The following is a 72089-nucleotide window of genomic DNA, read 5'->3' as shown; positions in this document are numbered from 1 at the left end:
TTTTCCTCTCAAATTGCAGGGTAAATTCTATCATATTATGGTCACTTCCTCCTAAAGGTTCCTTCACCTTAAGCTCCCTTATCAAATCTGCCTCATTACACATCACTAAATCTAGAATTGTCTGTTCCCTAGTGGGCTCCACCACAAGCTGCTCCAAAAAGCCATCTCGTAGACATTCCACAAATTCCTTTTCTTGGGATCCACTACCAACCTGATTTTCCCAGTCTCCCTGCATATTGAAACCCCCATGATCACTGTAACCTTGCCTTTCTTACACCCTTTTCTATCTCCTGGTGTGTCTTGTGCCCCACATCCTGACTACTGTTCGGAGGCCTGTACATAACTCCCATTATGTTTTTTTTACCTTTGCGGTTCCTCAACTCTACCCACACAGATTTTACACCTTCCAAAACCACAACCACTACCATCTAGAAGGACAAGGGCAGCAGATAGATGGGAACACCACAATCTGGAAGTTCCCATCCAAGTCACTCACCATCTTGACTTGAAAATATTTCACCGTTCCTTCACTGTATTGGGTCAAAATCCTTGAACTCCCTTCCTAACAGCACTGTGGGTGTACCTACACTATATGGACTGCAGCAGTTCAAGAAGGCAGCTCACCATCACCTTCTCAAGGACAACTAGGGATGGGAAATAAATGCTGGCCCACGCAGTGAAGCCCACATCCTGTGAAAAAAATGTTTTAAAAGAAAGATATGTTGTATGCAGGGATCATGTGGTATATGGCTGTATGTTGAAAGGTGGTGTGGAAATGGGAGGTTAGCTGAAGGATGACTAGGGATGACTGTGTTGACATAAGAAATGGGAGAAGTGAGGAAGGGCCTCCTTAAATATCCATAGAACCATTGGTGGCAATGAGGCAACGAGAACAAGTTAAATAGCGCCATGAGTGAATCGGGCTATGAGGGCAGAAACCCCATTAGCAATGTACACCTTTTGAAAGGGAAAATAACATGATGCTCCCTTTAAAAGTAACCGAGAGATTCCCTTAAAACAAACTGCAAATAATTACAAAAAGCATACTGAGTTTTTAAAAATCTTCCTTCTGATCTTCCCTGTTTAACCTCCTCTTGCACTCAACAAACTCAGTTGTAAAGTCTTTTAACATTTGATGGCATATTACATTTTGAATCTTCTAAAGCACAAGATTCAGTCACCCTGATACGCTCTTAGCAACAAGCAACACTGTCACTCCACAGGCTTTACTAATGTAAGAAATGCCAGAAGCTTTGATTGGCAAAATTTAATTTTGAGTGAAGGTGATTCAATAAGCTTAAGCCAATCTTATGTGTTTTCATTAAAATATGGCACAAAATGATATTCCTGTGGTAGTGACTGGTATTGATCTGGCTGATATTGTGATATCACAGTTAGTGCACATGGACCAAAGAGAATTGTGATCATGTGGATAAAAGGGAACATTGCATTTTAGTTTGAAACTCAATGTACCAATTCTCTAAAGTCGCTGATGGGATAATGGAACAGGGGGGAGTGCAGTAATCCTTATTTACCAGTGACAACGTGGTTAACCGGTACTGACAGCTTCTGAAGTGTATGAAATTGTCGTAACCTGGCTCTGGGCCATTTGCCAAGACTTCACCAGAGAACAGTGTGGCTGGGAAAATTCAAAATACTTAAATAGCATCTGGTAAATATAATGGCTGCCTTAATGATTTTAGCTTCATTTTCACAAACAACTTCTGACGCTTTTAGACATATAATATCTAACTGACGGTGGTTCCTGTCCAAACTGATCCTTCATATTTGCCTGTGAATCTTTAAATAGCATCAACAACTCTCATTTATATCAGGCTTTAATGTAATAAAGCTTCCCAAGGCACTCTGCAGGAGCATTATGAGACAAAACTTGACACCAAGCCACATATTAGGACAGATGACCAATAGCTTGGTCGAAGATGCAAGTTTTATGGAGAGTTTTAAAGGTGGAGAGGTGGAAAGTCGGAGGGGTTTAGGGAGGGAATTCTCTCCATAAACAGCTAATGGTTTAATTAAAAAGAAACTGGCAATAAAACATTAGAACATTGTAAAGGTTATTCGGAAAAAGTGGACTGAGAGTTTGTAGAATGATACCTTTGTGAAAACCAATAGTTAAAACATTAGCACTGAAGTGAAGTGGCTTCAACAGCAATGCTAAAGCAACAGTATATGTCCTGGAATAAAAACAGAAAATGCTGGAAATATTCTGGCAGCATTTGTGGACAGAGAATGTTTCAAGTCAATGGCCCCTCATTAGAATTATATATTTCCTGGCTTGGGTCCTGACCTGATTCTAGTGAGGGCGGGCTGGTGGAAGAAGGTTGGGGAAGGCATTCATGACTCTTTGGTGGAACACACAAGGCATGGGGCATCTGATTCAATTCTGACTCCTGCACATCCCCAATTTTCATTGCTTGTCCATTTGTGGCTGTGCCTTCTGCTGCCTAGGTTCTAAGCTCTGGATTTCTCTCCCCAAACTTATCTACATCACTTCCTGTCCATCCTCCTTTAAGTTACTCATTAAAGCCTAATTATTTACTCAAGCTTTTGGCCACTTGCCCTAATATCACCTTGTGTAGGATGGCGTTGAATTTTGTTTGACAATCACGCTGGTGACATTTTATGGCATTAAAGGTGCTATATAAATGTAGGTCGTTGTTGTTTAGAGCTCTAAGCCCCTGGCTGCAAAGCTCTCTTTTGGTCAGCTGAGTTTCAATCAGAGCTCGGCAATATAAAGAAAGTACTGCCTGGCTACAGCCTATACTGTAGCTTCTTCCACAGGCTGGCATCTGTAACATAAGCATGAGGTACAATATTTTTTAGAGAGATCTTTTAACCTCTGACGCTGGCCGAATTATTTCCTTCCTGCTTCAAAAATCTAAAAGATTCTGTGCTGGTTAGCATTCAACCTTTGGAAAATTGCCTTTCGCTGGGGCTGATTCTCAAAGCTTTATGGTCATAGAATAAAATGAATGGTTTTAGAATATCAAGCTATTAACTTCATGGATCAGATTTTTATATTTACAACAGCAACTTGTATTTATATAGCATCTTAACTGGGGTAAAACATCCAAAGTCGCTTCACAAGAGCATGATTAAATAATACCAGCAGTGCTGGGATGAGACCCTTAAGCGGGCATTGATCACCCAGTTAAGGGCCTCAGTTGGGAGTGGGGCATGAAGGTTATGCAGAGGTCTTTCCACTACGTACTTAATTGGCTAGGAGTGGGGAAGATAGTGGTGTCTCCACCCGCTATCCTCCCCGCTGGTTAAATAACCCCTGCCCTCACCACCAAATCTGAGACATAGGCCAGGGTTTTCTGACCCAGTCACGGGCGGGACCCACCATGGGCGAGGCGGCGCCCCATGCAGAAGCCCATTGACTTGCGGCGGGACCGGAAGGTCGCTGCAGTGGGCGGGTGTGGAAAATCCCGCCCATAATCTGGGGCATATAATCCAAAATGACTTTACAGTGTAGCACTGAGATGTTCAGCGAGACATGAAGCCGAGGTCCCATCTGCCAGCCGTTCAAATGAACACAAAAGATACCACGGCACTATTCAAAAGGGCAAGGAGTTCTCCCTGATGGCCTGGCCAACATTTCTTTCTGAACCAGCGCTGCCCAAGGGAAAAGAAGAAATGAACTGACTGTTCATCTTGTAGCTGGTTATGAGGCAATTTCTTAAGTGGAATGGCTGCCAGGTCTACCTAAATAATGGCCACTATATTCCAAAAAGTAATTCATTTTGCGAACTGCTTCAAGACATTTTAACAACATGATAAAATGCTATAAAAATGAAAGTGCTTTGCCTTCATAATCATTCGCACACATGCAGAGAGTTTTCACTGGAGGCAAGGCAGCACGGAAGCCAAATATTTCATTAAGGCAAAATGGAACAAGACAGTCCATTGAATATTTTTCTGTTGATTGCAGATCGCTGAACACTGAAAAGGCACATTGTGAGATCTACAAAATAACCAAAATAAAAAAGCACAGATTCTAATCTTCCCTAAAAGATGTCATTCAAACATAGTTTGTCTTTGAAGGTAATAGTTTGATATTTCGGATGAGGATGATAATTGGGAAGTCATTTTTTTTTATTTGTCACTAGTTAGGCCAGCATTGGGTCATCCCCAATTGCCCTTGTTCAGAGGGCATTGCTCTGGGTCTGGAGTCACATGTAGGCCAGACTAGGTGAAGGACATTAGTGAACCAGATGGGGTTTTTAACAACTGTCAGCAATGATTTCATGGTCATCATCAGACTTTTGATTCCAGGTTTTGATAAAAAAACTCAAATTTCACCATCTGCTTTGGTGGGATTTGAACTGAGGTCCCCAGAGTATTACCCTGGGTCTCTGGAGTATTCATCCAGTGATAATACCACTATGCTACCACCTCCCCTCAAATAGATGGCCCACTGTGGTATGTTATTCCTGCTCCAGTAATGGGGAGATATTTTTATTCCCGCACATATATTTTATTCATAAAATCTGTAAAAGTACATTCAAAAACATTTCAAATTGGACATTTCAGAAAGTGCAACAAAATTCAACATTTATCCACAGATAATGCTGCACTCAAAGTTGCCTCAATACAATGGCAATACATGTGATATTTACTTTGTACATTCAATGTCAAGCATACAGCCTGAGGGGTTCTATGTAGTTACCACTCCCTTGGTGTCTATGGCAGACAGGTCTTAGACTGTGGCCTTTCCCCATTGTGCTTTTGCAGCGGCTGCCCCAAGCTTTAGTGAGTCCCTCATAGCCCTAGACCTTGGACCTTGCCAGTCTGCAACACTCGGTCGTGGACAATGCTTGCACTGGAAGACCAACAAGTTTCAGGCAGACCAAACTGTGTTTTTCAATGAGCTGATGATCCTCCAGCTGCAGTTGATGTTTGTCTTGGTGTGTGCCCTGGGAACAGCCCATAGATCACAGAGCCCCTGCGCCACGAAGCTGCTGGGGATGAACCTCAACAAAAACCACTGCACCTCTTTCCAGACCTACTTTGAAAAGGCATATTCCAGAAAGAAATGTGCAACGGTCTTTTCCCTATCTTAGCTGCTTCAAGGGTAGCGTGAGTGGAGGTTTTCATCCTACTGCCCAAGTAGAAATCAAGCAGGTCAGCCATTAATATTCCCCAGGTGACCCACCTACCAATATCCAATCAAGCAGCAAAGGCACCCGACTGACGCTGGTGAGGTCTTTCTTTAAATATTCAGATCAGGTAGGAATTGCCAGTCCAACAGCCCGTCTCAATTTCAGGCTTCTCATTGTTATGCAAACAAAGGAACATACAAACAAGGAGCAGGAATAGGCCATTTGGCCTCTGGAGCCTGCTCCACCTTTTAATAAGATCATGGCTGATCAGATAGTAACCTCAAACCTGTACCCCAGCTACCCTGTTACCCTTTCACCCCCTTGCTTACCAAGAATCTATCCCCCCCCCTCCTTAAAAATTTTCAAAGACTCTGCTTCCACCGCTTTTTCCGGAAGAGAGTTCCAAAGACTCACATTCCTCTGAGAGAAAAAATTTCACCTCATCTCTGTTTTAAACGGGCAGCATTTTATTTTTAAACAGTTACCCCTCGTTCTAGATTCACCCACAGGAGGAAACATCCTCTCCACATCCATCCTGTGAAGACCCCTAAGGGGCCAGGATTTTCCGTGCCCGCCGAAGTTGGGCGTGTTCGGTGGCGGAAGCGGACAATATGGCGCAGTCGGTTTCACAATGGAGTGAAACCAGAGTTTGCGATCGTTCGCTCAGCCTGCCAATGACAGGCTGCGTTTCCCGCCATCGGACTTTAGGACCTCATTATAATACATCAGCATATCATTATGAGGCCAGCCCGCTGGAGTCATTCTTACCTCCCCTCATCCTCGCCTGGACCGTCCACCCGTGTCGGCAGGAAACATGCTGACATGTTTCACAACAGCACATCAGCAATGTGCACCTGGCAGGCTGGACTTCACTCAGGACTTCAAGGTTTGTTTGCCTACCTGCTTGGGTCAGCACTCGCAGTCAAAAGTGCCAGGCTTCACAGGCAGCACCACATCGCTGTTAGGGGGGGCACACGGGCAGGTCTCTACCTATCAGAACAGCCATATATGTGTGGTTTTTCAATGGTTACAGGGCAAGGTCTTGCTTGGAGAAGGGGATGAAGTGGTGAGAGGTGTACTGGGGAAGGAGGATATCCCAGGGTTTGTGTGGGGGGGTGGGGGGGGGAGTGGAGGGTGGGGGGGGCGCGCATGTTGATCTGTGCAAATGGTGAGGGCTGAGGGACATGTGAGGGTATGAGTGTGAGAACAGGGGGTGGTGATGCCCCTTGATCTGGCAGTGAGTGAGATTCCAGTGAATGTGTGATGGGCTTGAGTGTGTGAGTTTAGAGTGATGAGATGGTTGCCATACCCTGGCTGCATGGATGAGATAATTAATCCTCTATCTGCATTGCATGGCCAACCTCTTCTGTGCAGTATTGGCACTGATCACCACTGCCATAGCCTACCAAGCTGGAGTGGTAATGTAGCTGTCTCTCCTGTGGCCAGAGCAGGGGTAGAGGACATCACAGCGGAGCCTCCACGGCATCCAAAAGGTGCTCGAGGGCTGCAGTCTTCTTGCCTTTCAGGGCCATGTCTTCTTTGCTGCAGCCCTGGGCTAGAAGCATTGAATGAGGCTGTACTTTAAAGGTGGTGGCTGGCATGATGAAGCGGTGAGGTGATGGTGAGGTGGGTGAATGAGAGCCCACCTGTCATGGAAACAGTGTGTTTCCCTGGAGTGCATATGTAATGCGGCGGGTTTGGGATGATAAAACATCATTTTACCTGTCCACTCCCACACTTAGTGCAAATCTGGGATGATTCCGGCCAGAATCTTATATATTTCAATCAAGCTGCCTCTTATGCTTCTAAACTCCAGTGGATACAAGCCTAGCCTGTCCAACATTTCCTCATAAGACAACCTGCTCATTCCAGGTATTAGCCTGGTAAACGTACTTTGAACTGCTTCCACCTGTTTACATCCACTCTTAAATAAGGTGACCAATACTGTACACAGCACTCCAGTTGTGGTTAACCTCCCTACTTTTATATTCAATCTCCCCTGCAATAAATAAGAACAGTCTATTAGTTTTCCTAATTACTTGCTGCAGCTGCATACCAGCCTTTTGTGGTTCATGCACTAGGACACCCAGATCCTTCTGCATCTCAGAGCTCTGCAGTCTCTCACCATTTAGATAATATGCTTCTCTTTTATTCTTCCCTGAGCGGAAGTCCTGAACCCTGGCACCAGGCAACACAACCATCTGGTCTCACGCTCTTTGCTGTAGAGAATGATACCAACCTCTCCAACTACACTGTCCCCGACTACCACTACATTCCTTGCTACTCCCCTCGCTTGAATGGCTTCCTGCACCACGGTGTATCCAGTTAGCTCATCCACCCCGCAGCCCCCACTCTCATCCAAACAAGCTGAAAAAACCTCAAACCTGTTGGACAATTGCAAAAGCCAAGGCTCCTGCACTCCTGCCCTCTGGGTCCCCTTACCTGCCTCACTTCCAGTCACACTATCCTGGCCCTGACCACTGACCAAATCAGGAGACTCCATCCTAAGGGGTGTGACAGCCTCCTAGAATAAAGTGTCCAGGTAACTTTCCTCCTCCTTGATGTGCTGCAGTGTCTGCAGCTCAGCCTCCAGCTCAATAACTCTGAGCCAAAGTTTCTGCAGCAGCAAACAATTACTGCAGATGTGTTTGCCCTGGATCACACTGGTATCCAGGAGCTCCCACATCCTGTAATTGCACCACATCAGCTGCCCTGCCATCTCCAATATGTGTTAATTAATTTATAATTAATAATACCTACACCTCCCAATAGGTTTTGGCACTCTCAGTAAACTTTACAATATTGAGAAAACTTACAGTTTCTGATCATACCAGTTACTGGTTTACCTACACCTTCTGCTGCACCAAAGTGGAAATCAAATACTGGAGACTCAAAAAGAGTAGAAGAGAAAAGCACCTCCTCCCCGCCTATCAGCTCCTCCCCACTCAGCTCACTTTACTTCTTGCAGTAAACCTTACCTAAAGCACCTCTTTCCCCCTATGCACCAAATTCCTACTTTGAACCAAATTTCCAATTATATTCACTTGGTCTCTATCTCACTCAGGCAAAGTCTCCCTCGCTGACCGTGCACCCTTACTGACCATCTATAGCTCCACCCTTCCTCATCACTTCCTGAGATCTCCCAGCCCTACTGACCTCCGAGAGCTCTGTCTGCCTCAAATTCTTGTCCTCTTGTGCATCCCTCATTTTCGTTGGTCGACCATTGGCAGCTGTGCCTTCAGCTGCCTGGGCCCTAAGTTCCGGAAATCCCTCCATAAATCTCTCTAACTCCCCACTATTCTCTTTCCTACTTTAAGATGCTCCCTAAAAACCACCTCTTTGACCAAGTTTTTGCTCACCTGTCCTGATATCTCCTTGTGTATAGTTTATGTCAAATTCTGTTTGAGAGCACTCCTGTAAAATGTCTATTTTACAGGCTCGATCCAAATGGGAGTTTTTGATGTTTATAAGGAGACATATATATGCCATCAATAAATTCATGGTGCTGTAGCTGAGAAAACTGAGTGCTGTATGATCCCGTGCCCTTGCTCTGCCAGTCCAGAATACCAAGGGGGTCAACTTTGGGGTTTCCTGGTGAGTGCATCCTTGCACTCTCTGTCAAGATGTCAGTTTGGTGAATTTCTTCATTGATTTTCTTGTTCCCAATCATATTCAAAGAGTCAGTTCAGTCCTGAAAGAAAAATCCTAAAAGAAAGGGAAATTCAGTTTGAATTTCCCCGAGACAGTGCCGATTAATTAAGCTCCCGCAGTGGAACTTGAAAACAAATAGTCACAGTGTGTGATTTAAAATTCATTTACAAAGCAAAAGCTTGCTTCCTGGAGTTTGAATCTTAATCTTCCACCCAAGTAGCTTGGTAAATGTAATCTGCTGTTAGCACATAACTATTTCATTATAATTACTTACGTGCTTGCTCATCTTTTGTAAAACATAGCCACTGGACATTTTAAAGTTAAAATGAAGACTGGTGAAATATTTTTTTCAATTTCTCAGACCAGAGTAAAATATTATGGAAGCCTAAGATAAACGTCCTTTAAAGCAGCCATCAGAAGAGTAATCTCTTCATCATCCTGAACACAACAGTCTAAAATGGAATGCTTAGTGTTCGGCATTGATGGGCGGCTGTTTTAGATTGGCATGAGGGTGCAACCGGTGGGCCCAGGAGCGGCTGGGGGACAGACGGCTGCCTGCAATGGGCCCCCGACTGTGATTGCGCGCTGGCTGGCCGCTAATTGGCCAGCCAGCGCGAAGTGTCTGCTGAAATGCTCAGGGAGGAGGGCGGGCGTTGACGTAAGTGCGGGCGCGGGCGAGCACTAAATGAAAGCTCCCTGAAGGCAGAGAGCTGCCTCAAGGAGCTGAAGACTTTAAAACCAATAAAATAAAGTTTTTATAATCCGGAAAAAAAAATCCATGCGTCGCAGTCAGTCACCTAAAATTATACATGATGGAAATTCTGTCCGAACATTTTTATTTTTCAAAATTTAATAACGGAAACCTCATCCCCCCCGTGGATGAGATTTCATGAACTACGCAAACTCCACCTGGCTGATTTCCCCACTGCCCACTGTAAGGTTGTGTGGACCACGAAAAATCGGAGACAATTACAAATTTAATTGCACTAATTGGCCTCTTAATTGTCAGCGGGCGTGCGTCCGACTTTCACGCGTGCCCATGGACCAAAATATCGTGCGAACACTGGGTGACATCAGGACGCTCGCCCGACGTCATCCCACGCAATTACGCGTCTGATCGGGTCAGGCGCGTGCTCACATACCGACCTAAATATTCTGCCCAAAATGTCCAGCTTTTCAGGTCTGGCTAAGTTGGTTGTACTCTTCAGCTCTAAGTTAGAAGGTTCTAGCTTCAAATCGACTCCAGGACTTGAATGCAAAAACCATGGCTCGCCCTCCAATGCATTATAGAGGGTCTTTCGTATGAGACGCCTTGTCTGCCATCTCAGGTGGACATAAATGAGCCCACAGCACTCTTTCCAGGAAGATCATGGGAGGTGTCCTGGCCAATATCTTCCCCCAAACACACCACAAAAACAGATTATATGGGCATTGTCATATTTCTGTTTATGGGAGCTTGCTGTGTGAAAACCAGCTGCTGTGTTTCCTACATGTGAACAGTGACTACACTTCAAAAGTACTTCATTGGATGTAAAGTGCTTTGAGATTCCTGTTGGTAGTGAAATGCAAGTCTTTCTTTTTGGGAAAACAATTTCAATATTAAGACAATTGTGTTACCTCGTCAGCTTTCAGTTCAGATATCTTTATCATTTCAAAGTGCTGGAGAACATCTGATGATTTTGTTAACATGGATGCATATATTTGATCTTTTTCAATAGAATACTAAATCTAATTACAGACTAAAGTATTTCCAGCACACAAACAGGCCATTTGGCCCAATAGATCCATGAAAGCATGTTAACTTTCAATAATGTTGCAGCACAGTATAGAAGGTGGCTAGAGGAAGATTTTTTTTTCCCATTGCCAGGGGAGAGACCAGGCAACCCCTCCAAGTTCTTTGGTGGGGTCGGGAGAGTTAGGAGACCTTAAATATGCTCCCAAATTGCAAAAGGCTTGGTACTTGTTGTCCCTCTCCGCAATCATACCGAATTGTGGCAGTGTTAGTGGCTGAGACCACAGAGAGGTAGATCCCGACTCTTACACATGACTAAAGGTAATGACTTTGGCCTTCCCAATATTTAGCTGCAGGAAATTTCTCATGTTCCAGTACTGCATGTCGGACAAGTCGTGTGCCATTTCGGAGACTAGGGAGGGGTCGAGAGAACTGAATGTTGTCAGTGTACATATGGATCCTGATGTTGTGTACGTACGTACAAATACTTTGTTTCTGTCTCCCTGAACTTACAAGATGGCTCCTCCAATACTTCAGTATGTTTACTTAGCCGAGAGTCAAACAATGTACAGAAAATGCAAGAGTCAGGTTTGTTCTCTGATGTGCGATCAGTTAGATGGTCTCAACTATGACAAAGTTAGGGTATTCCGATTGGACTTAGCATCTCTAGCTATCAAGGAGACGATCAGATGGGGTTTCTGATGTGAGATCAGTAACCCTTATCTTCAGGAAAGGCTCAGCTGGATCCTTCCCCTGTGATAGGACAGATTGCTAACATCCAATGTCATGGATATCATGGAAATGACTGCTTGGCCAAAGGCCAATGTGATCAACGTCCATAAAACCATATTCCAATAAATGTTCAGAGAAGTGGCAAAGGCCGGGAATAGTCACAGGAAAATAGTGAGAGAAAAACAAAGAAACAAGGAAACTGTAAATCCCAGCTAACCCAACTGAAGGCGTGACAGACTGCCACACTGTGTGTTGGTGGTGGAGGGAATGAATGTTTGTGGATGGGGTGCCAATCAAGCGGGTTGCTTTGTCCTTAATGGTGTCGAGCTTCTTGAGTGTTGCAGGAGCTGCACTCATCCAGGCAAGTGGCGAGTATTCCGTGGAGAGTATTTCACCACACTCCTGACTTGTGCCTTGTCGATGGCGGACAGGCTTTGGGGAGTCAGGAGATGAGTTACTCACCGCAAGATTCCGAGCCTCTGACCTGCTCTTGTAGCCATAGTATTTATATGGCTAGTCCAGTTCGGTTTCCGGTCAATAGTAAGCCCCCAGGATGCTCATATGGGGGATTCAGCGATAGTAATGCCTTTGAATGTCAAGAGGCGATGGTTAGATTCTCTCTTGTTGGAGATGGTCATTGCCTGACACTTCTGTGATGTGAATGTTAATTTCCAATTGTCAGCCCAATCCTGGATATTGTCCAGGTCTTGCTGCATTTGTACTTGGACTGCTTCCGTATCTGTCAAGCTGTGAATGGCACTGATTATTGTGTAATCTTCAGCAAAAATCCCCAATTCTGACATTAAGATGGAAGGAAGGTCATTGATGAAGCAGCTGAAGATGGTTGGGCCTCGGACACTCCTGTGGTGATGTCCTGGATCTGAGATGATTGACCTCCAACAGACACAACCATTTTCTTTTATGCTAGGTATTACTCCAACCAGCGGAAATTTTTCCCCCTGATTCCCATCGACTCCAGTTTTGCTAGTTTTGCCACACTCGGCCAAATGCTGCCTTGATGCCAAGGACAGTCACTCTCACCTCACCGCTGGAGTTCAGCTCTTTTGTCCATGTCTAAACCAAGGCTGTAATGAGGTTAGGAGCTGAGTGGCGTAACCCAAACTGAGCGTCAGTGAACAGGTTATTGCTAAGCAAGTGCCAGTTGATAACACTGTTGATGACCCCCCTTCCATCACTTTACTGATGATCAAGAGTAGACTGATGGGGTGATAATTGGCTGGGTTGGACTTGTCCTGCTTTTCATATACAGGACAAACCTGGGCAATTTTCCACATTGCTAGTAGATGCCAGTGGACTGGAACAGCTTGGCTAGGGGCGTGGCAAGATCTGGAGCACAAGTCTTCAGTACTATTGCTGGAATTTTGTCAGGGCCCGTAGCCTTTGCAGTATCCAGTGCCTTCAGCCATTTCTTGATATCATGTACAGTGAATCAAATTGGCTGAAGACTGACATCTGTGATGTTGGGGAACTCTGGTGGAGGCCGAGATGGATCATCCACTCAGAACATCTGGCTGAAGATTGTTGCAAATGCTTCAGTCTTATCCTTTGCAGTGATGACACGAAGATTGGCCGAGTGGTTAACAGTGAGGTTGAGTGCTACAGGAAGATATAGACGGGATGGTCAAATGGGCAGATAAGTGGCAGATGAAATTTAACCCTGAAAAGCGTGAGGTGATACACTTTGGAAGGAATAATTTGACAAGGAAGTATTCAATGAACGGCATGACACTAGGAAGTTCGAGGAGCAAAGGGACATTTTCATGTGTGTCCATAGATCTCTGAAGGCGGAGGGGCATGTTAGTGGGGTGGTGAAAAAGGCATATGGGATACTTGCCTTTATCAATCGAGGCATAGGTTACAAAAGTAGGGAGGTCATGTTGGAGTTGTATCGAACCTTGGTGAGGCCACAGCTGGAGTACTGTGTGCAGTTCTGGTTGCCATATTATAGGAAAGATGTGATTGTACTGGAGGGGGTGTAGAGAAGATTAACCAGGATGTTGCCTGGCATGAAGCAGTTAAGTTATGAAGAGAGGTTGGATAGACTTGGGTTGTTTTTGTTGGAGCAGAGAAGACTGAGGGGTGACCTGATCGAGGTGTGCAAGATTATGAGGGGCATGGACATGGTGGATAGGGAGCAGCTGTTCCCCTTAGGGAAACAAAGCAGCAAGTTAGTGTGTGGGGGGGGGTGGATTCAACTTCATGGAAAATTATGAAAAAACTGAAAAGAAAGGAGAGCCCAGGAGAGGCTATTAAAGTCTCCAGAACACAAAATAGGACAGAGTGTTTGGAAAGGGCTAGGAATCTAACTTCAAGCACATCAGATAAAGGGACGAGAATGAGAAAGGGGATGGGAAATACAGGACTGAAGGTGTTGTATCTGAATGCACGCAGTATACGAAATAAGGTAAATGAGCTTGTGGCGCAGATTGAAATTGGCAGGTATGATGTGGTGGGCATCACGGAGACATGGCTGCAAGGGGATCAGGACTGGGAGCTAAATATCCAAGGATATACATCCTATCGGAAAGATAGGGAGGTTGGCAGAGGGGATGGCGTTGCTTTGTTAGTAAGAAATGAAATTAAATCAATAGCCAGAAATGACATTGGGTCAAATCAAAGAAGCCTTGGTGAATTCCTGCAGTGCATCTTGTAGATGGTACACACTGCTGCTACTGTGCATTGGTGGTGGAGAGAGTGAATATGGTGTGGATATGGTGCCAATCAAGCGGGCTCCTTTGTCCTGGATGGCGTCAAGCTTCTTGAGTGTTGTGGAAGCTGCACTCATCTAGGTAAGTGGGGAGTGTTCCAACACACTCCTGGCTTGTGCCTTGTAGATGTTGGACAGACTTTGGGGAGTCAGGAGGTGCGTTACTCATCACACGCTTCCTAGCCTCTCGCCTGCTCTTGTAGCTACAGTGTTTATATAGCTAGTCCAGTTCAGTTTCTGGTCAATGGTAACCCTCAGGATGTTGATAGTGGGGGATTCAGTGATGGTAATGCCATTGAACATCAAGGGATGATGGTTGGATTTTCTCTTGTTGGAGATGTCATTGCCTCTCACTTGTGAATGTTACTTGCCACTTGTCAGCCCAAGCCTGGATATTGTCCAGGTCTTGCTGCATTTGGACATTGACTGCTTCAGTATCTGAGGAGTTGCGAATGGTGCTGAACATCGTGCAATCATCAACGAACATCCCCACTTCTGACCTTATGATGGAAGGAAGGTCATTGATGAAGCAGCTGAAGATGGTTGGGCAGAGGACACTACCCTGAGGAATTCCTGTGGTGATGTCCTGGAGCTGAGATGACTGACCTCCAACAACCACAACCATCTTCCTTAGTGCTAGGTATGACTCCAATCAGTGGAGAGTTTTGCCCCTGATTCCCATTGACTCTAGTTTTGCTAGGGCTCTTTGATGCCACATTCTGTCAAATGCTGCCTTAATGTCAAGGGCAGTCACCTCACCTCTGGAGTTCAGCTCTTTTGTCCATATTTGAAACAAGGCTGTAATGAGGTCAAGAGCTGAGTGCCCCTGGCGGAACTCAAACTGGGAGACATTGAGCAGGTTATTGCTAAGCAAGTGCCGCTTGATAGCACTGTTGATGACCCCTTCCATTACTTTACTGATGATGGAGAGTAGACTGATGGGACAGTGATTGGCGTGGTTGGATTTGTCCTGCTTTCTGTGTACAGGCCATCCCTTTGCTCCCTCCTCTGTTTTCTGAATGATTTGTTGTCTCCATGGTACCCTAGTGCACCTCCACTCGTTCTTTACAATCCTTTGCACCTACTCATTCAACCACTGCAGTTATGCATTTCTCACGGTGCAGCCTTTATCAAATGCAGATTGCTTTCTTCAGAACCTCTTGATTTGACCCAAAGAGTGACCTTGACCTCCATGTGGTCACCTCCACAGCCTGTTTCCTTCTCAGTCTTGCCTTTCCATCTTTGATCCTACACTATTCCAACAAAGTTTACTGCAAATATTCAGAATAGTGCCTTAGCCCTCTCCTGTGCTCTCTGTAGTGCCCAGACTGACATTTAACTTCTCCCATTGACACTCCAGTGTATCCCTCTCCGTTCTAGACCTGACTACTCAAATCTTGCCTTTTGACTGCTTTCCCGCATCTTGACTGAAGCGTCTTTATCAACGAACTTTCACCTCTTTCAGGATTTTCAAATAAACTGGATTCGAAATTGGCTGTGTGGGAGAAGACAGAGAGTGGTAGTGGATGATTGCTTCTCAGACTGGAGGTCTGTGACTAGTGGTGTGCCTCAGGAATCTGTGCTGGGACCATTGTTGTTTGTTGTCTATATCAATGGTTTGGATGATAATGTGGTGAATTGGATCAGCAAGTTTGCTGATGACACTAAGATTGGAGGCATTGTGGACAGCAAGGAAGGCTTTCAAAACTTGCAGAGAGATCTGGACCAACTGGAAAAATGGGCCAGAAAATGGCAGATGGAATTTAATGCGGAAAAGTGTGAGGTGTTACATTTTGGAAGGTCAAACCAAGGTAGGACATACACAGTAAATGGTAGGGCACTGAGGAGTGCGGAGGAACAAAGGGATCTGGGAGTTCAGATACATAATTCCCTGAAAGTGGCGTCACAGGTAGACAAGGTTGGAAAGAAAGCTTTTGGCATACTGGCCTTCATAAATCAAAGTATTGAGTATAGGAGTTGGGATATTATGGTGAGGTTGTATAAGACATTGGTGAGGCCAACTTTGGAGTATTGTGTGCAGTTCTGGTCCCCTAACTACAGGAAGGATATCAGTAAGATTGAGAGAGTGCAGAGAAGATTTACTAGGATGCTGCCGGGTCTTAAGGAGTTGAGTTACAGGGAAAGGTTAAACAGGTTAGGACTTTATTCCTTGGAGAATAGAAGAATGAGGGGAGATATGATAGAAGTTTACAAAATTATGAGGGGTATAGACAGAGTAAATGCGAGTAGATTCTTTCCACTTAGATTAGGAGAAATAAACATGAGAGGACATGGCTTTAGGGTGAAAGGGGAAAGGTTTAGGAGGAACATTAGGGGGAAATTCTTCACTCAGAGAGTGGTGAGAGTGTGGAACGAGCTACCATCTGACGTGGTAAATGCGGGCTCACTTAAATTTTAAGAATAAATTGGATAGATACATGGATGGGAGAGGTCTGGAGGGTTATGGACTAGGTGCAGGTCAATGGGACTAGCGGAATAATATTTTGGCATAGACTAGAAGGGCTGAATGGCCTGTTTTCTGTGCTGTAGTGTTCTATGGTTCTATGATTCTACCTGCTAATAGACAGTTAAGTCCCTATCCCCCACCTTGTAACAGCAGGCAGCACATTTATATCTCGATCTTCTGTTCTGTTCTCCCTCATTGTTTTAGTAAATCCCCTGAAATGATGGGATGTTCGTTCAAGACCCCAGCTGTCTGTTCAAGTGGATATGAAAGATCCCAGTACATTATTTCAGGAAGATCAGGGGATCCTCCTCGTGTCATTTTGTATTCAGAGATATCCTTAAAAAGCTTCTCCAACTCCAACTCTAACAGCCATTGCACAAGCTACCAACCTACTCCAAAAGTTTGGCACTGTTCTGGAACTAGGGAAAGCTCCTGCCATCCGATCTTGCTCTATGCTACTGGAACTTGCACTCACGTTCCTTACTTATCCTTAAATTATCTAATTCAAATAGTCTGTCTACTTGCATTTCAGTCAGTCCCTGCACCAGTTTAAGTATTCAATTAGTTAACACCAAAGTTTAAGCTTTTCTAGAGTAAAGAGATTTTACATGATAGTTAAGTGCTTGTTAACTAAATAGTAATCTAATGACATTCTTCTGAACTTTTTCTAGAGCTTCAAGGTGTCCCACCACAAATTGTGCACAGTTTTCTAGATGCGGCCTAGCCAAGATCTTGCACAGGGAGACTGATAATATTACTTTCTATTGTATTATTTCGCGAAAATGAGTGGCAGGACAGATGTTTGGACAGCATATAAAGAATGGCAGAGGATGGCTAACAAGTTAATCAGGAGAAAGAAATTAGTGTATGAGAGGAAGCTAACTAGAAATGTAAAAACAGATAGCAAAGGTTTCTGCAGGTACTTAAAAAGGAAAAGTAAGTAAAGTGAGTGTTGGTCCTCTAGAGAGTGACAGTGGAGAGTTAATAGTAGATAATAAGGAAATAACAGAAGAAGTGAAGAAATATTTTGCTTCTGTGTTCACTATAGAGGATACAAAAAACATTCCAGTAATAGCTGCAAATCAGGAGGTGAACGGGAGAAAGAAACTTGGTGAAACTGGAATTACTAGGGAAATGGTACTGAGCAAATTGATGGAGCTGCGGGTTGACAAGTCTCCGAGTCCCGATGGGCTACATCCTAGGGTCTTAAAAGAGGTGGCTGATGAGGTAGTCAATGCGCTGGTGTTAATTTTCCAAAATTCACTAGATTCTGGTAAGGTTTCACCACATTGGAAAGTAGCAAATAAAACCCTTCTATACAAGAAGGGAGAGAGGTAGAAAACAGGAAACTATAGGCCAGTTAGCTTGGTGTTTATTGAGGGGAAGCTATTAGAATCAATCATATGGAGGTTATAGCTGGGCACTTAGAAGCGCTCAAAACAATCAGGAAAAGTCAGCATGGTTTTGTGAAAGGAAAATCACGTTTAACTAATTTTTTGGAGTTTTTTGAAGGAGTAACATGTGCGGTGGATAAAGGGGAGCCTTTAGGCGTACTGTACTTGGATTTCCAGAAGGCGGTTAATAAGGTGCCACAGTAAAGATTATTATGGAAAATAAAAGTGCATAGTGTAGAGGGTATCTTATTAGCATGGATAGAAGATTGGCTGGCTGGCAGAAAGCAGAGGGTACGCATAAATGGGTATTTTTCAGATTGGCAGGATGTGACGAGTGGAGTCCCACAGGGGTCTGTACTGGGGCCTCAACTTTTTACACTTTACATCAATGACTTAGATGTGGGGAATGAAGACAGTAGCTAAATTTGCAAAAGACACAAAGATAGGAAGGAAAGTATGTTGTGAAGAGGACATGAGGAGGTTGCAGATGGATATAGATAGGTTGAGAAAGATCTGGCAAACGGAGTTTAATGTGTGAAAATATGCAATTGTTCACTTTGGCAGGAAGAACAAAAAATCAGAGTATTACTCAAATGGAGGATGGCTGCATAATTCTGAGGTGCAGAGGAATCTAGGTGTTCTAGTACATAAGTCACAAAAAACTAGTATGCAGGCACAGCAAGTAATTAAGAAGGCTAATGGAATGCTATCCTTTATTATAAGAAGGATTGCACATAAAAGTTAGGATGTCATGCTTCAGTTATACAGGGCATTGGTGAGACTGCACCTCAAACACTGTGTGCAGTTTTGGTCCCCTTATTTGAGGAAGGATGTAAATGCATTGGGGGCAATTCAAAGAAGGTTTAATAGATTGATACCTGGAATGAGTGGGTCGTCTTATGAGGAAAGGTTGGACAGACTGAGCTTGTTTCCGCTGGAGTTTAGAAGAGGGAGGGGTGATTTAATGGAAGTATTCAAGATCCTGAACGGTATTGACAAGGTGGACATCGAAAGGATGTTTCCTTTTGTGGGTGAGTCCAGAACTAGGGGTCACAGTTTTAAAATTAGGGGTCACTTTTTTAGGACAGAGATGAGGAGAATTTTTTTTCTCAGAGGGTTGTGCGACTTTGGAACTCTCTGCCTCAGCAGGCGGTGGAGGCGGGGTCATTGAATATTTTTAAGGCAGATCTAGATAGATTCTTGTTAGGCAAGGGAATCAAAGGTTATCGGGGTTAGATGGGAATGTGGAGATCAAAACACAAGAAGATCAGCCATGATCATATTGAATGGCAGAGCAGGCTTGAGGCCTACTCCTGTTCCTGTTTCTTAAGATCTAAAAAAAGGAGGGAGGAATTAGGGTACAAGAGAAAGCCAGCTTGAAACATAAAAACAGATATTAAGTGTTTCTACAAGCCTTTAAAAAGAATAAGGGCAAGTAAAGTGAACATTGGTCCTCTACAAAGTGAATCTGGGGAATTAATAATGGAAAATAAAGAATTGGCAGTTGAATTGAAATGATATTTTGCATCTGTCTTTACTGTAGAGGATACAAATAATATCCCAGAAATAAGAGTGCATCAAGAGGTGACAGGGAGGGAGGAACTTAAAACAATCTCAATCACCAGGGAAAGAGTACTGAGAAACTTCTTAGAACTAAAAACTGACAATTCCCTGGTCCTAGTTGACTTCATCCTAGGACCTTAAAAGAAGTACCTGTTGAGATAGTAGATGCATTGGTTTTAATTTTTCAAAATTCCCTAGATTCTGGAAAGGTCCCATAAGATTGGAAAATAGCAAATGTGATTATTCTATTGGTTACGAAATGCAAACACTTACCTTGAATTAAAGTCGGAGGCTGGGAAGTCCAGTTCACAGTGGGCCTCGAGCCTTTTGCTCATGTGCCGGCCGGGAAATGGTCGCACATGCGCAGTTCATGTCTTTTTATGTTCTTTAGGCTGGGAACTGACTGCATTTGTACAGTTAATGCTTTTTTTTTCCATTCTTCTGGCCAGGAACCAGCTGTGCGTGCCTGTGTAGAAGAAAAGAAGTGAAACTGCAGGTCAGGTAACCTGAACCAGAGTGCCATTGCAGAGATAGTGTCCCAAGGAGCAGAATGTGGGGAGGGGTATAGGGAGGGGTCCCAGAAGAATGTCCCAGGCAGGGACAAAGGCAGGGGTCAGAAAGAGGTCCCAGAAGTCAAGTTAAAAGAAAGGAGCAGAGCAATAGGCTCTGGATTAAAGAGAGATCTGAGGGGCAGATTTTAAGTGAAGCAACCTTAAGAGAAGCCCTGAAGTTCCAAGGAGGCAGCCGAAGGTTGGTGACCCCTTACTGTGTGCCTTTTGGAGCAGTGGTGTGCTGCTTGGCATGACCGAGGATCTGAAATTCTGTTCGGAAGGTGAAGCTTGAGTGTACTTGGAGATCCAGAGGCAAGGAATCTCGGAAGGCGAGATTGAAACCCTGAGAGGTGGGCATTGTTGCAGCCGTCCGAGTGGGAGCAACATTTGGAGAGAATTCCAAGGTTAGATCTTCAAACGTGGAGATTGGAAACCTCCATGAGAAAAATACATTTTCCCTGAGACTGGTTCATTCGCAATGTGACAAATGTCTGGGTGGGTTGTTGAGAAATCTATGGAATCTGCTTTGGCCACATCTGTCACTGATTTTGGAGTATGGTGTGTCTGACCACAGTTCACCTGTTATTTCATATATATCTCATACTTACTCTAAATTTTAGAGAATAAGATAGTTATTGTAAATTGTTTATCTGTCCTAATTTATATGTGTCTGTAAGCATAATGCTGGGGTTAAAGAATAGTGTGAGTTTGAATCATTTTCTTATGTTTGCATTGAGATCTTTCCAACCTTTTTGCCTGGTGTAATATAGTTCCTTTTTTTTTTGGTTAATAAATATTTTATTCATTGTGTTAAAAGATCATCAGCAGACTCCTGGGAATTTGTTCAGTAACTTTCCTCCACGGTTTCTAACAAAAAAAACAAAATTAGGATTTGTCAAGCCAGGTTTCTCTCTGGGGTCTCACTTGTCCAGTGTTAACATCAGCTGGGATTGTAACATATTCAATATAGGAGGGAGATAGAAAGCAGGAATCTAAAGGCAGTTATCTTAATATCTGTCACAGGAAAAATGCTGGAATCTATTATTAAGGAGGTTATAGTAGTGTACTTAGAAAATCTCAATGCAATTAGGCAGAGTCAACAAGGTTTTGCAAAAGGAAAATTGTGTTTGACTAATTTTTTACAGTTCTTTGAGTAAGTAACAAGCAATGTGGATAACGGAGAACCCGTGGATGTGCTGTACTTAGATTTCCAGAAGGCATTTGATAAGGTGCCACATCAAAGGTTACTACACAAAATAAGAGCTCATGGTGTAGAGGGGTAACATATTAGCATTGGTAGAGGATTGGTTAGCTAATAGAAAGCAGAGGGTAGGCGTAAATGAGTAATTTTCAGGTTGGCAAGATGTAATGAGTGGAAAGCCATAGGGATCAGTGCTGGGGCCTCAGCTATTTACAATCTATATTAATGGCTTGGATGAAGGGACCAAATGCATGGTAACTAAATTTGTTGATAACACAAAGATAGGTAGGAAATTAAGTTGTGAAGAGGACATAAGGAATCTGCAATGGCATATAGATAGGTTAATGAGCGGGCAAAGATTTAAGACCATAAGACATAGGAGCAGAAATTAGGCTATTCGGCCCATCGAGTCTGCTCCACCATTCAATCATGGCTGATAAGTTTCTCAACCTCATTCTCCCGCCTTCTCCCCGTAACCTTTGATCCCCTTACCAATCAAGAACCTATCTATCTCGGTCTTAAATACACTCAATGACCTGGCCTCCACAGCCTTCTGTGGCAATGAATTCCATAGATTCACCACTCTCATCTGTGTTCTAAAAGGTCTTCCCTTTACTCTGAGGTTGTGCCCTCGGGTCCTAGTCCTTCCTACTAATGGAAACATCTTCCCCACGTCCACTCTATCCAGGCCTTTCAGTATTCTGTAAGTTTCAATCAGATCCCCCCTCATCCTTCTAAACTCCATCGAGTATAGACCCAGAGTCCTCAAATGTTCCTCATATGTTAAGCCTTTCATTCCTGGGATCGTTCTCGTGAACCTCCTCTGGACCCTCTCCAGGACCAGCACAACCTTCCTGAGATACGGGGCCCAAAATTGCTCACAATGTTCTAAGTGTGGTCTGACCAGAGCCTTATAAAGCCTCAGCAGCACATCCCTGCTTTTATATTCTAGTCCTCTCGAAATAAGTGCCAACATTGCATTTGCCTTCCTAACTACCGACTCAACCTGCAAGTTAACCTTAAGAGAATCCTGGACCAGGACTCCCAAGTCCCTTTGCACTCCAGATTTCTGAATTCTCTCCCCATTTAGAAAATAGTTTATGCCTCTATTCTTCCTACCAAAGTGCATGACCTCACACTTCCCCACGTTGTATTCTATCTGCCACTTCTTTGCCCATTCTCCTAACCTGTCCAAATCCTTCTGCAGCCTCCCCGCCTCCTCAATACTACCTGTACCTCCACGTATCTTTGTATCATCTGCAAACTTAGCCAGGATGCCCACAGTTCCTTCATCTAGATCATTAATGTATAAAATGAAAAGTTGTGGTCCCAACACTGATCCCTGCGGAACTCCACTAGTCACCGGCTGCCATCCTGAGAAGGACCCCCTTATCCCCACTCTCTGCCTCCTTCCAGACAGCCAATCTTCTATCCATGCTAGTACCTTGCCTCTAACACCATGGGCTCTTATCTTACTCAGCAGCCCCCTGTGCGGCACCTTGTCAAAGGCCTTCTGGAAGTCCAAGTAGATAACATCCATTGGCTCTCCTTTGTTTAACCTACTCGTTACTTCCTCAAAGACTTCTAACACATTTGTTAAGCATGACCTCCCCTTGGTGAAACCATGCTGACTTTGCCCTATTTTATCATGCACTTCCAAGTATTCTGAAATCTCATCCTTAATAATGGGCTCTAAAATCTTACCAACGACCGAGATCAGGCTAATCGGCCTGTAATTTCCTGTCTTTTGCCTCACTCCCTTCTTAGACAGGGGGGTTACATTAGTGATTTTCCAGTCCTCTGGGACCCTACCTGACTCCAGTGATTCCTGAGAGATCACCACTAACGCCTCCACTATCTCTTCAGCTATCTCCTTCAGAACTCTGGGGTGTAATCCATCTGGCCCAGGTGATTTATCCACCTTCAGACCTTTCAGTTTTCCAAGCACCTTCTCCTTGGTAATGGCCACCATACTCACCTCTGCCCCCCGATTCTCTTGAACTTTGGGGATGTTACTCGTGTCTTCCACCGTGAAGACTGACGCAAAGTACCTATTCAGTTCCTCCGCCATTTCTTTGTTCCCCACTACTACTTCTCCAGTGTCATTTTCCAGCGGCCCAATGTCCACTTTTGCCTCTCTCTTACCCTTTATATATCCAAAAAAAACTCTTGCAATCTTCTTTTGTATTACTGGCTAGTTTACCCTCATATTTAATCTTCTCCATCCTTATTTCTTTTTTAGTTGTCCTCTGTTGGTCTTTGTAGGCTTCCCAATCCGCTGGCTTCCCACTGCTCTTTGCCGCATTGTATGCTTTCTCTTTAGCTTTTATGCTGTCCCTGACTTCCCTTGTCAGCCATGGTTGCCTTGTCCTCCCTTTAGTATGCTTCTTCTTCCTAAGGATGAATTTTTACTGTGTCTCCCAAATTACTCCCAGAAACTCCTGCCATTGCTGTTCCACTGTCTTTCCTGCTAGGCTCATCTGCCAGTCAATTCTGGCCAGCTCCTCCCTCATGCCTCTGTAGTTGCCTTTATTCCTCTGTAATACCGTTACATCTGATTCCAGCTTTTTCCTCTCAAATTGCAGGGTAAATTCTATCATATTATGGTCACTTCCTCCTAAGGGTTCCTTCACCTTCAGCTCCCTTATCAAATCTGCCTCATTAGACATCACTAAATCTAGAATTGCCTGTTCCCTAGTGGGCTCCACCACAAGCTGCTCCAAAAAGCCATCTCGTAGACATTCCACAAATTTCTTTTCTTGGGATCCACTGCTAACCTGATTTTCCCAGTCTACCTGCATATTGAAATCCCCATGATCACTGTAACCTTGCCTTTCTTACACGCCTTTTCTATCTCCTGGTGTATCTTGTGCCCCACATCCTGACTACTGTCCGGAGGCCTGTATATAACTCCCATTATGGTTTTTTTACCTTTGCGGTTCCTCAACTCTACCCACACAGATTCTACATCATCTGACCCTACGTCATTTCTTGCTATTGATGTAATTTCATTTCTTACTAACAAAGCAACCGCACCCCCTCTGCCAACCTTTCTATCTCTTCGATAGGATGTATATCCTTGGATATTTATCTCCCAGTCCTGATCCCCTTGCAGCCATGTCTCTGTGATGGCCACCACATCATACCTGCCAGTTTCAATCTGTGCCACAAGTTCAGATGGAGTATAATGTGGGCAAATGTGAACTTGGCTGGCAGAATAGAAAAACACCATATTATTTAAATAGACAGAGATTGCAAAACTTTGAGGTACAGAGGGACCTGGTGTCCTCATAGATGAATCAGGAAAAGTTAATATGCAGGTACAGCAAGTGATTAGGGAGGCAAATGGAGTGTTGTTGTTTATTGCAAGGGGAATGGAATATAAAAGTAGGGATGTTTTATTACAAGTGTACAAGGAAATTGGTGAGACCACATCTAGAATACTGTGTACAGTTTTAGTCTCCTTACTCAAGAAAGGACATAATTAAAACAGTTCAGATAAGGTTCACTCGACTGGTTCCTGGGATGAAGCGATTATCTTTTGAAGAAAGGTTGGACAGGTTGGTTTTGTATCCATTGGAGTTTAGGAGAATGAGAGGATCTTATTGAAACACATAAGATCCTGAGGGGAATTGATGGGGCGAATGCTGAAAGGATGTTTCCCTTTGTGAGAGAGACTCGAACAAGGGGACACAATTTAAAAATTAGGGGCCTTCTATTTAAGACAGAGATTAGGGGAATTTTTTTCTCTCAGAGGGCCTGAGCATGTGGAACTCTCTTCCCCAGAGAGTGGTGGAGGCAGGGTCACTGAATATTTTTAAGGCTGAGTTAGTTGGATTCTTGATTGACAAGGGAGTCAAAGGGTATGGGAGGTCAGAAGGAATGTGGAGTTGAGGCCACAGTCAGACCAGCCATGATCTTTTGAGTGGTGGAGCAGGCTCGATGGGGTCAAATGGCTTATTCCTGCTCCTAATTCGTATTTTTGTATGTTCATATGTACCCATACAGTTTAATACGCAGTTTGCTCTCGCTATAACATCTTGGCACTGGTTGTGGGATTTTAGTGACTCATATGCACTATTCAGATCTGTTTCCCTTTCAGACTTTAACACAGAGACTGGTATGATATAAACATGCTTGATGTTAACCTTAACAACATGTATTCATCAACATTAAACGTCATCTGCTGGACGTGGGCATATTCCCCAATCATATCGAGATCAGATTGTAATCTCTTCTCAGGATTTCTATTACCTTCACATCATCTGTAAGCTTGCAGAAAGTACTTTCACCCAGGTCCTAACACTGATCCCTGCAGAATTTCACTCACAATCAGTCTCAATGCAGAGCTGTTATTATTAGTGATTTACCCTGAGTAAATGTCACGTGGATCAGCAGTTCAGTCTGATTTAAGAGTCTTTGATAGATCTGCACCTATTTTAACATTAACAGCTTTAATGTCGACTGCACATCACCCTAATGGCAAGTGAGCACAATTTGCAGGAACGAAGGCTGTTGCAACATAATCATTCAAAACCTTCATGTTCAGAGAGTCTACCTGAATCTGCCCTGAGCCATCAGTCAATAGCTTTACACGGCCCTTCATCGCCCTCTGACTCTAACAACAAAAATGATTTTACAATTGCAACTGCAACTATCCACAACCATCTTTTCAGATGACCAAGTAGCTCCCCTGATTTTATTTTACCAAGTCCCTTTTTGGACTTTACGTGACTTCCTTCTGTGTTAGTCTGATTTTAACTGTTGGGATAATTACTTCCTTAAGAGATTGGTAAAGCTAGACAGCAGTAATGTGTCTGAGAATTGACTTCATTTATTCTTGTTTCTGAACATTTCATACTGAACAGTACTCCTCTAGCAATACGTCTGAAACCATCTGTGCAGGAAACTTCTAGGGGAAAATCACAAAAATAGAACATTCAAATCTATTCACATTACTGTGTAGCTCAGGCTGTGTGATGGGCTGTAAATCTGACAGCACAGTTCACAACATGGTTTCCTTCAACATAGTCCTTCCTTCTAATGTTCATAGAATCAACAGTACCATATATTCCAATTGTTGGAACTAGCAGCAATGGGTCTATATCAAAGATTCTGCTTTTCTCAATTTACATCTCCCCCTTTTAAAACATTTGGGGATGGGTTTTATAGGGTGTCGCAGATCCCACACCCCACCTTCCCCACCAGCTAAAACGTCGGGTTGGGAGACCACGCCCACAATCCCAATAGCTGCCCTGCAGTAATTTAGCACTGGGAACTGCGTTAATTGCTTTAAGGCAAAACTCTCACCCATTTCTCAGGAAGAAGCCTGTCTCAGAGAACTGCCAACTCTGTAGCCCTAGCAGCGACAGCTGGAAGTGATGGCCACTGCTGGGGCTACAGGCAGTCTCGCCAAGTCAAGGGGCCGAGGTCAGTCCGGGGTCGGGAGTCCTGGCGGACGGGTGTGATGGAGCTGGGAAATGTACAGTTCTAATGAAAAGTCATTGACCTGAAACATTAAATCTGTTTCTCTCTCCACAAACACTGACTAACATGTTGAGTATTGTCGGCATATTTGGTTGTTTTTCAATTTCAGATTTTCAACACCAGGGGCAGAATTTTTTTCCTTGTCCATCGGGCGCGCATCTGACCCAAATGAACATAGAATGACGCGTGAAGACCTCGGGTGAAGGTCCCGATGGCATCGTGCACTCACATGACATTTTGGTCAGCGGGCACACGCAGGAGTCAGTAGCGCGCCTGCCGACAATTAACAAGCCTATTAAGGCCATTAAAGTACCAACTGAATTAAATTTTTCGCTGTCCGCCCAACCTTACAGCTGTACAGGGTCACATGAGGGGACATGTTATAAACATTTTTAAATTCTTTATTTTTATTGTTCAAAATCTTCATCTCCTCTGTTGAAAGCTCTTTTGAAAGACGTCTTGTTTTAAGAACATAACATTTACTGTACAGCTATGGTGCAATCTATATAATGTTAATTTGACTCAACAGACGAGAGATGTTACACATTTCAGTAATTTGTACATAAAGATAAACTCCAGGCCAGGGTTTTGAACTGTGTGAGGGAGAATTCCAGCCTCATTTGTTGGTTACAAGAGGTGCTTTTTAACCACATGCCCACACAAATATCTGTGACGCATTCTTTGATGTACCCCATTACAGTGGATCACATTAGATCACAGCAGAATTATTTAGCTAAAAAAAATCAGGATGCAAGCAGTAAAAAGTTTATACAACCAAATTCTTCAATGTAGTACATTTTTTGTTCGATTCACTCACGGGCGTAACTATATCTTCAGCTTGGTTGGTGTTGTAGATTTTATATCTCAGAGCTACATAGAGATGACACTAGTTTCTATGTGTGTAACAGATGTTATTTGCAGTGCTTTAAAATGTCTCGTCCATGCTTCAGCTCTGGCTTCCATTTGTTTACTTTTCTCTGAGTTCACACCCAGGCTTAAACAAGCAAGCACAGTGAGCATTGATCAGTTATCGGACTCACGTAATCAAGCGCAGAACAATTGAGCCATTGAACACTAGAGTCGGCAATAAGCCACACAGACATTTCAGGTAGCAAGTGTACACTCCACAAAAATAGAACATTCAAATCTATTCGAATTACTGTACAGCTAAGTCTGTGTGATGATCTGTAAATCTGACAGCACAGTTCAAAACATGGTTTCCTTCAACAGCCCTTCCTTTTAAGGTTCATGGAATCTACAGTATCATATATTCCTATTGTTGGAACTAGCAGCAATGGTTCTATATCAAAGATTCTGCTTCTCCTATTTACATCCCCCCTTTTGTAACATCTGGAGCTGGATTTTATGGGGTTTCGCAGTCCCCACATCCCCCATCCCCACTGGCTAAACGTCGGGTTGGGAGACCACACCCATAATCGCCCAACAGCTGCCCCGCGGAAGGGCACAAGACCAGTGCGCAATGCCCACTCCTGTAACAGGCAGAAGATCTTTACCCATGCGAGTAAGGGGTCTAACATCTGCTTGAAAGCCTCCACTGCAAGATTGGTTTGCTCTGAGCAGCTGGCAGTGGCTGCATTGAGGAACACAGGAGCACCAGAACACAAACAATAGAAGCAGGAGTAGACCACATGGCGCACTGAGCCTGCACATGGCTAATCTTGAGCTTCAATGCAATTTCTCCACCTACTCCCCATATCCCTTAATTCCTTGAGAAACCAAAAATCTGTCTATCCCCACCTTAAGTGTGTTCAACAATGGAGCATCCACAACCACAGGAACATAGGAACATTGGAGTTAGGAGCAGGAGTAGGCCATTCGGACCTTTGAGCCTGCTCCGCCATTCAATAAGGTCATAGTTGATCTGGTTGTGGTCTCAACTCCACCTTCCAGTCTGCCCCCCATAATTTTTGACTCCCTTGTCTGTCAAAAATCAATCTAACTCAGCCTTGAATATATTCAATGACTGCTTTCTGGGGAAGAGAATTCCAGACTATCGGTTCTCTGAGAGAAAGAAAATTCTCCTAATCTCCATCTTAAAAGTGTGGTTAAAAGGCTCTTATTCATAAATTGTGTCCCCTATTTCTGATCTCCCCCACAAGAGGAACCATCTTCCCAGTATCCACCCTATCACGTCCCAGAACTAGACATTGGGATCATGTGTAGCAACAAGGTAAATCCTTGAAATTTAATTACCTGAATGTGAGAAAAGGGGAGCAACAGTGGCTCCAGTAGCCTGACATTACATTAAACCACCATTCTCCCCTAAGCTTGTGATTCCCATTGACATAAACATTAGCATCAGGATTATGATTTCGAACACCCTGGTGATGATATTTATTTTTCTTCTCTGTAAATTGTAGTTTTTTTTTTGATATTTTCATACCTGCTGACATTTATTTTTTGTCCTAGTCAGCTGGCTTAGATTTAAAGAGCATGTATACAGCACACAGCAGGCTATCTGAGAGTTTAAATCAGGAGGCCAATGCCTTTGAGTTTCAGCTGGAATCTGTTTTATTCATAAATGGATCAATTTCTGAGGCTGCCAGCATAGAGACTTGCTAATCTCAGCGATTCTGGCCCACCCTCAGTGCTGGTGAGGTACTGTGCTATCAGCAGGGCCACATCCATTTTATATATTAGCTGGTCTCCCATCACATAGGACACGGGGCACTGAGCAGATGGAGGATAATTGCTGCAAAGAGAGACACGTGGACAAAGCTTTACGCCTCGCACTCATCAGGACAAATGCAAGAATCCCAAATTGCAAGCGATCACAACAATGTATATTACAGGAGAAAAGGCCGAGGCATTGCCATGGAGAAAGCAGGTTCCCCAAGCTCCCAGGTAACTCAAAAAAAAGGAGCAAGGCTAATAACTACAGGAACAACCAATTTAAGATAATCAGTCAAGCTCGTAACGTTGCTCATTTACGCTTGCTAGAAGCGACATACATTCATATACAGGAACCTCATTTCTGCAAACAAAAGGAATATGTTCAAACCTTGTGCCTTTTTTTGAATTACCTTGGGGAATCTAAAGTTTGTTCCTCATTGCTTTCTCCTTGGCAACACCTCGGCCAATCAGAGTTGACTTGCCAACCAATCAGCATACTTTTCTCCTGTAGTACAAATCGTTCTGATCATTTGAAACTTGGCATTCTTGTGTTTGTCCTGATGAGTGCAAATGAAAAGCTTTGGCAACAGGTCTCTTTTTTCAGCAATATCCAAGATGGAAGATACTTTTTTGAATCAAAGGGCATGGATATAATTCAGGTCCCATTTTTTCTATGTATTATGTATTTAATTTTATAATTCTGCCATAAATCCCTCTGTCCACATGCCTACATAAACTTGTCACGCTGTAATTATGCCACCTTGCTTGGAGGGAGTGCTGTACTGCCTCCACTGGCAGGAAGGTGTAATCACATGATATTATGCAAGTGGTTTCCATTTTAAATATGAACATTAGAACTAATAATGGGAAGAGGTGACAGGAATTGCATGCAAATGTATTTACACACACCATCTACTTGTTCTTCAAAGTTGCAATTGTTGTTCTAATGACAACTTGCATTCATATTATTATGATCCCAGCCATGAAAATGTCGGACAAACCTGATACTTGTTATGATCTAGCTCGATAGGCCATAATAATTTAAAGAATATAATGTGAGGAAGAACCAGGGATAAATATTCCAAGATTAAATTCAAACACCAAAAGAATCTTTACTGTACAAACTTGAACAAAAACAGCCACAAACAACAATGGCTAGGTATGCTGGGCAAATAAGATAATGATTGTAAACAATATGAGCTTCTATCTCAAACTCAATCCAACAGTTAGCTCAGCTTATTGTGGCTCTCACGCTGATAGCCTTTTAAACACACTCACTCTGGGAGGCAGTTCCATTTTCTCTGGGTCTGGCTGCACAGGCCACAGGTCAGGTCTATGGTATCTTCCTGCCAATATGACATCCTGGTATCAGTATAGGCATCACTGATGAACAAAGAACAAACAAAGAACAAAGAAAAGTACAGCACAGGAACAGGCCCTTCGGCCCTCCAAGCCTGCGCCGATCATGTTGCCTGTCAAACTAAAACATTTTGCGCTTCCAGGGTCCGTATCCCTCTATTCCCATCCTATTCATGTATTTGTCAAGCTGCCTCTTAAACACCACTATCGTACCTGCTTCCACCACCTCCTCTGGCAGCAAATTCCAGACACTCACTACCCTCTGCGTAAAAAACTTGCCCCGCACATCTCCTCTAAAGTTTTCTCCTCTCACCTTAAATCTATGTCCCCTAGTAATTGACTCTTCCACCCTGGGAAAAAAGCTTCTGACTATCTACTCTGTCCATGCCACTCATAATTTTGTAAACTTCTATCAAGTCGCCCCTCAATCTCCGTCGCTCTAGCGAGAACAATCCGAGTTTCTCCAACATCTCCTCATAGCTAATAACCTCCAGACCAGGCAGCATCTTGGTAAACCTCCCCTGCACCGTCTCCAATGCCTCCATATCCTTCTGGTAATGTGGCGGCCAGAATTGCACGCAATATTCCAAGTGTGGCCTAACCAAGATTCTATACAGCTGCAGCATGACTTCCCAGCTTTTAAACTCAATACCCCTGCCGATGAAGGCAAGCATGCCATATGCCTTCCTGACTACCTTATCCACCTGCGTTGCCACTTTCAGTGACCTGTGGACCTGTACACCCAGATCCCTCTGCCCGTCGATGCACTTAAGGGTTCTGCCATTTACTGTATAATTCCTACCTGTATCAGACCTTCCAAAATGCATTAACTCGCATTTGTCCAGATTAAACTCCATCTGCTATTTCTCCGCCCAAGTCTCCAACCGATCTATATCCCGTTGTATCCTTTGACAATCCTCTTCACTATCTGCAACTCCTCAAACCTTAGTGGCATCTGCAAACTTACTAATTAGCTCAGTTACATTTTCCTCCAAATCATTCATGTATACTACAAACAGCAAAGGTCCCAGCACTGATCCCTGCAGAATACCACTAGTCACAGCTCTCCATTCAGAAAAGCACCCTTCCACTGCTACCCTCTGTCTTCTATGACCAAGCTAATTCTGTATCCATCTTGCCAGCTCACCTCTGATCCCGTGCGACTTTACCTTCTGTACCAGTCTTCCATGATGGTCACACGCCACAATACACCAGACATACTTAGAAACTCCCTTGGCATCAATTCTGTGGCTGGACCTCTCCTCTTTATAGAGCTACTTGGTCCTAATGAATTCTCTCGAACTCCCTCTTTTTCTCTCTAAACACAGAGAATTTAATTATCTGGTGAAAAACCAACAGACTGAATGTCTGTAGCCTCCAGTTCAGCTTCTCTTACTTTTCCTTAAAAAAAAATAAAAACCAACTAGTTTTCCTTTTAGATCATAGTTCTGCCCTCAGCAACTTTCTCCATAGTAACCGTGGGGCTTTCTTTCTTCTAAAAGCCTCTCAGCTGGGTTAAAAAAACAAGCATGGTTTGTAAACACACACAGGCATACTAATCTAAACTGAAAGTAAATAATCCCCAATTCACCTTAAACTGAACATTCTCTACATTCTTAATCCTTAATATAATCCACAATAGAGATAGTTATAACAAGATAGCACATTTAACATTGTAAAAACACCCCAAGACACTGCCCAGGAGCTTTATCGGATGCAATTTGACACTAAACCTCATAAAACAAGATATTAGTATGGGTGACTAAAAGTAAGGTTGAAGAGGGAGATCAGCTCAAAGGAGCAGAAAGAATTAAGGACGAGAGAGTTTTAGGTATGCAGCTGAGGACACAGCCATTAGTGGTGAAATGATTAAAATCAGGGATGCACAAGGTTTGGAGGAGCATAGAGGTTGCTAGGGCTGGAGAAGATTATAGAATAGGGAAGGATGAGGCCATGGAGGGATGAGAATTTGAATACAAAGCTGAGAATTTCAAAGTCGAGATGCTGCCGAGCTGACCAATGTAGGTCAGTGAGCAGTGGGGTGGTGGGAGTATGGAAATTGTTTTGATGAGCTCCAGTTTACAGAAGATGGAAGGTAGGAGGTGGGCCCGGAGGGCACCGGAATGTTCGGGTCAGGTGGCGACAAAGGTAACACAGCCTCTGAAACAGGGTGATCTCACCCAAGATGATGGCAAACAGCCATTCTTTAATGTGGACGGAGACTGTGAAAGTAAGCGCTACTTTAGTGCAAAAGAAAATAAAAGAGTGAGAATAAGAGAAAAAAGAGATTTTAAAAAAAAACACAGGGAGGCCAGGGAGCTTCAGAGAAAAGGTAAGAACCTTCCTCACCAGAAATAAGCAAAATTATTCAGCTTTTCATTTCAACAACAACAACTTATATTTATATAGCACCTTTAAGATAATTAAAATTATAAAGCAAAATATGAAACTGATCCACATAACAAGATATTAGGATATTAGGTCAGTTGACCAAAGGCTTGGTCAAAGAGTTATTTTTTAAGAAGTGTCTTAAAGGAGGAAAGCGAGATTGAGAGGTAGAGAGTTGTAGGGAGGGTCGTCCTGAGCTTAGGGATGGAGTAACTGAAAGTGGGGCTATCAATGGTGGAGCAATTATAATTGGAAATGCACAAGCGGCCAGAACTAGAGGAACGCAGATATTTCAGACCGTTGTTGAGCTGGAGGAGATTACAGAGATGGGGGAGTGGGTTGGTGGTGGTGGCGGGTTGGGGGGGGAAGTCCAAGGAGGGATTTGAAAATAATGATGGGAATTTTAAAATCAAGATATTGCTTGATGGGGAGTCAATATAGTTCACTGAGCACAGGGGTAATAGAGGAACAGGGCTTTCTGTGAGTTAAGGCACAGGGAACAGAGTTTTGGATTATCTCAAGTTTACAGAGGGGAGAGTGTGGCAGACCAGCCAGGAATAGTCGAGTCCAGAGAGGTGGCAAATACATGGATGAGTGTTGCAGCAGCAGGCAAGTCGATCAATGTTACACAGATGGAAATCGGTGGTCTGAGTGATGGCATGAATCTGAGGTCGGTAGCTCATCTCAGGATCAAATGCGTTAGCAAGATTGCGAACAGGCTTGCTTAATCTCAGACTGTGGCCAGGGAGAGCAATAGAGTCAGTAGCTAGGGAACAGTGTGGACTGAAAGTAATAGCCTCAGTCTTCCCAAATATTTAATTGGAGGAAATGTCTTCCCATCCAGTACAGGATGTCTTAATGTCTTAAAATGTCTTTGCGTTTAAGAGTTAAGTTTCTGAGAGCAGAAGCAAGATTTGTCCTTTCGAGGAAACAGACTTTGGGAGTCGGAAGAAGTACTATGATGACAGATGGAGATTCATTGTGCTAACATCCCAGAAATAAGTACAAGCATCCCAGAGGGAAGTGAAATAAACAACTCTACTGCAGAAGGATGAGCTCACATAAGCTCCTGAAATCATTGTGAATGCTCCATGCTTATCAGCAATAATCTGAACTAACTAGACTTTAATAGAAACCAGGCTTGTGTTCAAAGCTGTTAATTTAGCTATACATAGAGTCTAGTCTTAATTAACCTTGCTGATTTTATGTCAATCCTGGACATTAAGCACAAAAGCTATGTATAATAAGTAGAGCTCAGCCAATGATGAATTATTATGAAATGCTTGAATTGCCTTTGTAACCTCAGGTATTAATTCTGTCAGTTAGGAATAGCTGCTTGAGTACCTTTACCATTCTCAATGTTGGATTTTCCAATGCTGCTAATTGTATTATTATGTGTTAATAAAGAAATGTTAGTTTATGATTTCACACCCTGTGACTTCCTCCTTTATGGCTGGCAGAAAAGGTGAACTTATTCAATAAGCAGCTGGCATGGAGCCCATTAAGGGGTTAGTATTGCAAATGTTAAAATAATTTGGGCTGTTTAATGTAAGAAGCTTCAAGAAAAAGATATCCAGGCATTTAATATTTTTTAGTAAATCCTCAAAAGATCTTTGATGAGGAATTAAGGTGAAGACGCTTGACATCTTTTGATTGATATTCCTGATAATGTTTCTGAGTTTACTTATCCAGTATTCTTACACTCTCTCTCTCACACACACAATACAATTTTCTGGCTCCTGCTAGTTGCCAGATTTCATTATATTCTACAGAATTACAAACTGTTCAGTGGCTCCTTATTATTGTGCTATATTTGCACTTGACCTTGCATTATTGTATCCATATCTATTTGTTGTGTTTACTTAGTTTCTAAGGAGAGAAAAATATATTTATTTGGAGCCTTTGGGGCTAGAACAATGTACTCCTGGCCACCCTCCCTCATTCTACCTTCCGGAAACTTGAGATCATCCAACACTCTGCTGCACATGCCCTAACTCACACCAAGTCCTCTTCACCCTGGCCTCGCTGACTCACACAGGGTCCTGGCTGAGCAACCTCTTAATTTTAAAATGCTCATCCTTGGTTTCAAATCCCTCCGAGGCCTTGCCCCTCCCTATTCCTATAATCTCCTCCAGCCCTACAACCCCGCAAGATATCTGCGCTCATCTACTTCGGACCTGTTGAGCATCGCCAATTTTAATTGCTCACAGTGTGGGTGGCCAGGTCTTCAGCTGCCAAGGCCCTAAGGTCCTAAGTTCCCTCACTAAACTCTCTGGGATGAAGTTTATGTTTTCCCCGGCAGACGTGTTTGCCATGGAGGGGGGGCACGTAAAATGGTGGCATCAAAATGGGGTGGGTGCCCATCCCACCATCTTCCCGCACACCCGCAAGCTCATTCCCATAATACGGGCGGGCAAGCGGGCGCTAAGGTCAGCAGCCTGCCCGCCATATATAAATGGAGAATTAAGGGTCATTTAGGCTTGTTATCAAGTCAGTTGACACTGATAATATGTTGCCCACGCCGGAAAATGTTTGGTATGGGCAGCAGGGCGGGAACTGGGAGCCCGATCTTTTACCTCAAGTGGTTAAAGGGTGGGAAGGAAGGGGGGGGTTGTTGATCTTCAGGGCCTGCCCTTTGCCAATTGCGGGGTGGCAACCCTGTTGTTGAACCCCCCCCCCTTCCTGTGTACCTGCTCCCTCCCTTAAACTCACCCCCTCCACACCCACTGCCCCTCACCCTAACCTACCCAAACCCTCCCGGCCCAAGATCCTGGACTTACTTTCTCCAGGGATCCAAGGCCTTGGGGCCCTTCCTCCTCCAGCAGTCCTAGCGGTGGCCATTGACACCTTCCTTCCGCTGCCGGGACTGATGGAGCTACTGGCCAATCGGATTGGCCAGCGGATCCAGGGGCGGGACTTCCACAATGAGGGGTGAAAGTCCTTCTTGGACTTCATTAGTCTGGCCCGCAGTGCTTTTTGGTTGCAGGGTGGGTAGGCATGGAGCATGTCGGCTCCGTGCCAATGTGGTTGCTGGGGGTGGGGTGGTGCTGTGCCATCCACACCACCATATTATTCAGCCGTCTGCCTCTCTGCTGCCCTCTTCTCCTTTAAGGCATTCCTTAAAACCCACCTCTGACCAAAATTATGAACATCTACCCTAATATTCCCTTATATGACTCGGTGTAAAATGTTGCTTTATAACTCTCCGGTAAAGTGCCTTAGGACTTTGTAAATGTGCCCCAAAAGTACAAGTGGTTCCTGTAGCTTAGGCTAATAAGAACACAGCAAAATCAGGAGGTAGAAACTGAAGTATACTATGAACAAGAAGATGTCAGTGAGAGAACTAGAGCATCATTTTGCTTTGGGGATAAACATACAGGCAACATTTGTTTCCTGTAATTAATGTGTTTCTGACTTTTTGGTTTATTGCAGTGAAACATAAAAATCAATCATAATAAAGGACAGACAGCCTGCTCCAAATGAGAATCTTGCATATATGTTATTCGTGTCAATAAACTGGCTAATTGAAATAGCTTGACTATTTTTATCAAATTATTTTTGAGCCTGCTTTGACTTTAACCTCAAGCATTATTCATCTCATTGTTATGAGATAATTTGATTATCTAATTAATTATTTAATTTAAATAATTAATTTATTCATGAACAAAATGGGAATCTCTCAACTCTGAAGAAGGGTCATATGGACTCAAAACGTTAACTCTGTTCCTCTCTCCACAGATACTGCTAGACCTGCTGAGTTTTTACAGCATTTTCTGTTTTTGTTTAAGGTCTCACCAGATTGGAAACATGTCAACATGGAATATAGCATCAGAAAAGGCCGCAAATAAGCCTGGGTAACTGTAGGTTGGATTGGTCTTGCATCAGTCATTTGAAAATTAAAAGCATTGATCACTAACAAATTAACAAGTTACATGTTGCATTGGGAGCAATTAATTCCCACTTATGGGCCACATCCTTCCATCACCAGAATTTAATTGGTGGTGGCAGAGGCCCACGCCAAGCAGCCAGCCCAGCAGGTTTTCCAGCTTGGGTTGGGGCAGACCCGGGGGAGGTCCCTGCTTAATGGGCGCCCTGGGCCCATTGGAGGGGCCCCAAAAGGTGCAATTCCCAAGCTCCCTAACCCCCTGATTGTTCAGCACAACCTCACTGATGACCCTGTGCTACCCAATTCAGCCCACTCTCATCTCTCTGCAGGGATCCAGCGGCTATCTCTAGTGAAGGCCCCAGTGAAAAAGCTGCAGTGGCCACTGCTCCCAGTGATGCTGCCAATATTAGAGAGTGTAGAGTAAAGGGTTAACATCAGGAGCACCTGATGCTGATGTAAATATGATGCAATGTCACTTGACTAAGAGTCTGCGATCTGGTGAGAAGCAGAAGTACAACCTCATGTAGAGTACTGAGATGTATGTAGATCTGTAGATAAACAAGATGTTTTTTTTATGAATAACAGTCTATGGCAACATTCTTAGGATACCAGGAAAACCCTAAAGAAATCCCATCTAGACCCCAAGCCCAAGGCGAAACATGGTGACAGCTAATGGTTTCTGTTCACAGTTCATGTGCATCATCCAAAGCATGGTGGCAGTGATGGTGACAGCAGGCATAGTGGAAAGAAAAACTCCAAGGGAAGACTGCAGACCTGAAAGACCTACAAATACTTGGAAGAGTGACAAGAAAAAAAGAGATTAAAGACTCACATGAGAACAAAGCATTATGTATGCTGCAGATGCAAACAGATACACAGACCCGGAGCCCAGACAACAGTGTACAGATTACAGTCAAACAGCCTAACTACTGAAGCAGCAACTCTGAAGGTCCAGAGCTTAGGGTAAACCTGGAGTTTACAATGCCACTCCCAGAACTGTTCCAAAGTGCAGAAGGCTCATAACAGGCTCAACACTGGGACAATTGGAGGAAGCAATTCTCCAGATACAGAAAAGATTCAAGTTTGCAAAGAAGGACCAGAAGGATAAGGTCAGTACTTTTCTGTACACAGTAGGGCCATAGCAGATGAGGTTATTGTAAGACAGGGCATCAATGAAGCTTTGAGTTCATATGAGGAAGAGCTTCAGACATTCAATTCATACTTCAGTGTTCAAAAAAAATGATCATTGAGCAAACAAAATTTAATAATAGGGGGCAAAGACTGGGTGAATCCATGGATTTATTTATAAATGACCTATACACAGTCACAGAGAATTGTGATGATGATGAATTAATACATGGTCATATTGTAGTTGGGGTCTTAAATGAAACCCTATCAGATCTTTTGGGGAAAAAAGGCAGATTTAACTCTCACAAAGACAGTACAAATAGCGTGACAAAGTGAGCTTAGGAAGCTAAACAGGATGGTTGTTTGTGGGGAAAATGAAGTCCCTTGGAAAAAATTGAGTGAAGCCATTCAATATGTTGGGCAAAAAAGAAAAAGTGCAGTGAAGCAAAAGCCCACAAAATCGGGAAAAAGCACACTAACTGCCATCTTGAGATATTTTTGGTGTGGTGGGAAAGCCGACATAAGCAGGGAGAATGCCCAACAGGGGGAGCTGAGTGCCACAACGATGGGAAGTCAGGACATTTTAAAATAGTCTGCAGATCCAAAGTCTCTATAGCTCATAGGAAGAAAGAGATAACAATGAAACCAAGTAAAATTCAAGAAGTAGAAAAGCCACCGAGAAAACAAATAAGCTTTTTAGGAGAAATTAACAAAACAGAAAGAAACTACTGGAACATTAAAATAGAAGTTGATGGTCATCCCACAGAATTCAAGCTAGGTCCCAGCACAAGTGTTACCTGAGAAGTGAAATGGTTTAAAAATATCTTCCATCCAGTTGCAAGGTCTAGGAGGAACAACACTAAAAGTGAAAGGCCAACACTTGGCAAGATTAAGATACAAGGTAAAGAAATAATGTAACCTCTGTTTGTTATAAATAACCAGGAGCCATCATTATTGAGCAGAAAAGCATGTTTGCAGCTGGGGTTTATTTACAAGGTTAATGAAATTGTTGGCGAGCTGTTCAGTCAAGTATTCAGGAAGAAATTTCCGTCTTTATTGTCAGGCATTAAAAGCTGAAAACAGAATATTACATAATCTTAAGGGCAAATGCTGAGTCTATGGGCGGAATTGTCTCAGATTTGCACAAAGTGCAGTAGCAGGTGGGAAAAAAGATGTTTTACCCACCGGCCGCAATGACGGGTTTTCACGTCATATCATCCTCTTCCCAATATGCCCCACCATGTAAATAATACATTCCCGGGAAACATGCCAGATCGTTGATTCGCCCATCCCGCCATGCTGCACAGTCATAACCACCAAAGAGAGCAAACACGCTGCCCCCAAATTTAGCGACACTTCCTTCAGGCGCCTACTGGACACAATGGAGGTCCACCATGAAATCCTCTACCCATACTCTGGGCAATGACCAGCTAGCAAGGTCACCAATCCAGCATGGGAGGTGGCGGCAGCGGTGGTCAGCACCAATGCCCTACAAAAAAGGAGAGCCGTCCAAAGAGGATGAATGATCCCCTCCATTTCGCCAGGGTAAGTCACTCTTCACATCACTCTCAACTTACGCACTCACAAACCCATCACACATCTACAGGGGCCTAGCTCACTGCCAGCTCAAGTGACATCACCATTCACTCTCTCACACATACCTTCACCTACTCTACGGATCGTGACTTCATCCCGTCCTGGCATCATTCACCACCCACAAATGCCAGGTGTTCTTCTCATCTGGCTGGCAGGCGTCCTGCTTACACTGCCTCCATCTGTTTTCATGCAGGACAGGCTGGCAAACAACAAAAGGGAGGAGTCACAGACCAGTGGAGAAACGCCCGACATCAAGGTCCTCCCAGGCTTTGAAAATAGAGCCATCCAGCTGGCCAGCGATGATCTGGATTGTTCCTGTGCTGACGGTGAGGTCGGCTGTGCTCAACCAAGTGAGGATCCAATAGTGCAACAACCATCAGGCAACCACGCTGTGAGTGATGTGTCCTGTTTCATGGGCCACTGCCATGCACTAATTATCTCTCCTTGTTTTCGCAGGCACATCTGGAAAGCAGCCAAAGGGGGTCCATGAACCAAGTCCTCGACTCAAGCCCCAAAGACACCTCAGAAGAAGAATCTAAGGACACCCTAATTGAAGACATGTCACAGTGCTCACCTGCACTGTCCACCAGTGCAGAGACACACACCTCAGTGGGACCTAGATCTAGAGCAGGCTTGGGTTCATAATCTGGTGGTCACCACATGTGTCCGCAGCAGGTGGAGGCAGCTTAAGCCAAGCTCCCTGGCACTCAGAGGACTGCTGAGGAAGAGGGATCAGTGAGGTCCAAGTCAGAAGCTGAGTCTCTGGATTCGGCCTTCCAACTCATCATGGAAAGTCAGTAGAAGGCAGGGGAACATCATGCAGAGCTGTTGGAAGCCCTCAACAGAGTAACACGCTAGTTGGAGGATTGTGTCCGCCTGCTCTCTGATGAAATGGTGCCCACTTGCATGTATGGAGGTCTCCATGCGAAGGATGGCAGATGCCATGGATACCCTGGTCCAGCAGAATGTGGAGATGGGCGTAGACCTGCATTCCATTGTGGTAGCCGTGGGTGAGTGACTACAGTGGCAATGCAAGAAGGAAACAGGGCAGACTGACGTTCCCCCAGGTGCTCCTTCCACTAAGGGAGGCAGGCCAGGGACCCCGGGCACCCAAAGAGAGGAAGAACAGCCGCTGGACACCCCTGAGTCATCCACTCAGGAATGTCAGAGGCTGTACGCCCCCTGAGAATCCCCTTTGCCTGAAAACCGCCTCAACTTCATCCTCTGTTGCCGCAGAGGGAGCAACTGCCTCAAAGGAGGCTTGGCTCTCCAGAGGACGCACGCCGAATTCATTAGAGGCAACAGGGCCAACAATTGCACAGGCTGTCTCGACCTCTGCTGTGGGTGTCAGGGCAGCACCTAGAAGAAGTGATAAGCCTAGAAAAGTTAAGAAATTCTCAGGACAAGTGGTTGTACGGGTGAATACATTTTGTCACTTAATAATCTGAAAATATATTCACTTTCACTGAATAATGTTTGATGTTATCTTTCAGCTTCATTGACAGGCTTCCCGAGTACCCCCCACTGCATCCGCCACCTCCCCCTACCCAATAGCAGTTCAACTCCATGCAGCCAGACCACGAGTGAATCTGGAGGGAGAAGTGCACGCTCCCATGCACACGGAGCCTTCCTCCATCATGCTCATTTCACTGTCCCGAGCGTTTTCAATGCTGCCTGCTGGGGTTCTTTTTCAGTTGTCCATCTGAGCTGACCCACATCTCCGCCCACCCACTGGTCACACTCCCATGCAGCACCTGTGCCCGTCCAATACGAGGCCCCTCTCACTTACGCTTTCAACAACGATGGTCGTAGTCAGATGTTTGCTCAACTCCCCTGTCCTTTCCCCTACCCCAGTCACCCAGTTCCTTTCCCTCATCACTGTTAAACCCCACCCCACCCCCGCCCTCCGGCATCACCTTACACCTGCCCACCACCACCACCTGCCAACCTAAACCCTCGTCTTTTCAGGATGTCCAGGTGAACATGCACATTCACTACCATCCTGGGAATGGCCCTCCCCTCCAACATTGACCTCCCCGACCCCCTTCCTCCCTCCTCCAGGGTCCACGTCTGCCTCCAAGTCCCACTAACCATCCTCACTGTCCCTTCTAATGCTAATGATGTACCCTCATCCTCTTGCTCTTCAGGCTCCCTCTGGTCCCCCCATACTCACCATTCCCCCTACCACCACCCTCAGTTCACTCCCCAGGAGGCAGTTATTGCCTCCACAGACCCCTCCTTTGCACATTCACTAGGACATCCCCCACCACCTATTCCCTCCTGCACACTTACTCCCTCGTCCCCCGGACACCTTCCACTCCCTGGACTCCTTCCCTACTCTGATCTCCCTCCTCGCTCCGGACACCTTCCCCCCTCCAAACTCCTTCCCCCCTCCGAACTCGTTCCCTTACATCTTCCTTCCCCCCCTTACTCCTACCTCCTCACTTGCCACATTCTCCTTCAATACACCCTCCCCTCTACACCCATTGCCCCTGAACCCCATCACCCCCGACACCTTTGTCCACTCCTCCCAACCTCACTCCCTCCGATACCTTCATCGCCCTCTCCCAACCCAACCTCTTGACACCTTTGTTTCAAACCCCCCCCCTCCCAAAGTCACCCCCCCCCCCCACCCCCCCACGCCAGGGTCCGGTAGCTGTAGGCCTCCAGCGTCTTCTATTCCTCAGATGTCCGCAATCTGAACAAGGCCCTAATGGTAAGTCCCAACTTCTGCATATCACACTTGTCCAGACGTGTTTTGGTCCAGTGTGATTTCCTGCCGGTGTAATGGTAAATCTGGCATTGGGGGGCGATTCCAGTCGGACATTACTTTGCACCCCATTTGCGGGATGCGACGCTGGTTCACGTCAGCCTCCAGCGGGGTTGGCATTCCGCCATGGCGGACACCATCGGATGATCCCACGGTGCTTTCATGGTTGCATGAAACTGAGTTTTGGTCTTTCGCCATATTGTCCCCAGCCACCCCACCGCCACTTGCCATGACGCCAGACGTCAACGGGGCCATCAAACTCCAGCCTATATGTCTCTTCATAGCAAGGAATGTCCCTTACTCAGTCTTAAACAAAGTCAAGAACGAGACTGAACACATGTTGCAGCAAGGGGTCATTTCTCCAGTAACCATGCTGATGAAGTGGTGTTCTGTCATAGTCACAGTGCCAAAGTCTAATGGTGCAATTAGAATCTGTGTGGACTCAACTCAATTAAACAAGTCAGTGGGGCGCAAGATCCACCCATTGGCATCAGTGGTTGTAAATGTTGCCAAATTAGCAAAGAGCATCCTCTTAACAAAATTGGGTACTAACAGCAGCTTTTCACAGTTGCCTCTGGGCAAAGAATCCAGATTGTTAACTATATTTTATCACCTGATTTGATCGTTATTGTTTTAACAGGTTACCATTTGGAGTTGCTTCTGCCCCTGAGATATTCCGAAGAATGATTTCTCAGACCAAATAGAAAGAGTAATATGCCACATGGATGACATTGTCAAACATGGCTCATCGAGGTAAGAACATGACTGTTGAGTGAGATCAGTCCCAAAAGTCTTCCAGGTTTGACATTAAACAACAAATATCCATTTGCAAAGCCTATGATAAAATTCTTAGGGCACAGTGTCCAAACTTCAGGAATTACGGCTGACCCACAGAAAAACAAAGTCATTCGAGAGTCCCTACAGTCTAAAGACATCACAGAATTACAAAGATTTCTTGGGATGGTCAACCAAGTGGGCAAGTTCCTACCAAACTTGACAGAATTCAATGAGGCATCATGGCAGCTGTTAAGACAAGGTCAACAGTAGTGCTGGAAAGTGAGCCAACAAAATGCTTTTGACAAAGTCAAAAATATTCTAATTTCACTAGAAGTTCTAGTGCAATATGATCCAGGGTTGTCAACAATTGTAGCAGCATATGCATCATCTACAGGCAAGGGTGCAGTGCTGTTTCAGTTCAGAAAAATGGGCAAAGAAGACCAGTTACTATGCCTCAAGATTTCCCATGGATTTCAAGAAGAGATATGCAACCATTGAGAAAGAAATAATAGCAGCCACATGGCTCTGCAAGCCACTCTCTGATTATGTCATAGGATTAAGGTTTAAAATTAAAACTGATCACAAACTTCTGATTACTCTTCTTAACCTAAAGGAAGTTGCAAAAATATCCCCTAGACTTCAACATTTTAAACTGAGACTCATGAGATATGATTCAGCTACTGAGGATGTTCAAGGGAATTAGCAGATGACAGTGAATAAATTATCAAGAATACCAGTGAGAGGAATCAAGCCGGAGTATGTAAATTATATTCAGTAAGTGGAAGCATATACTTCACTCGTTACTCAACACTTACTAGCTACTTAGAACAGTTACAAGAAATTAAGGAAGCACACCAAAAGGATGACAACTGCATCAAAATCAAAGAGTATTGTCGGAAAGGATGAATACTACTAACAACCCAGTACTTCTCCAATACTTTGAGCAGGGAAAACATCTCACAATCATTGATGATTGCTTTGTTTTTAATGGCAGATTAGTTATCCCTGAAGCATTTCAACCTGACATTCTCCAGAAAATCCATCAAGGTCACTTGAGAATAGCGAAATGCCGAGCAAGAGCCCAGCAGTCAGTCTGGTGGCCAGGCATCATCACTCCATTGAACAGTTAATCACAATTTGCCTTATGTGCGCAGTGTACAAGGCCATGAGATCACCTAGGGATGGATTTATTTGAGATCACAGAATCATAGAATCATAGTGCAGAAGAGGCCCTTCGGCCCATCGAGTCTGCACCAACATGTGAGAAACACCTGACCTACCTACCTAATCCCATTTACCAGCACTTGGCCCATAGCCTTGAATGTTATGACGTACCAAGTGCTCATCCAGGTACTTTTTAAAGGATGTGAGGCAACCCGCCTCCACCACCCTCCCAGGCAGCACATTCCAGACCGTCACCACCTTCTGGGTTAAAAAGTTTTTCCTCACATCCCCCCTAAACCTCCTGCCCCTCACTTTGAAATTATGCCCCCTTGTGACTGACCCTTTAACTAAGGGGAACAGCTGCTCCCTATCCACCCTGTCCATGCCCCTCATAATCTCGTACACCTCGATCAGGTCGCCCCCTCAGTCTTCTCTGCTCCAACGAAAACAACCCAAGTCTATCCAACCTCTCTTCATAACTTAAATGTTTCATCCCAGGCAACATCCTGGTGAATCTCCTCTGCACCCCCTCCAGTGCAACCACATCCTTTCTATAATGTGGCGACCAGAACTGCGCATATTACTCCAGCTGTGGCCTCACCAAGGTTCTGTACAACTCCAACATGACCTCCCTACTTTTGTAATCTATGCCTCAATTGATAAAGGCAAGTGTCCCATATGCCTTTTTCATCACCCCTCTAACATACGCCTCCGCCTTCAGAGATCTATGGACACACACGCCAAGGTCCCTTTGTTCCTCATAACTTCCTAGTGCCATGCCGTTCATTGAATACTTCCTTGTCAAATTACTCCTTCCAAAGTGTATCACATCCCAAAGGCAAAGTTTTCATCATCGTCATTGGCTACTACTCCAGATGGTTTGAACTGAGTAGACTGCATAGCACCATGGCAGAGGCAGTCATTACATCATTAAGAGGAATCTTTGTGACCCATGGCATCCTGGAGGTTGTGGTGTCTTGCAGTGAACCTCAGTTTGCCAACGAGCTGTTCCATAACTTTGCACAGAAATATGGTTTCACACGTGACTAGTGTGCTGAAATATCCTCGGTCAAATGGAGAAGCAGAAAGAGGAGTTCAAACAATCTAGGAATTGATGAAAAAGAACGAAGATGTTAACTTAGCCCTTCTTAACGACAGAACCTCACCACTAAAAAAAAGGGTTTATGCCATTAGGTTATTGATGAGAGGACAGCTACAAACTTAACTTCCAGCTCTACAACACGTACTACAAAGTCACATCACCTCAAATGATCGTGAGAAACTTATAAAGCATGAAGAGCAACAAAGAGACAAACTCTTAACTTCAACTTCAAGCACAGAGCAAGAGACTTGAAGGTGCTTCAGCCCAGGGAGAGAATGTGAATTTGAGATCAACAGAAAGGAGGCATTTTAATAGAAAGAGCTCTAAAACCAAGATCTTATAGAATCGGCAAATATCAGAAGAAACCAAAGAGCATTTTTATCATTGGGAAGGAAACCAATAGAGCCTTCGATGTACTATTTAGATCCAGATGAAGACAAGTTACCAGAAACAAGTAGAAACTCTACAACCACCCAGGTGGAGGACACTCCTATTGCACAAGAGAGTGCAGTTCATTCTCAGTGTTGAAATGAAATCAGGACCAGTTCAGGGAGAATGGTCAAGGCACCACAGAGACTAACCATGTATGTATATAACACAAACACAGAAAATGCTGGAAACGCTCTGCAGGTCTAGCAGCATCTGGTGGAGAGAGAAATGGAATTAACGTTTCGAATCCATATGACCCTTCTCAGCTCTGAAGAAGGGTCATACGGACTTGAAATGTTAACCCTGTTTCTCTCTCCATAGATGCTGCTAGACCTGCTGAGTTTTTCCAGCATTTTCTGTTTTTGTTTCAGATCTCCAGCATCTGCAGTATTTTGCTTTTAACCTGTATGTGCAAAGTTGGGATAAAGTCTTGGGGGGAGATGTAGAGTAAAGGGTTAACATCAGGAGCACCTGATACTGATGTAACTCCGATGCAATGTCACATCACTAAGAGACTGAGATCTGGTGGGAAGCAGAAGTACAATCTTGTGTAAAGTACTGAGATGTATATAGATCTGTAATTAAACAAGGATTTTGTTTTTTACACAAACAACAGTCTATGTTTGCATTCTTAGGACATTAAAGAAATACCATCTAAACACTGAACCCAGAACAAAACAGAGAGTTGCTGGCTTCTGATTGGATGGCAGCTCTCTGAGGAGGGACTTCCTGTTTTTGCATGGCAGAAGTCCTACCTCACTTCTCTTAATTGGTAGCCGGGTGTATGCTGACAGCAGAACAGCATTCAGTCTGCTGGGCCCGTATGCCTTTTTTTAACTGCTAGAATCAGGGACTGTGCTGCCCTGTGAAATCCAACCCTTGGGTTATATAATATGTAAACTAACTCAAAGCAATAAAAAAGTCTGGAACTTTAGCAGCACTTTACTGTCTCTATTGATTGTCTCTCTAGGACGAAATGGCACATTAATTGCGATCACAGAGCATTCCTTTTTACTGCCTTCTGTGGAATAAGTAATGAAATGTAGGGACTTCAGAGTTGCTGTTCAGTTATAAATCTATCCTTATGTGAAGTTGAAGCAGAGGAAAGATAATTGGATTTTTCTTAATGCTCAGACAATTATGACTTAGCCACTTCTAACAATGGTCAGTTGCTAAGAAGTGAACAGTAAACATCTGGTCACCTGATGATTCATTTAGTTTTGCTACCCTACTGCTGAAGAAGCCATGTTGACAGTCTGAAGGATGAGGTTGGAGCTTGCAAGTACCAACTGCTCTTCATAATTTTATAATGTTGAACTCCAAGATTATTGAGACTGCAGGCCAAACAAAACACATTCTTTCAAGGAAACTAATCTAAGCTGACCCAAAAATCAATTTTTATTTCACATTACTCTGTCTACCTCCAGTCATATAAAACAATATAATACAGAACACTCAACAAGTCAGGCAGCATCTGTGGGTAAAGGAAGAGATTTAATGGGCTGGATTTTACAGTCGCAGATTGGGCGTGCCCAAGCTTGTAACTCCTCCCCCCCACCCACCCACCCACTCCGTGGCGAGCACATAAAATAGGGCATGGTGATGTTGGGACGGCAATCCGAGGTCATCACACCGCTTTCCGATTTTGCAGAAGGCGAGCAGGGGCAGAGATTGGAAGCCATTTTGAGATAACTAATTGACGAGCTATTGAGCTTGTTAAAGAGCCAGTCGTCTGCAATATTTCGCTGCCCGCTGTATTTTTCAGGCATCGGACGGGAATAAGTTGAGTGCTTTGGCAGGTATGAGGAGACGGCACGAGGGCAGAAGAAGAGGCCTTCCAATGGGGCAATGGTTACACGTAGCAGTAGAACCTGCTAGTGAAAGTGGCAGCATCCATTTGTCTTTTGGGCTTCACTTATTCACGGTTTTGAGCCGGGCATAAGAAATAAAGAGAGATTGAGAGAGCAGGGGGCCTTTAAATTGGTGACTGTGACTGACTTGCTGTTCATGGTATAACCCTTCTTCCACATGGCATCCCAGCCTAGAAGCCTGATTGGGCATGGAGCCCCCCTTTACACCCACCAGGCAGCCGCTAATTGTGCGTCCGATGCTTAATTTGCCAAGCTGACAATGGTAGGGGCAAGACCGCACAAACAATTCACTTTCCATTCTGCCTCTCTCATCCCACTGAAAATGTAAAATTCAGCTCAATATTTCAGGTCAAACTGGAACGAGCAGCGAATAGCTTTTATTTAAATATCGAGGCAGGGAAACAGTGGGCGGCAGGAATAGAACAAGAGGGAGAGGTGTGTAATCGAGCGGAGGGTTGGCATGATGAAATTGCAATTGTGGGTGCAAGGCAAAGTGAGGTGAGAATGAGACAAGCAACAAAATAAAAAAATGAGCCTGGAGGAGGTATAAATGGTTCTCGCAGAATAACTGAGGACGAGAGAAACAGGAAATACCTGGCAATGATCAGAAGACATCTGTAGCCCAGGAATGTGACGAAAGAAATGTAGGTAGAGCCCAGGGATGTGGAGCACCACATTGGCTGCATACCAATCAGGGACCCCTAACACAAGAACCAGGCCACACCTCCTCCGCTTCCAGGGCCTCTGGTGAAGCCATCTTTCATCACTAACGTCTGTTGTCCAAGAGGAAATGGAAACTGGTTATTATCTAAAGCTGCTAAGCTCAAAGTTCAGGCAAGAGGGCAGTGGGGTAAACATTGAGCCTATCCCGACTGTAGTCTCTCTACAGTCTTCACCTCTGACTCTAGATTTGATACTCAATTAGTGTAACGATGTACAAAACCATACCTTGTATATATTCTCCTGTGTGCATTGTGTTAAGTAGATATACCACTAACATATTATTTCAAAATCTAACGTATGATTTTCCTTTTGGAAAAGAATTATACAGCAAACATTAATTCCTTGGAAATAAGTTGTTGCTAATGTTTTGCTTCCTTGAAGTAAAGCATAAAAATCAATAATAAATACAGCAAAATTAGAATCCTGCGTATATATTATTCAGTCCAATAAACTAGGCAAGTTGACAATTGAATTCACTTAAGGATTTTAGCCAAGCTTTTTTGAACCCACTTCCTACTTTGACTTTAACCCTTTTTAATCTCACATTTATTATGAGGGAGCTGATGAAAACAGTGGGGAGCTCCCACTGCATTGGAAAAATGTCACATGGAGCCTGGCTTCAAGAGAAACAGCAAATAATCCTGGAGAACTACAGGGGGTTGAGCTATAAAGTCAGTAAAGTCAATTTTGAGGCTGGAAGGCAGTAAATTGCAGCAAATATCGAAGTTTAACAAATTTAGATGTTTACCACTGCTTCCATTGTCTCTTGAACAACAGCTTGGTAATAAGAATGGCTCCAATGGAGGCACTGGGAGTGGGGGAAGTGTGGCCCAGTTCTTGGGTGAGGGATCCCCTATCAGTGTACAACTAGCAACATGATCCGCATTACCAGGTTACCTGCCTTTCATTTACCACCCTCACGTGTCCCATAGGAGCCTCCCCATTTTCCCCAGATTTCCATTTTCCCTCTTCCTCTGCTATTTTGCCGGAACCATTTACACCTCTTCTGGGTCCATCCTCTGGTTCTATATGTGTCTCATCATCACCTCAGTTTACCTTGCACCATCATCACCTTTGGCATATAATCATTCCTGGCCTTCAACCTTCTTCACTACTTTCCCTTTCCCTTAAACCGTAAAAACACAAGGGATTAAGGATTGAAAGAAGACACGTGAAAGGTTATTATTGTAGAAAGAAAGAATTTATACTTATAGAGTATCTTTCACATTCTCAGAAGGTCCCAAAGCATTTTACAGTTAAATAATTACCTTTCAGTTGTAGTCATTATTGTCATGTATGCAAATGTGGCAGCCAAACTGCATTCACCAAGATGAGATGATATTTATCTGATTTTAGTCATGCTGGTTGAGGGATAAATGTTGCTCTGAACACCAGAAGACCTCCCTGATCTTATTCAAGGAGTACCATGGGATACTTTCCATACAGTAAGCAGACAGAGGGAGTCCTGGTTTCGTATCAGAAAGATGGAATTTCCAGCATTGCTGTACTCCCTTGGCTACGCACAGGGGTGTCAGCGAAAATAACGCATGGAGCTTGAACGCTTAGCCTTCTGATTCAGAGGTGAGTCAGCTGAACTGGGTAAATATAACACTTAGCAGAACTGCAGGGCAAATAACATAGAAGCTGAAATTCCAGGATGCTGGAGGGGCTGGGCAGCAAGACAATAGGGAAAGGATTGGAATGGAATTGGAATAGCTAGCTGCCATTGGAATTCTGACATTGACACAAGCTGGAAGGCTGAATGACCTCCTTCTGTGCTGTATTTTTAATGATCTTAAGACTAACCTCTAGAGTACGAGTCAAGTCAAGCACGGTATAGTGAACAATCAAACAGAAAGTCCTTAATAAGAAAAACATCGGTTCAAAAGGTTTGTACTAAGTAACAAGATAAATATAGTAAATTGTAGTTCATCCATCTAGAAAACCCACAGCCCTATCCTCCCCCATCACAGCATCCAACTGTCTCTTAGAATATACCACACTAGCTATGCCTGTCTCTTTATGGGGTATGTGGAACATTCCTTGTTCCAGTCCTACTCCGGCCCCCTCCCACAACTCTTTCTCCGGTACATCGATGATTACTTCAGTGCGGCTTCATGCTCTCGTCGGGACCTGGAAAAATTTATTAATTTTGCTTCCAATCTCCACCCCTCCATCATTTTCACATGGCCCATCTCTGACACTTCCCTTCCCTTCCTTGACCTCTCTGTCTCAATTTCTGATGATAGACTGTCCACCAATATCCATTACAAGCCTACCGACTCCCACAGCTACCTCGACTACAGCTCCTCACACCCCGCTTCCTGTAAGGACTCCATCCCATTTTCTCAGTTCCTTCGCCTCCGTCGCATCTGTTCTGATGACGCTACCTTCAAAAACAGCTCCTCTGACATGTCCTCCTTCTTCCTTAACCGAGGTTTTCCACCCACGGTCGTTGACAGGGCCCTCAACCGTGTCCGGCCCATATCCCGCGCATCCACCCTCACGCCTTCTCCTCCCTCCCAGAAACATGATAGGGTCCCCCTTGTCCTCACTTATCACCCCACCAGCCTCCGCATTCAAAGGATCATCCTCCGCCATTTCCGCCAACTCCAGCATGATGCCATCACCAAACACATCTTCCCTTCATCCCCCCTGGCGGCATTCCGTAGGGATCGTTCCCTCCGGGACACCCTGGTCCACTCCTCCATCACCCCCTACTCCTCAAGCCCCACCTATGGCACCTCCCCATGCCTACGCAGAAGATGCAACACCTGCCCCTTCACTTCCTCTCTCCACACCGTCCAAGGGCCCAAACACTCCTTTCAAGTGAAGCAGCATTTCACTTGCATTTCCTCTAACTTAGTCTACTGCATTCGTTGCTCCCAATGCGGTCTCCTCTACATTGGAGAGACCAAACGCAAACTGGGCGACCGCTTTGCAGAACACCTGCGGTCTGTCCACAAGAAAGACCCAAACCTCCCTGTCGCTTGCCATTTTAACACTCCACCCTGCTCTCTTGCCCACATGTCTGTCCTTGGCTTGCTGCATTGTTCCAGTGATGCCCAACACAAACTGGAGGAACAGCACCCCATCTTCCGACTAGGCACTTTACAGCCTTCCGGGCTGAATATTGAATTCAACAACTTTAGATCTTAAACTTCCTCCCCCATCCCCACCCCCATTTCCATTTCTTCCCCCTCCCTTTTGTTTTTTCCAATAATTTATATAGATTTTTCTTTTCCCACCTATTTCCATTATTTTTAAATCTATAACTATAATACCCTGTCAGTCTTTCCACCCCACCCCCACTAGAGCTGTACTTTGAGTGTCCTGCCATCCATTCTTAATTAGCACATTCTCTTAGATAATATCACCACCTTTAACACCTCCCTGTTCCTTTGTCTGTAACATCTTTTGATCATCTGTATCACTGCTTGCTTGTCCCTACAACCACACCCCCCCAACTCTACCCCCCCACCCCCCTCACCCCCAACCGACCTTAAACCAGCTTATATTTCACCCCTCTCCTAACTTTACTCAGTTCTGCTGAAGGGTCATGAGGACTTGAAACGTCAACTCTTTTCTTCTCCGCCGATGCTGCCAGACCTGCTGAGTTTTTCCAGGTAATTTTGTTTTTGTTTTGGATTTCCAGCATCCGCAGTAGTTTTTTGTTGGTACAAAGTGGTTTTGTTTTGCTGCACTATTGTTAAAAGTGTAAATGCAGCCTGGAACCAGGATCAGTGGGTAGTCTACCTCTAGAGTGAAACTTTTCTGTGTACTGTAAATGCACCTTTAAACGATTAGCTTTCAAATGATTTAGGATTTGTTTTGACCCTCTTTCAATGCAGAAGAGCTTCTTGCCATCCATCCTATATTTGCCATTCACCAGCTTGAGCCTGCATCTCTTTGTCATAGGAACATAGGAAGAGGAATAGGCCATTTAACCTCACAAGCCTGTTGAAATCCATTTTCCACAATTTTGCCCATTCACTTATTCTATTAAAATATTTTTTGTAAATGTAAACCATAAAGGGCAGTGCTGTGAATTCATCCTTTTTAAACCATTCAATATCTTATATTCCACTATAAAGTGTCCTTTCCACTGCCTCCTTGAAGATAAAGATATTTCCAGGCTTGACACTGGGCATCAGTGTCATAGGTCTTTGCTGAATCCCCTCCAGGGTCTGAAGATCTCACTTGTGTCTTACTGATGAGGAACTGGATGAAGTCTGACCAGTGCATTGCACAATTTTGCATATTTATCACTCATCAAAATATGAAATATATATTTATTTTGTTTACTTTATTTAGCTAGATAACCAGTTGGGACTGTGCAAATTGGAGAAACAAATGAGTCTATTGTTAAAGTTTTAAACCTGCCTTTTAAAAAACAAATCCCATAACTATGAAAATTATGTGTTATAATAGTGGGGTGAATAGTCGGAGAGATTGAACTAATTTCTCGGCCAACAGAGACAGCAGAGGTCATCACAATTTTAACCATTGGCCTTGTTTTATTTAAATGCTGCCACTCCACTTCTCATCCAGGAGAGGGCATAGACTGGCTGCTGGAAGGGAACAATCAGGTGACCCCAGACCATCCACTGGCACCAGGTAATTTTTTTTTCATTCATTCACAGGATGTGTGTGTCACTGGCTGGGCCAGCATTTATTGCCCATCCCTAGTTGCCCTTGAGAAGGTGGTGGTGAGCTGCCTTCTTGAACCACTGCAGTATCTTTGTTCTGTTAGGAAGGGAGTTCCAGGATTTTGATCCAGTGACAGTGAAGGAACGGCGATATATTTCCAAGTCAGGATGGTGAGTGACTTGGAGGGGAACTTCCAGGTGATGGTGTTCCCATCTATCTGCTGCCCTTGTCCTTCTAAATGGTAGTGGTCATGGGTTTGGAAGGTGCTATCGACAGAGCCTTGGTGAATTGGTGCAGTACATCTTATAGATGGTACACACTTCTGCCACTGTGCGTCGATGGTGCAGGGTTGAATGTTTGCGGATGGGTTGCAAATCAAGCGGCTGCTCTGTCTTGAATGGTGTCAAGCTTCTTGAGTGTTGTGGGAGCTGCACTCATTCAGGCAAGTGGAGAGTATTCCATCACACTCCTGGCTTGTGCCTTGTAGATGGTGGACAAGCTTTGGGGAGTCAGGAAGTGAGTTACTCACCACAGAATTCCTAGCCTCTGACCTGCTCTTGAAACCACAGTACTTATATGACTAATCCAGTTCATTTTTGATCAATGGTAACCCCCAGGATGTTGATAGCGTGGGATTCAGCGATGGTAATGCCATTGAATATCAAGGGAAGGTGGTTAGATTCTCTCTTGTTGGGGATGGTCATTTTTTTGGTGCTTGTGTGGCACAAAAGTTTCTTGCCACTTGTCAGCCCAAGCCTGGATATAGTCCAGGTCTTGCCGCATTTGGACATGGGCTGCTTCAGCATCTGAGGAGTCGCAAATAATGCTGAACATTGTGCAATCATCAGCGAACACCCCCACTTCTGACTTTATGAAGGAAGGAAGGTCATTGATGAAGCAGCTGAAGATGGTTGGGCCTAGGACACTATCCTGAGAAACTCCTGCAATGATGTCCTGGGCATCACTGCCCAAGTGATGGGCACTTGATTTCAGCAAGGGTTCGATGGAAGGGGGAACCATGAGGTTTATTAAAGTGTTTAGTACTTGTTTTAATTGAACAATGTAGGTAACATTTCCATTTTTCCCTGCTGCATAGGAATGCACATTAAGAAATTAGGTGCTAATGTCTTTGATTTTCAGCTATTAAAATTTACTCTGTGATTTTCTAAGGTCTATCCATGGCATTCTGCGATGTGTATTATGGCTTTTAATATGGATTGTATTGGATGCTTTACATGCAGCTCGATGAGCTCCATGTTTCTAGCATTCTAGCATTCTAGTACTGTAAATACAGATACCATTGTAACTTCCAACCCCTGAAAGCGCAATGTGATTTTTTTTCTTCAATAATTTGCATTTTGTTCTGATCATAGATCTTAAGTTGTTTGCTCAAAATACTTTTAAGTAACATTTTAAATTTGCTGCTTGAAAGGGTGATGGAAGCAGATGCTTTCAAAAGTCAATAGGATATATATTTGCAAAGGAAACATCTGCAGGGTTTTGAGGAGTTGGGATGGCTTTTTCAAGAAAGTGGCACATGCATGTTGGTCCAAATGACTTCCTTCTGTGTTCTATGATTCTATTATTCTAGTTTTTGGCATGCACATATTGAGGTCAAATTTTAACCCTGCCCATCTGTCAGAGAGCAGTTGGATGAGCAGCTAAAAGTGAGCAAGCCATTCACGCATTCCTAACTGTGGTAATTATAGTTTTATCTAATGTGTAGTATACATTTAAGAAGAATGTTATAATGGAAGATCACATGATCTTTTGTAACCAATAGAGGAGTATTGCGGGCTACCTCTGTAGTCAGTAGTTTGTAGTTAGTAGTCAGTAATATGGAGATAGGATTTGATTTGAAAGCACACATAAATAGCTGATGAGTACCTTTGTAAGTAAACATAATGTGCTCCACCTAAGAAGTGCCAGCTGATCAGCTCTATCTATAACACCAATCTGGCGTCCCACAAAATGCGCACAATTGGGATTCACAAGTCCCAACAAACTGACGACGAGGAAAAAGTGAGGTAAAAGCAAGGATAAAATGAGGATACAACAAACTAGCGTTGAGAGTAAAATAAGTTAACGGAAGAAATCGAGAGAAACAAAATCAGGCTGTACCTCGCACAGTAATTGTAAATAGAATTCCCATTCAAATTGCTGAAGCAAACCCCTCACAGAATAGCACAATTCAGAATAATTGATCCTTTTGACCCAGCCATGGACAATTAGCCTCATTATATTGAACGCCTCGCATTCTTCTTCCAAGCAAGCAAGGTTATGGGGGAAGAGGTGAGGCGAGCGATCCTCTTATCTACATGTGGGAATAAAGCCTACAGTTTGATTAAAGGCACCCAGAGACCCAGGTTTGAAAATTTTTGATGAATTGGTGGACCTCGTGAAGGGTCATTACCAGCCAAAACCTTCGGTAACAATGCAACAATTCAAGTTTAACCCAAGAAGTAGAAGCCAAGGGGAGACTGTGGCTTGTTATGTGGCAAGCTTGAAACAGTTAACAGAACATTGTGAATTTGGTGCATCTTTAGATGACATGCTCAGAGATCGGTTAGTGTGCGCTGTGAATGAAGACACGATTCAGAAGAGATTACTGTCCGAAATAAATTTGGATTTTAAGAAGGCGTTAGAGATAGCACTGGCCTAAGAAAGCACAGCAAGGGATTCAAAAGCCATACAGGGAGCGTAAAATGGCTCCATCCTCCATGTTGGGTGAGGAGCATCTCTCTCTGTTCTCAGCCCCAGCCCTTCTCTCTCTCTGTTCGGTCCCAGTGCCTTGATCTTGGTCCACAGTCTACTGATATTCTAAGTGACAATTGGAACAAGAGTACATCCCTGTTAATTTTGGATCTTTTTTTGCTCTGTCCTCTATTTTAACACACATTCCATTTATCATAGTGTTCCTTAATGATGATCCAGATTACTGTGTTAATTGAAACGGTAGCTACATAACAAGGAAAATCGCAGGAAATGTGAGGAATGGAGCTGACAAAGCTGTCTAGAGAAGAAGCTGCTACAAGTCAGTGATCTGAGCAGAGGTACTGTACTTCACCAAAAACAGGCTGAGCTGCAAAGGCTTGGCTGTGTGAAAATGCAAGACTCTGCCGAGAAGGGGGGAACAGCCACCACTAACAGAAAAATAAAAATAAATGACTTAGCAGTGAAAACAGGGAGTAATTGCGATAGAGGTGGAAACCAGTAGTCTTGTAATGATTGGCAGTTTAAAAAAATCAAAAGTTTTTATTGTCATTGAAATGGACACATAATGAGGCAGAGCAAGGAAAGAATCAGGCAGACTTTCAAACAAAAGAAAAAACTTTGTGAGATCTACAATGTAAATGATCCTGAAGCAACAAATTCAGATGTTTACTCGTTATTTAATTTGAAGGTTTGAAAGACAGAACCAATGTACATAAGAGTGAAGGTAAATGGCAGACCTATTAGAATGGAAATGGACACATGAGCTTCCATTACAGTAACTGGGGAACTTACCTTCAAATATCTTAATAATGTGGAAAATCAATTAAATTTAGAAGAAAATGATACCAAATTAAAAACATACACGAATGAAGAGATCCAGGTCAAAGGCATAAGCAGAGTAATTGTGCATTACGAAAGCCAAGCAGCAAAGTTACCAGTGTTGGTCTTGAGAGGCAGAGGACCCAGCCTTCTAGGGCAAAACTGGCTAAAGGAAATCAACCTTGATTGGCCACTGAGATTCCAAAAGGAAGCTGGAAGCTTCCCTGTTTTGGAAAAGGAGTGTGTAAGGACTCAACAACCTGAAGAAATGAAGGCTATCTTAAGTCAAAACATGGTAGAACAGCAAAAGGAACTCAAAGAGGCTCTGCTTGATGACAGAGTTTGAGACGAGGTGAGCAACCTCCGAAAGCAAAAAGAAAACCTGCCAAAAGACCTTCACACGCTACAAGATTCCCTCAGGTCAAAGTTTGTACCCCTGGAAAAGTATGACGAGAAACAGAAAGAGTTCAGCATTTCTCTGAATAAACTGAAAGATGAGTTGGCAGAGAAGACACAACAATGCTCAATATTCCAGGAGGCAGCAAACAAATATAAAAAAAGAAATGGAAGAGCTGAAGAATCAGCTGCATAAAACCAAAGAGGTTTTGAAGGCAAAAGTCACAGAATTCTCCAAGAAACAGACAGATGATGAAATTCTTGAAGACTCAACCACTGAGCTCACTCAAGTTGAGCTTACATCTGAGAGTAGTCTGGCCAATATTGAAGTTGAAAAGAAGGCTGAGATTAAAGTAAGTGCTAGAAAGAAGAAGGCCCATAGAAGGATGACACAGAAACACAAATAAGGCTTTAATCTTGGCAATATGTGTATACTTTTGTACACAGGCCTGGAAATCAATTCACAAATACTGAAGCACTTAGACATTTGCCTTTACAAGAAAATAATGAGGAATGTCCCAGTTCCACAAGAACTTGTTTTATTGTTAAATTTCTTAGACTCATCACCAGTTTTTGCTCGACAGATCAGAGACTGGACAAGTCGGGACCCAGTCCTATCTCAAGTACGGGAACAAGTGCTTCATGGTTAGTCACAAGAGCCTGTATCTGACTAAATGAAACCGTACTTCAACAGAAGACATGAAACAACCAGCCAGGATGGCATCTTATTGTGGGGAGCATGAGTGGTAGTTCCTCCAAAGGGAAGAAAGCTATTGTTAATTGAACTATATAGTGCACATCCAGGAATTTCCTGAATGAAGACCATAGCACACAGCTATCTATGGTGGCCTGGGATGGATGGAGAAATAGAGAGTTTAGTGAAGAATTGCATGCAGTGTCAGCAATTGCAAAAGTTACCTTCAACAGCTTTGTTACACCCTTGGGAGTGGCTAGGAAGGCTAGGCATACGATTATACATTGACTATGTGGGACCTTTCATGGGAACAATGTTTCTGCTATTGTTGATGCCCACTCAAAATGGATGGACATATAAGAGGTGAAGTCACTAACGTCTTCTGCAACAATTAAGAAGCTACGTCAAAACTTTGCCATTAATGGACTACCAGAAGTGGTTGTTTCTGATAACAGCACGACATTTATGAGTGCTGAGTTTTAATGGTTTCTTGGCCTCAATGGTATCACTCATGTTAAAAACTTCACTGTACCGCCCTTCCTCAAACGGACTGGCTGAAAGGGTGCTTCAAATGTTCAAGACAGGCATGAAGAAGCTAACTGGAGATTCCTTAGCAACTAAGCTAGCACTTTTTCTTTTTCATTATAGGACTACCCCTCACACAACAACAGGTGTCACACCTGCAGAGTTATTGATGAAATGCCAACTCAGGACGAGTTTGAGCTTAATAATGCCGAATTTAGGGGAGAACGGTGGAAAGGAGCCAAGGAAGACAGAAAACTAGACACAACTGCCATAGTGAGAGGAAATTTACGGTGGGAGAGATGGTATATGTGAATAACTTTGGAGAAGGAGCAAAGTGGGTTACCGGGTGAAATAAGTGCAGTGACTGGGCCTCTATATTACCACGTGAGAGTGGAAGGACAAGTTGTATGGAGACATGTGGATCATCTAAGGAAGAGAGAAACAAATCACCAAGAAATTATTCCACCAGTGTTCATGATCGTGTCAACATTTCCTGTTGAGAGAACTCAACCCAGTACAGATATGTCTGATGTGCCTGGTGCGCATGTAAGAGTTGAGGACACAGATTTGCAGGTGCCCACCGAAGAACCTGATGTTCAGACAACTCCAGAAAAGGGGGTTCCTGACAAAGCATCTGACGTTGTAGAGCTGAGACATTCTACACGCATAAGGAAACCCTCAGAAAGACTGTATTTGTAAATTATTTATCAGTGTAAATAATTTGCTACTTTGAGGAAATTGTAATTGTAAATGTAAGATGAATGCTCCGAGTAAAGGGGGAGGGATGTGGTGATTATGGTTTTATCTAATGTGCAGTATACCTTCACTGGGAGGGGTGGTATAGTGGTTTTGTCACTGGACTGGTAATCCTAAGAACTTGGATATTGCTCTGGGGACCTGGGTTCAAATCAAATTCAAGGTGGTGGAATTTGAATTTAATAAAAACTCTGGAATTCAAAATCTAATCATGACTTTGAAACCACTGTTGATGGTTGTAATGTCCTTTAGGGAAGGAAATCTGCTGCCCTTACCTGATCTGGCATACGTGTGACTCCAGTTCAACAGCAATGTAGCTGGCTCTTTAAAAAATGCCCTCTGGACAATTAGGGATGGGCAATAAATGCTGGCCTAGTCAGTGACACCCGCATCCCATGAATGAATGTAAAAAAGAATGTTATAAAGGAAAATCACATAATTTTGTGTAACCAATAGAGGAGTAGCGCAGGCTACTTCTAGTCAGTAGTAGTCTGTAGTTAGTAGTCAGTAATATAGAGATAGGATTTGATATGAAAGCACACATGTGTAGCTGCCGAGTGTCTTTGTAAATAAACAGAATGTGTTCCACCTAAGAAGTTTCTGCTGATCAACTCTATCTATAGCATCAACTCTGCCATCCCACAAAAAGTGTGCAATTGGGATTCACAAGTCCCAACAGTAACTTGCTTGTTTTCCCTGACAGCAGGCCTTTGCAAGGAGATGAGGCAATGCTATGGGTCTGGAGCCACATGTAGGCTAGGCCAGGCCAGGTAAGGATGGCAGGTTTCCTTCCTGAAAGGACATTAATAAACCAGATGGGTTTTTACAATCAATGATAGATGTCATGGTCACCATTACTGAGGTTAGCATTTTTAAAAAAATTTCAGATTCATTAATTGAATTCAAATTCCATCAGCTGTCAGGTGGGATTGGAAGCCATATCCCCAGAGCATTAGCCTGAGCCTCTGGAATACAGGTCCAGTGATATTATCACCACACCACCATCTCCCCTAGTTTGATGTTGGGATAGATGAAGCTGCCCTCTGGGATCAGTCAGTAACAATCCTCTATGGGGTCAAAAGGAGTTGGGTGCTCCCTTCAGTGAGCCCTTGCTGAAACCCAATGCCCACCATTGACTTAGAAGCGGTGGATGGCCTGGGGCACCTTATTGTTTCCTTCCATCAGCCGCTTTATGCCCTCTTCTGGGTGAGAAGTGGAGTGGCAGCATTTAAACAAGGCCCAATGGTTAAAATTGCAATGGCCTCTGCTGCCTCTGGTGACTGAGAAATTAACTCAATCTGTTTAAGTTAAAATTCATCCCACTATTATAACATGCAATGTTTATAGTTAAGTATTTTTGTTTTAAAAAGGCAAGGTTAAAAATGTTAACAATAACTTATTTGTTTCTCCAATTTGCTCAGTCCCAGATGGTTATCAAGGTGGAATAAAGATATATTTCATATTTTGGTGTGTGATGCTACATTATCTTTTGTTAACAACTCCAGATAAGCCCTCTGATACTTTTATTTGACCTCACCCGCTCAATAGGCCTGAAGATATAAGCTAAATAGACAAAATAATATCACTCACCAATGTTATAACAGAAGTGGAAAAGAATATCAACAGGCAACTGGATTATACAAGATATCCCATGCTGCTAAAGATTTTAAATTGATTATCATCTTGAAAATGTTGAATTAGGTCTTTTCTTTTTTCCCAGGGAACAATCCCACCTTAGTTTTTCCATATAACCCAAGTTCAAGATATTTATATTTATCTTGCTTCCTTCTTTCTGCAACCTCTTAAGAGATAGTAATGAATTTAAGGCAGCATATCATTTATCAAGAAAATTTCTTGAGAAAAACTTCTGCCGAATGATGTCCCATGTCTTTAAATATACTTGAACTTTAGGCTAGTATATGTACTCATGGCTGCATATCCATATATTGTGGTGGAATCTGCAGTTCATAGGACCAGTGTATGAACTTTTTGCCTGAATAGATGACTTGTTAAATGTTCTGTTGGATGCACTGACTCTATTTTCAAAGCTTGTATTTTTTGAGTCAGATGTTAATTGAAAGGGATATTGAAACATCGGGTTTCCAGGGAAACAGAAACTAGCTGATACCAGACAAAGACAGAGCCAATGGAGCTCATTTTATCCATCAGTAAAGTACAAGCTGTTCCCTGAGAGAAAGAAAAGACCTAATTCAACATTTTCAAGATGATAAGCAATTTAAAAGCTTTAGCAGCATGGGATATCTTGCATAATCCAGTTGTCTGCTGATATTCTTTTCCACTTCTGTTATAACATTGGTGAGTGATATTATTATGTCTAGTTAGTTCATATCTTCAGGCCTATTGAGTCGATGAGGTCATATAAAAGTATCAGAGGGCTTATCTGGAGTTGTTTCTCATGTATCGGTGCAGACTCAATGGGCCGAAGGGCCTCTTCTGCACTGTGTGATCCTGTGAAGCAGGCTGAGGAGAAGAGGTTGTGGCACAGTTTTAAAAAAAGGTGAACATGAAGGTTGGATCTAGGAGTAGAAATAAGGAAAAAATAATGTTGCTATTTCAGTAATTTTAAGGGAGCTGATTGAACAGAACCAGCCATATAGTATACACGTTTGTTACTAAGGGTCCAGAAAAAGTAATACTGGTGGATCCATGCCATCAAGACTGTCATAAGCAAAGCTAAGGAGGTTCTGGAGAAATGTGCCATTTTATTGAAGACTGTACCTGTGGAGCTCAGGTTGATGAGAGCTGATATTGGATGAGAATCGGTGGCTAAACCTGTGAAGGAAAGGAGCTGGAATTCTACTCAAGGAATATTAAAGTTATGCAAGATCTTGGGTCTGAAATTGATGCTCTATAAACAAAGTTATCTGCTTAGTAAACCACAAGAGGTCTAAGTAGCAGATACAATAAAGATAATGTATAATTTATAACTGAAATTAACTGCAATTTGCTTGTTCATTAATTTTTAATTTCTGTTGATTTTGCTTTGATTATTAAAGTAAGCATTTAAAAAGTGAAATTTGTCTGTTGGTTTATCATTGGTGTTGTCCATTGCATTTAGTTTGAACATTGCTCAAAAGTGAGATATGTTGCTGAAGCTTTTCATCTAGCACCCATCAGGACAAATGCAAGAGTGCCAAATTTCAAATGATCATAACAATTTATAACATTGGAGAAAAGGGGTGCTGATTGGTTGGCAAGTTGATTCTGCTTGGCTAAGGTGTTGTCATGGCGAAAGCAACAGGGACCTATAGGCTCCCCATGCTTCTAGGTAATTCAAAAAGGCACAAGGCTTGAACATATTCTTTTTGTTTGCAGAGAATGTACCCCTGCCTATGAATGTTGGTACCCCTAGTAAGCATTATTGTGTGTAAAAATTTGAACAGAATAAGCAAACCACTTTTATGCTGCTACTATACAGTAGTAATACAGCGAGTGGTATTTTCCACTACTAGGATGCTGCTGTCAATCCAAAATGATGTTCTGCCTACCACGCAATTGAGCAATGTCATGTGTGAATTCTATTTCCAGTGTGATGCAAGGGATCTCGTCCATTAGTCCTAATAATTGCCTGACTAAATCAAACAGCATATTCCTTGGTTGTTCATGATAGGCAGAGCACAGACCATAGTCAACCAGTCCACACTTGCAAAACCCAAAATAAAATGTATATTGTTAGTAATGAAAGGAGAAAATCGTGGATAAACTCAGCCAGTCGAGCAGCATCTTTGGATAGAAACAGAGTTGATGTTTCAGAACTGAAGAAAGGCAGAAATAAGAGTTTTAAGACATTACTTAAATTTTCTGATTATCAATTAGCAATGTCTTAAACTACTTTATCATGGATTTTTTTCTTTCAGTGGAAAGTTAGTACTTTACTTACTTATAAAATAAAAACATGGCATAGCAATATTACTTATTGGGGGAGGTGGTGGCATAGTGGTATTGTCACTGTACTAGTATTCCAGAGACCCAGGGTAATGCTTTGGGGACTGTGGATTCAAATCCCACCACAGCTGATGGCGAAACTTGAATTCAATTGAAAAAAAAATCTAATGACCATGAAACCATTGTCATAAAAACCCATCTGGTTCACTAATGTCCTTTAGGGAAGGAAATCTGCTGTCCTTAATGGGTCTGGCCTACAGGTGACTCCAGACCCACAGCAATGTGGTTGACTCTTAAATGCCCTCTGAACAAGGGCAATTAGGGATGGCAATAAATGCTGACCTAGGCAGCAACACCCATATCCCATGAACGAATAAAACAAAAACTCTAGCAGGTCTCTTCAGAGAATGAATCCAGCCTGTTGTACAATCCTTTCATCCTGACCTCTGATATTCATCCCAAATTATTATTCACCACTTAAATTTAGAAATACATAGACTATGGTCTCTGAATAAATTTTGTAACAGCAGAGGTGAGAGACTGAATGAAACACAGGAGAAAATGCAGGGAAAAGTGAAGCTCGATTTTTTTTTACTATTGACAATTTTTTTAAATTCTTTAGTGGGACATGAACGTCACTGGCTAGGCCAGCATTTTTATTGCCCAGTCCTAATTGCCCTTGAGAAGGTGGTCATGAGCTGCCTTCTTGAACCACACTGCAGTCCACAGCGCTGTTAGGGAGGGAGTGCCAGGATTTTGACCCAGCGACAGAGAAGGAATGGTGATACAGTTCCAAGTCAGAAAGAGGTGTGGTTTGGAGGGGAACTTACAGCTGCTGGTGTTCCCAAGTATCTGCAGCCTTTATCCTTCTAGGTGGTAGAGGTCATGGGTTTGGTGAGTTGCTGCAGTGCATCTTGTAGATGGTACATACTGCTGCCACTATGCATTGATGGTGGAAGGAGTGGAAGTTGGAGGTGGCAGATGGGGTGCCAATCAAGTGGACTGCTTTGTCCTGGATAGTGTCCAGCTTCTTGAGTGCTGATGGAGCAGCACTCTTACAGGCAAGTGGAGAGTATTCCATCACACTTCTGACTTGTGTCTTGTAGATAGTGGGCAGGCTTTGGGGAGTCAGCCGAGTTACTCACCACAAAATTCCTAGCCTCTCATCTGCTCTTGTAGCCATAGTGTTTATATGGCTGGCCCAGTTCAGTTTCTGGTCAATGATAACCCACAGGATGTTGATAGTGGGGGATTCAGTGATGCTAATGCCATAAAATGTCAAGGGGCAAAGGTTGAATTCTCTCTTGTTGGAGATGGTTACTGCTTGGCACTTGTGTGGTGCAAATGGTACTTACCACTTAACCTATGCCTGAATATTGTCTATATGAACATGCAAAATAAAAGTAGAAGTAGGCCATTTGGCCCCTCAAGCCTGCTTCACCATTCAATAACTCCATGGCTAATCTGCTTGTGTTTCGAGTTCCACATTCCCATCTACCCCCGATTACCTTTGATTCCCTTGCCTAACAAGAATCTATCTACCTCTGCCTTAAAAATATTCAATGACCCCACCTACACCAGCTTCTGAGGCAGAGAGTTCCAAAGTCACACAGCCCTCTGAGAGAAAAAAAATTCTCCTCATCGCCGTCCTAAAAGGGTGGCCCCTAATTTTAAAACGGTGCCCCCTAATTCTGGACTCACCCACAACAAGAAACATCCTTTCCATGTCCACCTTGTCGAGACCATTCAGGATCTTAAGTACTTCAATCGAGTCACCGCTCACTCTTCTAAACTCCAGTGGAAACAAGCCCAGCCTGTCGAACCTATCCAAATAAGACAACCCACTCATTCCAGGTATCAATCTAGTGAACCTCTTCTGAACTGCCTCCAATGCATTTACATCCTTCCTTAAATAAGGGGACCAAAACTGCACACAGTTGTCAAAATGTGGCCTCTCCAGTACCCTGTATAACTGAAGCATGACATCTTTACTTTAATACAAAAACAAAAAATGGTGGAAAAACTCAGCAGGTCTGACAGCATCTATGGAGAGAAAGACAGAGTTAACGGAAAAAGTTAACTCTGTCTTTCTCTCCACAGATGCTGTCAGACCTACTGAGTTTTTCCAGCATTTTTTGTTTTTGTTTCAGATTTCCAGCATCCGCAGTATTTTGCCTTTATCTTTACTTTTATGTTCAATTCCTTTCACCTTGGTCTTGCTACATATAGGCACGCACTGCTTCAGTATCTGAGGAGTCATGAATGGTGCTGAACATTGCACAATCATCAGCAAACATCCCCACTTCTGACCTTATGATGGAAGAAAGGTCACTGATGAAGCAGCTGAAGATGGTTGGGCCCAGGACACTACCCTGAGGAACTCCTGCAGTGACGTCCTGGGACTGAGATGATTGAGCTCCAACAATGACAACCATCTTCCTTTGTGCTAAACTCCAAAAAGTGGAGGGTTTTCCCCCCAATTCCCATTGACTCCAGTTTTGCTAGGGCTCCTTGATGCCACATTCGGTCAAATGCTGCCTTGATGTCAAGGGCAGTCACTCTCACCTCACCTCGGGAGTTCAGCTCTTTTGTCCATGTTTGAAATATGGCTGTAATGAGGTCAGGGGCTGAGTGACTCTGGTGGAATCGAATCTGAGCGTGAATGAGCAGGTTGTTTAACTTATCAAGGGAGAGGTTCACAGAATAGTACAGAATAGAAGGAGATCATTCATCCCTTCAAGTCTGCACTGGTGTTTTTCAAAGTGAAATCCAATTAGTCCTACTCCCCAGCAACCCCCCATATCCCAGAAATGTTTTCTCCTTTGAGTACTTACCCAGTCCCTTTTGAAGGCTCCTATTGAATTTGTTTCCGTTACCAATTATTGCATTCCAAATCTTAACCACTTGTTGCATAAGATGTTCTTCCTTATGGTCCCTCTGATTGGCAAAAGAAACACTTTCAATCTGTGTCCTCTGATTATCAACCTTTCATCAGCTGGAAATAGTTTGCCTTTAATTATTTTATCTAAACCCTTCATAGTTTTGAACACCTCTATCAAATCGCCTCTTAGCCTTCTCTGCTCAAAGAACAACTCCTGTTTCTCCAGTCTATTCAAACAACTGCAATCTGACATCCCTCATACCAGCCAGTAAATCTCTTTTCTATCTTTTCCAAAGGCTTCACATCTTTCCTAAAGTGTGCTGCCTAGAATTGTACACAATACTCCAGTTGAGGTCATTAGTGTGTAATTTCCTGGCTTTTGTACGATGGGCCCCTATTTATAAAGCCCAGGATCTGATATGTTTTATTAACTGCTTTGTTAACCTTTCCTGCCACCTTCAAAGATTTGTACAGAAACTTGGCCAGGTCTCTCACTTCTAGCATCCCATGTAAATTGTACCATTTAGTTTGTATTGTTTCCCTTCATTCTTCCTATCAAAAGGTATCACCTCACACTTTGCAGTGTTGAACTTTAACTGTCATGTTTCTTCCAGTCTGTCTTAGTCTTCCTGAAGTGTATCACAATCTTCTTCATTCTTTACTTCTAAATTTAGTGTGACTTGCAAAGTTCGAAATTGCATCCTCTACTCCCAAGTTCAAGTCACTAATGTAAAATAAAAACAGCAGACGCCCTCATCTTGAAAGCTGGGGGACACCACTGTATAACTCCCCCAGTCCCAAAACAGCCATTGGCCACAACTCCATTTTCCATCTCTTGCTCAGATTGTAACCATGCTGCCACTTTCCCTTTTATTCCATGGGCTTCGATTTTATTAACAAGCACGGTCCTTTATCAAACGCCATTTGAAAGTCAAAAACTTATTTTGTGAAAGTTGTAAAGCTGTGTTCAGAGATATATACACTGAATATAACAACAGGCTGATTATCATTTTATGTGACTCTGCAATGTGAACTTAGAAACCATAAAATAGCTATAAAATTCCAGTCTAAATGTGAAATTGCATGTTAATGCATTGTAGCTGTAACACTGCTAACTATTTATTTATTTTAAATGGGGTAATAACCTGCATTAATTAAGGCTACAGGGGAATTTTAATATCTGCGCTTTTGGTGTTTGTATAAAATCATTGTAAATTTCGGAATATACTCCATAGCAACTGAGACATGGTTATGCTTCATTGTTCAAAGTTAATGTAATAAAATATCACAAATTGGTTATAACTTTAAGCACCATTTATTTCAAAGTGTGATGGCTAAACTAGGCAAGGCAGCTTGGATCATAGAAAGTTCAGTAAGGTACTTACAGGAAGTGAACATTGTACGCAGTCATGGAGTCATATAGCCGGGAAGGCAGCCATTTGACCCATTGTGCCTGTGCCAGCCCTTTTCTTCAATTCATTTATGGGATGTGGGCATCGCCGGCTAAGCCAGTAGTTATTGCCCATCCCTAATTGCCCTTGAGAAGGTGGTGGTGAGCTGTCTTCTTGAACCACTGCAGTCCATGTGGTGTAGGTACACCCACAATGCTGTTAGGAAGGGAGTTCCAGGATTTTGACTCAGCGACAGTGAAGGAACGCCGATATATTTCCAAGTCAGGATGGTGAATGGCTTGAACGGGAACTTCCAGGTGGTGGTGTTCCCATGTGTCTGCTGTCCTTGTCCTTCTAGATGGTAGTGGTCATGGGTTAGGAAGGTGCTGTCTAAGGAGGTTTGGTGAGTTCCTGCAGTGCATCTTGTAGATGGTACACACTGCTGCCACTGTTTGTCGATGGTGGAGGGAGGGAATGTTTGTGGAATGGGTGCCAATCAAGTGCGCTGTTTTGTCCTGGACAGTGTCGAGCTTCTTGAGTGTTGTTGGAGCTGCACTCATCCAGGCAAATGGAGAGTATTCCAACACACTCCAGACTTGTGGTGGACAGGCTTTGGGAAGTCAGGAGGTGAGTTACTCACCACAGGATTGCTAGCCTCTGACCAGCTCTTGAGGGCACAGTATTTATATGGCTCGTCTAGTTCAGTTTCTGGTCAATGGTAACACCCAGGATGTTGATAGTGGGGGATTTAGTGATGGTAATGCCATTGAAGTCAAGAGGTGATGGTTAGGTTCTCTCTTGTTGGAGATGGTCATTGCTTGGCACTTGTGTGGCATGAATGTTACTTATCACTTATCAGCCCAAGTCTGGATATTGTCCAGGTCTTGCTGCCTTTGGACATGGACTGCTTCATTAGCTGAGGAGTTGCGAATGGTACTGAACATTGTGCAAATACCCCCACTTCTGACCTTATGATGGAAGGAAATTTATCCAATTACTCCCACTCCTGATAGGCCTGCACTTCTTTTTTTCCTTTTCAAGTATATATCAAATTCCTGTTTGAAAGTTACTATTAAAGCTGCTCCCATCTCTATTCCAGGCAAAGCATTCCAGATCATTATAGCTCATTGCATATATATATTAAAAAAACTTCTGATCTCCCACCAGGTTCTTTGGTCGATTTTTTTGAAATCTAAGTATCTGGTTACTGAATTCCTGCCAGTGGAAATGGTACCTCCCCATCTACCACATCAAATCCCTTCATAGTTTCAAAGAGCAGAATTTTCCCATTGGCGTGCGGTGACGGGCTGACGTGTAAAATGACGCGCGGTGATGTTAGGCGAGCATCCCGATGTCACGGCGTGCCATCGCAATATTTCGGTGGGTGGGCGCGCGATGATCTCCGATGCCCGCCCGCCATTAATTACAGGCCACTTAAGGCCCTTGAGGCACCAATTGACGGTGATTTTTTTGGATCTTCAGGTCATCGCATGAGCGCAACGGGCAGGCAGGTAGGACACATTTGTGTAAACCTCATCCACAGGCGGGATTAGAGGGGTCGGTGGGGTCGTGAATGTGCTCAGTCGGATATTTAATTTGGAAAGTTACTGATACTTGCCTGCGTGAGCAGAAATACTTCAAAACTCATATCAGCTGCTTGGACATGACACACAACCTTCAGGTCAGCACTCTACAGTGAAGATCCTATTTGGGGCCTACAGGTTTCAGGAAAATTTCCCTAAGCCTGGGAATGGGAGTTGTGCTCTCCACTGGAGGCACCTCCTTTGAGGAGGAAGGGAGGGCCAGAAGGGGGAGGAGGCCAGGAGTGCACATTCGGTCTCCGGGGGAGCCACCTTTGGGAGGAGTGGCGCAGCCACAAACAGGGCCAACAGGAAGTCCAAGGCAGAAGGGGCCGCAGAAGATGCCACTGTCCTGCTGCCAGGGTATACAGGTGGCGAAACAGCTACCTCAATATTTCTGAGGTGTAGTGCCAAAGGAGGCTCCGTCTCTCATGGGAAACAGTCAGCTATATCTGTCAGATGATAGGCCCTGAGATCTCCCCTAACTGTGTGGGTGGACACCCCATGCCAGTGGCTCTAAAGGTCACAGCTGCCCTCAACTTCTATGCCTCTGGCTCCTTCCAGGGCTCGGTGGGTGATCTTTGTGGTGCCTCCCAATCAGCTGTCCACACTTGTGTCAAGCAGGTTACAGATTCTCTATTTAAGCGTGCATTTACTTTCATCCACTACCGCTGAGACAACACCAGCCAGACACAGCGAGCCAGAGGCTTCGCGGCCATTGCTGGCTTCCCCCGTGTCCAGGGTGCTATAGACTGTACACATGTGGCCATCAAGGCGCCAGCAGGTGAACCCGGTGCCTTCATCAACAGAAAGGGCTTCCACTCCATGAACGTGCAGATAGTGTGTGATCACAGGATGCAGATTCTACAAGTCTGTGCAAGGTACCCAGGCAGCTCCCATGACGCCTACATCCTCAGACACTCCCAGGTGCCGGGGCTCTTCAGTGCTCTGGCTCGGCTGGATGGATGGCTGCTGGGTGATAAGGGCTATTTCCTCAAAAGTGGCTCATGATGCCTCCGCGCCAAACAGGGCCAAGAACAGAAGCTGAGCATCGGAACAATAGGAGTCACAGCTCCACAAGGGCTGTGGTGGAGAGAACCATTGGTCTTCTCAAGATGCGCTTCTGATGCCTCAGGGGGTGCACTCCAGTACCCCCCAGATCGTGTGTTGATTGCATGCCGCACTCTCCAAATTCTTGCGCTGGAAAGCGGCAACGGTGTGGACGAAGAAGATGTAGCCGCTGTTGCTGTGGCTGCACACGATGAGTCCAGCAGAGAGTCTGAGGATGACCAGGCACAGGGAACTGTTATGGGGGTAGATGCTGATGCCTGCCTGGCAGAGATGGTGTGACACTGGTGGGTCAGAGACTTCAGGGCCCTCAGGTGTGAGAGGGGGCCCCAGTGCCTCCTCCTCCTGGCCCTTATCCACTGATGCTGAAAGGAAGAGCAAGGACATTTAATTACTTAACGTGGAGACAATGTCAATGTGCATCCCTGTCCCCCGGATCATTATGCGCTCATCCTTCCATAAGCAATGGTCAAGCCATGTTGCAAACTTCAATCGCTGAACATTCAGCAGTGCCATGGCTGCTGGGAAATGAATGGTGACCTCACTGCTGGGCAAACATACCTGCCCGTGGCACCCCAGCCTCACCCACACCGGTGGACCTGGGCGCATGGCGCCTCTCCAGATCGATAGCCTCCCGCTCGAACCTGGTAATGATGGCCAACTGGGCCGGCCCTCCACCAGTCCTCACCCACTCGGCGGCATTATGAGCATTCTTCTCCTGAAAAGGAGAGAAGAGCATTGATTAGTGCTAATTGTACCTGGACTCTCTTCGCGGACGGCCCACCCCAACCAGAGTGGGACATTGCAGGGCTCCATTGCCTCCTCACTCCGCAGCTGCTGCCGAACACTCACACAAAGATGCCAGCTTGTCCCCACCCCCTTTGGCCAAATGCAGCCTCCATCACATTTTGCACCACATGGTCCAACCTCGCAAAGCAAGGAGACACATGCACGTGGAACACAAAGGCCAGCAGATGGATCAGTGCCCCGCCACCTGGAAGCTCCACTCCCAGCCTGTCAGCACCCTGACTTCGACATGTCCTGCAATTCCAGCTCTGCGCCCAGGTGCAGCTCCTCCAGGTTGCCCCCAAAACAGTAATGTGGTTGTCACTGTGCCACATTGTGCGGGTGCAGAACCCATCTCATCACCACCTTCTCAGGGTGACCTCGGCATGGGCAATGTCTGTTGGCCCACCCAGTGAAGGACACATGCTGTCAATGATTCAATGCAGCAACTGCACTCAGAGGTGCGGGGGGGAGGGGGGTGCGGCAAGGGGGGAAAGCCTACCTGCGGTTAAGTGACCAACGTCAACATTGAAGGCTTCTCAAAATTCCCACATTTTTCATATCATCAACAAGGATATGACTTTTGGACTTTTAAGGCAGAGGACCCAACTGCTGAGTTAAATGTAGATCCCTGCAGACAGGAGGCTAGGCCCATGAAGGCCTGGGACTGGACATGCCCGGGCTTGTTGAGTGCAGTCTGGATTGCTGCCTGGAACCAGACGAGAGGAGACAGCATACGCATTCTTCCCTTTAAAACAATCAACCCAGAGAAAGATTTCATCTTACACGAAACTAAAGCCCGTCAAAATCTTGCATAAATAATCGCTACTAACTACTAAGGCAGGAAGGCAACAATCAATGCAATTATGCGAACCTATCAATACTCCACATATACAATGGCTTGCAGTTCAAGACAAGTTACGGGGACAGGAAGACAACGAAATACATCATGTGAGCCCATTAAAAACAATGAGTCAACAATCACCTGAGGAAGCCCACTAAAATCAGACAAAGGACTAACCTTGATTTGGACTGAGATAAGAAATTCAAAAAACAGTATAACTGGGCCACCAGTTACAAAGGGAAGGGGGGGTGAGCAGTTTTGGAGCGGATGAAGCGGGATTTAAACAGGGAGAGGTAGCTGAGCCAAGCGGAGGAAGGAGATCTGGAGGTTTGCAGGCCCTCAGGCAACATCACAGCGAGGGGCACGGGGTGGCAGGCTCAACCGAAGACAACAAGGCCGCAACTGCAGCCCTCCATAAAGATCGACCACCCACAACCACGCCCTCCAGCCAACTGAAGAACCTTCGCAGATTCCACAGACCAGGACCACGTGGGGACGGCAGGCCCCAGAGGACACAAAGAGCGTACCCCAAAACTGCAACCGGCTTACCTGGCTGGATTTCGAACTGTCAAGGAACCCTGGTTGGTGAGCATGATCCCTGACCTCTCCTAGTTCAATT

Source organism: Cetorhinus maximus, chromosome 2, assembly GCF_964194155.1.
Source record: "Cetorhinus maximus chromosome 2, sCetMax3.hap1.1, whole genome shotgun sequence".
Classification (NCBI taxonomy): Eukaryota; Metazoa; Chordata; class Chondrichthyes; order Lamniformes; family Cetorhinidae; genus Cetorhinus; species Cetorhinus maximus.
Note: the sequence above shows the minus strand (reverse complement) of the source record.